The sequence below is a fragment of the Columba livia genome, chromosome 1, assembly GCF_036013475.1.
Source record: "Columba livia isolate bColLiv1 breed racing homer chromosome 1, bColLiv1.pat.W.v2, whole genome shotgun sequence".
Taxonomy (NCBI): Eukaryota; Metazoa; Chordata; class Aves; order Columbiformes; family Columbidae; genus Columba; species Columba livia.
The window spans coordinates 152030535-152091482 of NC_088602.1; the positions used below are offsets into that span (position 1 = coordinate 152030535).

The 60948-nt window shown below is 38.0% G+C and overlaps 1 protein-coding gene across 1 annotated transcript; it reads left to right on the forward strand.

Annotated features, from left to right (window-relative positions):
* The first annotated feature begins 15035 nt into the window (after positions 1–15035).
* Positions 15036–56952, forward strand: MTPN (myotrophin). Its single transcript, XM_065038832.1, has 4 exons — positions 15036–15446; positions 40129–40242; positions 41408–41491; positions 53639–56952. The coding sequence occupies exons 1-4, from the start codon at positions 15375–15377 to the stop codon at positions 53723–53725; spliced, it is 357 nt and encodes a 118-aa protein (XP_064894904.1). The 5' UTR covers positions 15036–15374; the 3' UTR covers positions 53726–56952.
* Positions 56953–60948: the final 3996 nt, after the last annotated feature.

The window sequence follows — 60948 nt, forward strand, 5'->3', positions numbered from 1 at the left end:
CATCAAACTGATTTTAGACTCACTGAAGCAGGATGATGACATACAGAAATCTGCGTGCAGATTCAGCATGCAGAAACATGTACACACATATACATATTTGCATCATCTACATGCGCATGCATGCTTCATAATTGCTTGCAAAGAGGCAAGATATATAAATACAATGATGTCTTCATTTGATTTCGCAAGCAATAGACATAACCTTTGTACCATATAGACACTGGCATATGGTGAATACATACGGAACCATACACTGAGAGTACACACACCCTTACATAGATGCAGAAGATGTCATTGCTGCTCTGTAACATCAGGTCAGGACAGCATCTATTTGTGGCCTACCTCTTTACCACTGGTAGATCAGGCCTGCCTAAATTAATGAAAAATTTATCCATAGATCTCAAAGCACTTTATAGAGATAGCTAGATAATATTTCTGCTCACAAATGTGTAGTAGACATGCCTAAACTCAAGCAGTGAGCTTCAAGTCTTTAACCGCATGCAACTAATCATGACACCCTTCATGCAACAACCTTAACTGACATCTAGTCCCGAAATCCATTTCGTTTCTCTTTGTGTTGCACCCTCTTAAACCTGAGGTCGTCTGAAATGTGTGATCACTCCTTTCCTGAGCGCTAAACGTATGTAGTGAACTTGGTCATTCCATTTGCAGGAGGAGACTCAGTTCACGGAGGTAACCGCTAGAGGTCAGGCAGGATGTAATTCATGGCCACAAAGAGATTTTTCTACGGGTGTTGTCAGCAAGAGAAATGAGTGACCAGAGTGACGCTTCTGCAAGTGGACTTTTCCTGTTTTTCATGTCAGAAAGCAAAACCGGTATATTCAAGACAGATCACATGCACTGATGTGAAGATAATGGTGAGGAAATAGTTTTATTAGATAGAAAACAGGTGTACAGTTAAATATGGGCATTTAATATATGTAGACGTTGGTCACAGTAAACATCTCGCTCAGCAAGTGTTTAAATCTACCCAAATTTTACTTGTTTACTGGATCTTCAGTTGCCACCTGAAGCAGTTTTTCAATATTGCTTTCCTTATACAAGGTGTGTGTGGAGGGGAGAATATGAAGTAGAAAAACATTATAATACTCTATTTGCCTCAGCTGAAGGAGAAATGCAGTCGCAGCCTTGGAATACATGCAGAATATCGCACTGAAATATTCAATATAGTTCGGCAGCTACTTCCCTGAATCACTCACTCTGCTGTGACTCTTTTGGTGCACTCTGTGGGGACATTCATTCCTTCAGTGAAAACAGGTGAATCAAATTCTGTAGGTACATAGATGACCACTTCTTGTCACAAAACAAGTAGCACCACTGAGTGGGAGAGCCGATGTGCAGCTGTCAGGGCTCTCGTTGCCTCACTGGCTTTTCCTGTCCACAAAGTGCTACTTCTGAACAAAATGCCTCTCCCCTCCAATACACATACTCATATTCCCTTGCAGCGTATATAGGGCTTATGAGCTCAAAGGTTAGGTAGCGATTTTTACTTCACAGAATATATTTCAGAGAACTTCCTCACACAATCACGTTTCTTTTTCCCACATACCATTTCACTACCTGATACACTCTTCATGCTGCCTGACTGGCAGCTGAGTGCTCTGTTGGCACTTCTGTATTTCTTGGAAGCTCATTTGCTTGGAAGAATTTAAAATAATTCCACCAACATTGATGTTAAGGTAGGAAAAAAAAAATACTACAGTGGCTTTGGTTAGCTTATTCACTTGCAAATGTTTTATCAAGTACTAAACCCAGAATGAACAGAAAAAAGTGACTGAAAACCTGGTAACAGTTACTAAGCTTTTCATTTAACTGTATGTCATATGTTCCTAATTTAGTATAGACCTGTAAATCTATACTTAGATGTACCTGTCTCTGATAGCTCTGTCAAAAACAGCACATCCACCAGGATTGTTATTTTATTCAGGTTAGCCAAAATCTGCATAGGTACTCGTCACCTACTAGACTGTGAGATAGTTAAGTATGTGAGTCCTTAGTGGTATTAGGCAAAATTATATACAATAAATTTAGTTGACAGAATATGAAAGTAAATAAAAAAAAGGGAAGACACATGCCATATGTATCACTAGTTAAAAGAGAATCTGCTAATCTTTTAATACTTGTCGATTTTTCATAAATCTTTTCCTCCTCCAAAAGCTCACGTAATCTTTAACAGATATTAAAGAATAAGTCCTGCATCTTCCATGCAGCTGCTTCAATGTCAGAATTGGCCTCACACAACATGAGGAAAACCAAGAACAGGGAACTCTTCTGGTTTGGATTTGTATCTGAACAGAGGAACCAAAATTGATGTCTAATTGCTACCCATAATGGTGTAAATTTGTTTCTGCAACTGTGGCTCATGCTGACTTACTTATTTATAGTAGGAGCAATCTACCCCGATCACTATGACTAGGGACTACAGAAGTAAACCGAAAGGTGCTACAAAAATCTGTTCTTGTTCCTGTGTCCTTATACATTTTATATATGTGATATTGCTGTTTTCATAATTTTGTGCCATATGCATAGATAAATATCCACATATCCTTCAGTTTCCTTAGATTATTGCAAAAAAAAATCAAAACAGAGAGGGTCAAGTGTTCATCAGTTTCCATGGAGAGGGACAGGGAAATATGAAGACACAGGAAAACTCACTGTTTCTCTCTTGATTTTATTTCTGCCTTCCCTGTAAAGCCCTGAATTTCACATCACACAGCAGTTAGAAGTTGGAGAGTAACACCTGGTGGATGGAGAGAGAAATAAATGTCACAGCTCTGTTCACAGGACAGTACAAGCTTTATTATCAGCATGTACACAATGTAATCTGCAATTGCGTTTCAAATGAGAATTGTGAGAAAACAGTCTCAATACTCAATGAGCTGCAAGTTAACAAAGACCTTACCAGAAACAGAGGACAGATATGGAATGAGGCATGCACAGTATGTGATCAATACAGGTCATTTTATCCAGATAGGCTGTATTGACATGCTGCTTCTATATACCATCCTCTTTGGTAGAAACAGAGAATGTATATTCACAGGAAAAGCTCCTGAGCGCCACAATTGGATGGAGTGAAGCACGGACAACAAGTGGCTCTGCAAACCCACAGTGGATGAGCACAAAGCTTTAAAAATAGCTGGAGCCGCAGAAATATTCTGAGCATAGGACTCTCCCTCTCCTTTTCTGTGCTATTTGAGGCTTTAGGATCTCATGAATCTGCTAAGAAATTAAACAAAGGTGTTCATTAGTATATGCACAGTTAATCAAAAATACAAATAAACTGTAAGTGGCAGAATCAGGAGGGGCTACAATACACAGTCTTTTCCATTCTCTAGGGTAATGCAGACACTTTGGGAGGCCCTGGATAGCACTGTGCGGAGACACCTGGGCTGGTTCCACTACTTCAGCAATGCATCTCCTAGGAAAAGAAAGACGCAGATATTTGTGTCTGTGGTCTACTAGCAGTATTGATGGTGGTATACTATGTCACTGTACCTACCATCACAATCATTAGCAACTATGTCTCTGAAGTGTGACATATACAGGACATGCAATCTGACAGAATACACTATTACCTAGCTGTCTTGTTGAGACTACCATAAGGGCCCCGCAGAATTCCCACACGTTATGTTGGAATAATGCATGTTACAGGTTTGCCAGAGCTTTCAGTAACTACACTAATGAAGTGACGGCTATCATTATAAGCTGTTTAATGCTAGGATGTCATTTATTCTACAGGAAAGACATGGGGGTACTAGAGAGGGTGCAGAGAAGGGTGACTAAGCTGTTGAGCGGCCTGGAGCACAAGTCTGATGAGGAGCGGCTGAGGGAACTGGGGCTGTTTAGCCTGGAGAAAAGGAGGCTGAGGGGAGACCTTATCGCTGTCTGCAACTACCTGAGAGGAGGTTGTAGCATAGAAGGTGTTGATCTCTTCTCCCAAATAGCAAGTGATAGGATGAGAGGAAATGGTCTCAAGTTGCACCGGGGAGGTTTAGATTGGATATTAGGAAAAAATTCTTCATGGAAAGGGTTGTGAGGCATTGGAACAGGCTGCCCAGGGAAGTGGTGGAGTCACCATTCCTGGAGGTGTTTAAAAGGCATTTAGATGAGATTCTTAGGGACATGGTTTAGTGCTAGAGTTAGGTTATGGTTGGACTTGATCCTGAGGGTCTCTTCCAACTGAAATGATTCTATGTTTCTGTTCCTCCCACCCCCTGCTAAAACCATATAGCAAAAACATAACTTGGGAGGATCATAGAATCATAGAATGCTAGGGATTGGAAGGGACCTCGAAAGATCATCTAGTCCAATCCCCTTGTCAGAGCAGGAACACCTAGATGAGGTGACACAGGAAGGCGTCCAAGTGGGTTTTGAATGTCTCCAGAGTAGGAGACTCCACAACCTCCCTGGGCAGCCTGTTCCAGTGCTGTTACCCTCACTGAGAAGAAGTTTCTTCTCAAGTTTAAGTGGAAGCTTCTGTGTTCCAGCTTAAACCCATTACCCCTTGTCCTACCATTGTCACTGAGAAAAGCCTGGCTCCATCCTCGTGACATTCACCCTTTGTATATTTGTAAACATTAATGAGATCACCCCTCAGTCTCATCTTCTCCAAACTAAAGAGCCCCTGCTCTCTCAGCCTTTCCTCATAAGGGAGATGCTCCACTCCCTTAATCATCTTTGTTGCCCTGCACTGGACTCTCTCCAGCAGTTCCCTGTCCTTCTGGAACTGAGGAGCCCAGAACTGGACACAATATTCCAGGTGTGGTCTCACCAGGGCAGAGTAGAGAGGAAGGAGAACTTTTCTTGGCCTACTAACCACCCCCCTTCTAATACTCCCCAGGATGCTATTGGCCCTCTTGGCCACAAGGGCACAGTGCTGGCTCATGATCATCCTGCTGTCCACCAGGATCCCCAGGTCCCTCTCCCCTACACTGCCCTCTAATGGATCACTCCCCAACTTATACTGGAACCTGGGGTTGTTCCTGCCCAGATGCAATACTCTACATTCGCCCTTGTTATATTTAATTAAATTTTTCCCCACCCAGCTAGGAAGTTACTGTTTAACTGACAAAACTGACTTGCAGAAATTTGCCTTGCTGAGCAAATATGTAAGTGGTTAACTATTTATTTTTTGTACTCAATAAACAGCAATATTGATGAGAGTCTATCTTTTCTGAGTTTGTTTTGTCGTAATGCCTTTTCAGAGTGAGTAAGCATCCTAACCAGTGAACTGACATACTGTCTCTGTCTTTATTATGCCAATTGTTGAAAACATGGAGAAAAAACCTTGGGATATCATGCCATTTTTACTAACATATGCAAGATGTAACGGATCTAACTGACAGCAATATTTGCAGGTTTTATTTTTAGTTTGCTGACAATTGCCAACAACAGCCACAGCATCAGTTGTGTATTTATGACAAGTTCCATCAGATTATTGTGACTGTTGCAGACAGCACAAATCTTTGACAATAACACCACAGCTTTAATTAATTCAATTTAATTTCCTGTATAAGATCATTCTAATATGTGTGGATAAAACATTGACAGCTTTCATACATCATTTGAATATCCGATTAAATAACAATAAGTAAATCATAATCTAGGGACAGTTTACAAAACTGTTAAGGTCAATGATAAGAATTCCACTGACTTAAAAAACATTTGAAGAAGGTTTGTTTTATAACAAAGATGCATATGCTTAACCTTTTGGTTTAGGCTTTGATATTATACTTCATCATATCTCTTTCCAACTAGATATAAGTGAATAAAAATAATGTCTAGTTTCTTTCACTGTCTCTCTTTAAAGCCACATGAATAACAATGTGTAGATCCTTTGTAGCTGTTGATGGTGAAGGGTCAAATATAGTAAAGGCTGAATTTCACTTTCTCAGAGTTATGTTAAAAAGAAACAAAATCTAAGCTTGCATGAAGGGTCTCTTTTCCCCATACCACTTGCACTGTAGGATGTTCAGTGCCAGGGCTTGGGATAACATCAATAGGAAGATTCATTCAGTTTTAGAGAGGCTTTAGGTTCCTGAAGGCTTTTCTTCATTTTGCAGTGCATACTTTTCTCCAAGCCAATTTTCACAGTATCACAGCATCACAGTATGTTTGGGATTGGAAGGGACCTCACAAGATCATCTAGTCCAATCCCCCTGCTGGAGCAGGAACACCTAGGTGAGGTCGCACAGGAACATGTCCAGGTGGATTTTGAATGTCTCCAGAGAAGAAGACTCCACAACCCCCCTGGGCAGCCTGTTCCAGTGCTCTGTCACCCTCACCGAGAAGAAGTTTTTTTCTCAAATTTAAGTGGAATCTCTTGTGTTCCAGCTTGATCCCATTACCCCTTGTCCTATCATTGTTTGCCACCGAGAAGAGCCTGGCTCCATCCTCATGGCACTCACCCTTTATATATTTATAAACATTAATAAGGTCACCCCTCAGTCTCCTCTTCTCCAAACTAAAGAGACCCAGCTCCCTCAGCCTTTCTTCATAAGGGAGAAGGATGGAAGGGGCAGCATTGCAAGACAGCACTGCTCCAGACTGGACTGTACTGGAGATCCTCACCAAACTGAGAGCAAAATGTTTCATAATCCACATAATCCATTTACCAATAAGAGATATATACCCATTCAAGAAAGCTATTCCCTCTTGCAAAAGAAGAATCCAGGCCAAATGGTTACATAAATAGATTATGCTAAGAGCATTACCACAGTTCTGCCTCTGTTAATATGAAGAGATGCTCCATGTACTAAATAGCAAATGGACAAGAGAAAGAAAAAATATGGATTGGGTTGGACTAGATGATCTCCAGAGGTCCCTTCCAATACCAACCATTCCGTGATTGTGTGAAAGAAAGAAAGAAATCAAGAATAAAAAGGACAAAGCAGTTGATTCTTCAAACTAAGGAAAAGGTTGCTGAGTAAAACTGAACACCATGTCACACAGGTATCTGAAAAACACCACAAAGAGATCTCAGGTGCAGCAATTTTAGTTGACATACCCTATCCATGTTTTTACAAGAAAGTCACAACTGGAGACATGATTGAAATATAAATTATGCAAGAACATTTATCATTATTGTGAATGAATAACATTTTTGTTAATGTACAAAACCAAACTTTTTCAGTGCAGTACCAGGAACAAGTGTCTGTACTGCAGTTTAGGCTTTTCTTACATCTGTTGCCAAACATATTTATTTTTTGACACAAACAGCCTGCAAAAGCAGGACATGTTCCACTTCTGTGAAGAAATCTGCCCCTCAACAAAGTATTCTAGCTCTTTCTTTCTTTTTTTTTTTCTTCAAAGATGAGTAGTAACAGTCATAACTGATTCCTTACACTTATCTATCCTGCATCTTGGCATATGATTGTCAGGAACAATCCCACCAACCATATAAGATTTTTTCACTGTTATAGGATCCTTCATTTGAGATTCTGAAGGCTCTTCACAACTGTAGAAAAATATTGGATTATGGATGGGAAAATGAGGGCACAGGAAATGATGGTTTGGACTATGGTGTCTCCCTGTGGCACCATGACTGTTACTGTTATTGCTTGCTGTTTGTTAAACATCACTAGTGAAAACTTCAAAGCCTGAGAAAAAAAAGAGGAAGTTATTGTCCTTGCCCTTTGATTTATAAGCAGAGACTCAGTTTATTAAACACATTACAATATACAAAATATTCTTCAAAATACTAGAGTGTTTAAATCAGCCACTAGTGTTACATAACTGGCTGAGTTTTGCTATATTATATTGAATGACTTTCACTGATCCTCTGATGCTCACAGGACAACCAGTGTAACAGTAAACAATCTGCACAAAGCCAGGACCGTACTGGTCTGAAATGGTACATCTCAGGGTGGAACCAAAGGGCCAGATTTTATTATGGTACTGAATTGAATACTAACACACTTTTCATCGATGTTTTTGAATGTTCAATCAATAAATTCCCTGTATATAATCAATATTATTAATCTGGACATTCTAAACCTGAAAACTGTGGTTTTGATTGAAGATTTATTTCATACTCCATAATTACAAGCTATGTACTTCATAGAGCAATTGTAGCTTACAGCAAACACACAGATCATATACACCATAAAATCTGTGTACAGTACTCAGGCAGTTGCATTTGCTTCTAGTGTTTGCAGCTAGGTCCATAAATACTGTTCCATAAATCATTCAAAGGCCAGAAATACGGTGTATTTCAGCTTTTTAATGTGGGTGATATCAATGCTTGTGTTTAAGTTTCATTTTGTAACTTGAGATGCTGAACTAAGGTTGTTCATTTTCTGATTTGTTTTGAAAGTGGAGGGCTTCAGAAAGTGCTTAGAGCACACAAAAAAAAACAAGACAGTTCCAAAACTAACAAGATTTGGAAGCCAGTAGTCAATGTCTCTCCTGGTTGCAAGATCTTGCCACCATGAAAAAAGGGGGTCCCAGGAAATTCCCATTTTAGCAGAGGTAAGGAAATGGTAACACCTGCTGAAGTACACAGCCCATGAACGGAAAATTGCAGATCTATCAAGTAGCACCTCCAGTGGCAACTGTCTCTACTGTATTTGTAGAAACTCAAAGTGTTCAGCACCATCTTTTTAGGTTTTCCAGACAGAGCTCTTTCCTACTAAAAGTAGACCTATGACTACTCTCCAAATAAAAAACTGGAAGATTGCATTCATATGCATGTTAACTTGAGGCACTGATCTGGATCGAAATACAAGCGGCAGCAAAGAAAGTTTGAAGTATAAAATGTTTTATTCTGGATTATCTTGAAACTTTTAAACATTTCATTTGTTTGTTCTACTTCTCATATTACCCAACCACTCCAGTCATTCATTCACCCAGCATAGAAATTATAACAACTTACCCTCACTTTCTAAACTGTAACTTTTACAGACATCGCCTCTGAATTAGGGTAATAATGCAGAAGTAGATGTCATTCTTTTTCTCAATGGCTATAATTTCTACAAAAGGCAGAATTTCGCTATCTGCAATTCTTCCCATAAAGCTGGGAAAATTCAGTTTTCCAACTTTTTCTAAAACCCTACAATTTTACCTACAGTACTAGAATTTATAATTATCTCTATGCAGCTGAGCAAGTTCAATAATTATTTATTTTCATGTAACTAGAAAATCACATTGGTATGACTCTCAGTAGCCAGTTGTTTATTGCTTTAACAATGAGTACTGTGAAAAAAAGAGATGTTGCTTGTGTTTCCCCTTTGTTTTTATCAGTGCCTAATGCTCCCAATTCTCATTTGCTTACTAGCAAAAGATTTCACCTTTGTCAGCACTGCAAAGCCCATACTGTTGTGAAAAACCAAACTGTAACCTATTCAGACTCTTTCACCATCAGCAAAGCTTTGGGCTAAGTTCTCCTGATTGTGATACTCAGCTATACTGAACAGTCCCTTGCTTTGGAAGAGAGACTCTGCTGTCACTCATGCCAGCATAAGCTCTCGGGTGTTTAACCCTTCATTGCAACAGTTTGCTTGAAAGCAATTTCAGTCTTCTAAGGAATAAACAGTAATAAGTGACAGCCTTTGTAGTCATCACTTGTGGGGCTGCAGATGGAGTACTGCTTCCAGTCTGGGCTCCCCATGCTAACAGAGACATTGACATACTGGAGGGAGTCCATTGGAAGAAGACTAAGAAGATAAGCCAACTTAAGCACACGACATACAACAAAAAGCTGAAGGAAATTGGCTTGTTCCATTCTAAGATGACATGGTTAAGGTGGGGGAGGGTGATCTTACTACTGTCTTCAACTACTTCATGGGAATATAGAGAAAAGACAGAGCCAAGCTCTCCTTGAAGAGGCAGGTAGAGGATAAGAGGTAACAAATATAAAGTTACAACAGGGAAATTTTTATTAGATATAAGGATTTTTTGTTTGTTTGTTTGGTGAAAGCAGTCAAAGATAGGAACAAACTGCCAGGAAAAGTTGTGGTTTCTCGCACTTTGAGGTACTCAGAACTTGACTGGAAAAGTACCTGAGCCATCTCATAAAAATTAGCCCTGCTTTGAGCAGGGATTAGATCAGGTGACCTCCAGTGGTTTCTTACAAGCTAAATTATTCTGTGTTTGTATAATTTTATTATTTTAATTTAGAGAAATAACTGAGATTATCAAGAGAGAATTTCTTGAACTTGAATTTCCTGTGAACTGCTCCTGAAAAGCGAAATAAGGTTATAGCTAAAAGGTAAAGGGTAAAGGCACAAATATATTAGTTTGGTTTAGACATGCAGACAGTAATAATGACTTATACCCATACTTTTGTAAATAGGAGAATGTACAGTATTTAAATGTGAAATAAACAAAGAAAACTATAAAAACCTACCGGCATCTACAAACAACACTGAAAGAGAGAAGGCCTAAGCCAAAAGGAGATTTGTACTCTGTGTTAATAAATAAGCCCAGCCTGGTTATTTATGGGTCAAACCCCCAAACCATTATGCACCTACTGATCTTGCTGAGAGTATTTGTCAGCACTGATACACTCCTTGCTTCAGTCTTCAGAGCCAGACTCTTGTTTAGTAACTGACTTCTAGATCATGTTTGCTAAGCAGTGTCCAAGGAAGGGGCAGCTCCACTCCATGGGAAGATGCATTTCCACAGTCCTTCCTGGCTACCAAAGGCTGGCACTCAAGTTACTGCCTTATTCTCCAAGGTCCAGCCTCACTGGAATTCATGAACAAGTACCAAAGAACTGGAACGGTATGTCTGACCTGTCTGCTTCCCCTGCTGTTTCAACTACTATAATAAATACAGCCAACAGTTGTTTGGTTTCCCTGGCTGCAATCCCGCTTGACCGCAGGAGGGAAAAAATAACTCTTATTTCCTTTTCCTTTCCACTCCCTCTTCCTTCAGATGCTTCGTATCACAGGCAAAGCAAAACTTGGCCCTATATCTATATATCTATATATCTATATATATCTATATATATATCTATATATCTATATATCTATATCTATATCTATATATATATCTATATATATATATATATATAGATATACTTTTCAAATATTTACACAGATTTTCTAAAGGTTAGGACGAAATTTATTTGCAGTAATCTCAACAAATACTAAACTATTTCACTAAAGATTCACACAGCTAAAGAAAGAACTCAGAGAGAGAAGATACTTGTCTACTTGTCTTTCATATCCTGTACAATAAAGTTTGAGATGCATGGACCAAAACCCAAAACTTCTATGGCTAAAATGAAGTAAATTCATTGCTGGATTCAAAAGTAAGGGGAAAAGACTAGCATTTCTTCTCTGGCAATCTCCACAGCAGACAAATTGCATCAAATAATATAACTGTGACCAAATAACAAACAGAAAGCAAATCAATTCTATAGTTTTCACCTGTCATTCCTAGATCTCAATTCCATAACTTCATCCAGCCTGCTATTTTCTGTTAACTTTATTATTTTCTTCTCAATAGACTGCAATCTGTATGGTGATATTTTATATAATATTACTGCTTGGCTATTGTTGTTGAACTAACAGCTGTTGTGTATGAATTGCTAGGCATTACACAAGGGGAATTTAGTATATACAAGATCAAACATGCGTTTTTAAATAAAACCTGCAAGGGCATCAGTATATATTTAAGTATCTTTCTTGGTTTTTTACGTTGTTCTTTTTCTTTTTAATTTTGGATAGCTAAATTCATTGGATCATCTTGTATTCTAGATTATTTGTGTGCTGCATTTATGATTTATATAAGCATATGCATTATATAATAGTAACATTGTACAACTGAATAGAACAATGAATTACGATTTATTTGTTGAAACAGATAAACACAAAACTACATTTATACGCAAAAGTATGTGGGGAAATATATGAAGATATATGCAAAAAATTATGTTTGTTTTCGGTATGTGAGATTCACTTGTGGAAGTGAAGCTCTGGTCAGCAGAGGAGGATGCATCTATGGGACAGTTCAGTAGTGATGCAGGTGGTCAAAACAGGGTTTAACCAGTAAGTAGACAGATGAATTTCATCTCAATGGGAATAACTGGGCTGGAGAAAGCACTGTTCATTGATCTAGCAGTCTTCCCACACCTTATAACTCATTATCATTCCCTGGCTCCTCCAGCTATTCATGGGGAAATGCATCTCACGCTGCTTCTCAAATTTTCTGGAGGATGCAGAATAGAAATAACCAGTTTTTAATCAGAAAATGAAGCACAGATTCATTGAGAACATACAAAGAAAGGTATGCTATGCTGACTGAGATAATCACAGAATCATAGAATAGTTTGGGTTAGAAGGGACCTTCAAAGGTCATTTCGTCGAACTCTCCTGCCATGAGCAGGGACATCTTCAACTAGACCAGGTTGCTCAGAGCCCCGTCCAGCCTGGCCTTGAATGTCTCCAGGGATGGGGCATCTGCCACCTCTTTGGGCAACCTGGGCCAGTGTTTCACCACCCTCATTGTAAAAAACTTCTTCCTCATGCCTAGCCTGAATCTCCCCTCTTTTAGTTTAAAACCATTACCCCTTGTCCTGTCACAACAGGCCCTGTCAAAAAGTCTGTCCCCATCTTTCTGATAGGCTCCTTTTACACACTGAAAGGCTGCAATAAGGTCTCCCCGGAGCCTTCTCTTCTCCAGGCTGAACAACAATACATTTGGATCTTATCTTTATCAAAATACAAATAGCACTTTGTTTAGAGGTCTCTTTTAAATCTTCTGGAGTGCGACTTCCATGTTGTGTTGAAACTTTTACTGATGTGACTAAAATGCTGAAGTGGAGAATGTCACCAGGTGAAGACTTATATCTGAGAAGCCAATGTAAACTCTACAGCTCATGGTTATGACTCCCTCTCAACAAAAAACTAATTCTCTAAACAACAAATTTGCAGCTGTCCTAGATCTTTGGGTAGTATGGTTAAAGAAAGGACAAATGGAAAGTGATGCTACTACTGCTTACAAGAAAGATAAGGTAAGCATAGAGAAGTGTAAAAGCAGTTCTGATTTTAAGCATTACAATCAAACCCAGGTCTCACAGACATTGTATGTTTAGTATTGCATTTTTTTTCAAGTATTTGTAACTTTATAGTACTTTCAAAAGAAAAAAAAATCTATTTCAGAAATTCCTTTGTTAAACATTTATTAACATGCATTTCTTCCACCTTTTTTTTTTTTCTGATAATATGTCTAGGTCCTTACATGCAGACAGACTTCTAGGAGCTGGAACTAAACTCAAAAGAAGTAAAAAGAAGAGGGGTAAAACAGCACATGCTTCTTTTAAGGCATATATGAGAGCATCCCACTGTGAGACAATGGTATTAAGTATGGATTTTTATATCTGGATGCATCCTGAGAGATCCACAATTCATCACTAAGCAGACAGAAGCCATTTAGAATCAGGGCTTGAAGCTCACAGATAAATGTACCTCCAGAAAAGGCATGTATCAGGTAGAAGGGGAGAAATATCCGAGTAAACCATGTACTTTAGGTAACAGAACTTGTAGAGGAACAGGGAAGCTTGAAAGTTTTTGTGGTTTTCTTTCTTTTGCTTCAGTGATGAGCTAGGAGTAAGGATAACACAGGCAAATCATTCCTAAAATTGAAATATTAGAATTCACAGGCTAGTGAGTACAAATACAGCAAGAAAAGTGTCCAGCAACAATTTTAAAAATGCAGTCACAACTTGTTTCCTTGATGCAAATTCAAATATCTGAGTAAGTATCCAGAATTTTAAATACATTTTCACCAGACTTATTAACTCAGAATTATTTAGTCTTCCTAAAAAAGAAAAAAAAAATGGATTTAGTTCATTAAAAAATACAAACTTGTTTACCATTTCTGTAGACTGAAAAATAAGCACTGAAAATGTTGTATTTATGCATGTACTGGGAGCATTTATGAAACAATGCAAGGACACTTGACAGTTTGCCTTTCAGAGTTTTTTCTTTTTTATTTAACAGCATTAGAAAGAACAAGGACAAAATCATGTGTTCTAAAGCCTCTCATTTTATAAATAAAATTAATAATTGATCCAACTTGAAATGGTACAGGCTTTTATTTCTTGGAAATGAACATTCTAGCTATTTCATTTAAATACCATGCAATCCTTGACAAGAATCTGTAAAGCCCTACATAAATGCAGCACTTGAATAATTTAGAAAGGCAAAAAAACCAGAGAAAAATCATGAGCTGTATGATGCCTCAAATCTTCTGTTATAGGGTGGAATGCCCCCGGTTTCTCATTAATAAGAGCATTGCTGCCCTTAAACAGCATCTGTACGTTTTGATTCCTTTGCCAGGCTGGGTCCAGGCCCAGAGAGCAGCTCCAGCTCCAAGGCTGCTCAGGATGCTGCTTGCCACAGGGGGTTAGGAAGAGCGGCTGCCTGTTCAACAGTCAAGCATGATTCACACAACAGGCTGCTCGTTCCATAAGCAGAGCATGTGGTTTCAAAAACCAGATGCAATCCGTGTGCCAACGCATTAATTAATTATCACACACTTCCTTTTATGTCTCCCCGCTCATGTTTTGGAAGCATTATGATAATTATTCACAGCATGTTCGGTGCCTCGGGTTTTGTAGAACAGCTCAGTGGGAACAGATACTTAAACACGCAGTTCCTCAGCCGGTTGAGATGCAGGAGCCAGCAACCCGCCGTCTCCCGGAGCCCAACGCGGCCTGTTGCGCCCCGGGCACGCTGCAGCGTCCCGGACAGAGACGCAACGCCCCACGCACATCTTCCGCAGGGTCCCTGGCACTGGGTGAGGTAAGCGCAGGCCTGCCCCAGGCTGAGTTTCCCAGGGCAGGCTCAGCGGCGAGACGGTTGTCGGGGCCCGCCGCAGGCCGCGTCACTATGGCAACCCTCGGGCAACCGGGGGCGGGGCCGCCGGCTGGGCGAGGCCGCGGGAATTTAGAGCGCATGCGCCGCTCCGCTTCTCCCCGCCCGCGGTATCTCCGGGAACGGAGGGACGCTTTCGGCATGCGCATGCGCAAAGTTAATTCGGCGGCAATCCGCGGGCGGCGCATGCGCCCCGCGGCCCCCGGTCGCGCGTGGGTGTCTCGGTGGGGTGGGTAGGGGATCTCGGTGGGCGGGGGAGGGGAGCTGAATGGAAACCGGAAGCGGAAGCGCTGCGCGCAAGTAAACCGCTTTTCCCTTCAGTCAGGCGGCTTCTCCTGTGCTTCCTTCTGTCCCCGAGCCACAACCGCCCTAACTGCCACCGCCCCGCCCAACCGCCCGCCGGCAGGCAGCGAGAGAGCGGCCGCCAGCCGGGGGAGGGGCTCCTGCCCTCCGTGCCGCCGCCCTCGCTCCGTGGAGGTGCTGCTGGCCCCTCACCGCCTCGCCTGCCCGCGTCTGTGCTAGGCGACCGCGATGTCTGACAAGGAATTCATGTGGGCCCTCAAAAATGGAGACTTGGATGAGGTGAAGGATTATGTGGCCAAGGTAGGAAGCGGCGAAGGCCTGGGATGGGCGAGGCGGCGCTGTGAGCTGAGGGGGGAGGGATGTGCCCGGAACCCTCCTCAGGGCCCTGCGTTCGGGGCTCGGTCGGGCGGGGCTGTGGGGGTGGCGGGAACCGCGACCTGCCAGGGGACAGACTCTGGGAACTTTCCGCGGCCGTGAGGGTCCAGGCGGTAGGGCACGCTTCCCCTCCCCCCCTTGAGGCCCTTTCGCTTCATGGGTTTCTTCCTTTTCTCACTGGCAGCCCTACACTCCTCCTGCTCCTCTGCCCCCCAGTCGACCCTCGTGCATGCTGGTGAAGTTTGTTGTAGGTCAGTACGTGAAACTTTCTGAATTGACAGCCAATATCCTTATTCCTGCCCCGCTAATCGTGTGTGTATATGCATATGTGTGGCCTTGGTTTGGTTATCCTTCCTCTTATGCCTCAGGGCTCATCCTTAATAGGGTGATGCTAAGCTACTGGGTGTGTTGAGGCTTAGTGAATTAATCTTCTGTGGTGTATTTTGATATCTAGTTAGAGTGAGTGCTACAGGAAGAGTAGACATCTGTGTAATGGGTGAAAGGTCTTCAGGTACATTGTAGTATTTGGAGGCTGGATTCTGCCCTCATTTGCCTTGAGTTGTCAATGAGGTTTGTGGGAAAATTGCCCATACATAAGGGCAATATCCTGCTTTAGTGAATCCTTAGTGTTCACATGTTGTCTAGAAGCTATTATATCAGAACAGAGGTTTACGTGTAATTTAGCTAGAACTACTTAGATCTCTGAATAGTTAATGATTGTCTTTGGGAGCTTGACCCATGCTGACATATCTTGCTGTGATGATTTAAGTTCTTCCTACTCCAGTTGTCAACTGGTTGAAAGTTATGCAAACTTGTAGTGCTCTTGGAAAAAAGAAATGCATGCAAGTACTTCCAGCTGCTTTAGTACAAAGTCCAACAGCTTAGCTTGAATAGTCCCCTCTGAGAGCTTCAGCTGAGCTACTGGACTTCGCATCCAAGTGGCTGTGCACTCACATGCTCTGTCTGTAAAGTGCTACAGTTAATAAATGGGAATAATGTAATTACCCCACTTGAGCTGTTTGTTAATGGTCCTGTACCTATGTCTATGTTGGATATTATGCTGATGTGTCTTATTTCTTCTCAGGTTTGGGAGCCTCCAGAGTGTTTCAGCAACAGATTTAGTTTTTCTTTCTACAGCTTTTACAGGAATTCCATATATATCTATAGAGAGCTCACTGCACACCAGCAATTAGTGAATCCTTGTGTATCTATTGCTGAGGCAAAAACTTTGGCAGTAGCCACCTAGAGTCAGTTTATATCTACAAGATCGCTGCAATACTACTAACAAAGCTTTTTTTTTTTTTTTTTTTTTTTTAATTTATTTTTTATTTTTTTTATTTCCACCCTTCCTGAATGGCACTGAAACTCCTGTAGCAAATGGATTTATGTGATCACTCCATCCACTGCAGCAAAAAAAAGTCAAATAGTTAGTTCCATCTGCTATTGAAATAGGCTTGAGGCAGCTTGGATGATGCTATAGTAAAGAGACTGAAGTGCATCATCTCACTGTACTGATGAGGTTCTACCTCATCAGTGCAGTGAGATGATGCACTTCAGTCTCTTTAACCTGTAAAAGAGAGATACTGTCTGTGGTTAGATGATTACAGTAAAAGAAGCCTACAATCCTTGAACAATCTTACTATTTTAGAACTACTTCTAATGTAGAAGATTAATAAACTGTTGGAATTTTCTGCTTATTTGTGAGCAAAAATTGTTCATTATTTTCCCCCACTTGCAAATATGCTTTCTGTCATCAGCTGTTAGACATCCTACTTGTCAGTAACACAAGAAGTCTCATGTTTTCTTTTCAGTCCATTATGTTTGCTTGACAGATTGTGGGCTAGTAAACCCTTAGCCTGGTTTCCTGGGGAAACAAAGCTTATATAAGCAAGTTTTGATGGACCTTCTTCCTTCCTAATGGTTTGTTATTTTTCATTGCTAATTTTTGTTAAGTTTTACAGGAGTACAGATGCTGGTGGGTTTTGTGAAACAAAATGACGTAGAGGGAGGTACCTTCAAGGAATAAAAGAGTACAAGAATGAGCTTACGTTTTACTGCACAACAGGAAATGTGCATTGAGGGAGTGAGAGAACTCTAAATCCTCTGATGGTATGAGAAGCCTCAGTTGGAACTTCACATTCTTGATTCCTAAGTTAATGAAATATGTGAGGGCAAACTATGCTTTGATAGTTACAGTTCTCAGAAAATCTTTTCTGTGCTGCTTGTTTTCTTTTGACTGTCTTCCTTATCAGTTGTATGGCTTCTGCTCCCCACTGCTTTCCTGTTTCGAGTATGATATAATGTTCAGGAATTTTACTTTATATAAACTTTGCAGTAGTAGAAATTTCCTCTCCTTTTAATGTGGGAGACAGTCTTATCTATCTTACAGTCTGCATCTTCATAAAACTTTTTCTTGTCTGTCTTCCTGAAGCTTTTGATTTCCAGCTTCTCATTTGTTGGTTGTGGGTTTTTTTTGTTTTTTGTTTTGTTCTAGTTTTGTCTCCCCACTAATTCACTGGAAACAGTGAATTAGTTTTTTAACTATTAGCTTTTAACTATAATCATGTGTGCTGCCAATTACAGCATGAAGGGTTTGACCTCTGATTTTGCTTCATATCTGAATGGCAGAGCTTGAAATGCTAACTAGATGACCATGGACAGGTTAAAAATAAGAGTATAAACTGATGTAATCAGTCAGGTCATAAGAGTTCAACTCTGATTATCAATCATGGGTTTTCTTCATTTGTGTGCAATAAGCTCTGGAGGTTGTGTTTTTGAAGTCATTAGAATATCTTTTTGTCATCTCAGATTTGGTTAGTAGGTACCAAGAGGAAGGTAGTTTATTGGCCCTCAGACTTTGATTCCAACAGCAGGTGAAACTTAAAGTTTAATGTGAAAAACTTTCTTTTCAATGACATGGTTTATCCTGTTTAAGTACAGAAAGTTTCTGCCGCTTCAACAGTTCTTGTACAAAGAAAGAATACAGAGGCAGAATGAAGAGTCTCCATTTGCATTGTATGTATTTCTATGTAGAGAGATCTTGCATTCTCCTGAAGATACTTTCTTCAGAAAGAATCTTTCACAGAAATGGGTAGTTCTGGAGTGCGGCAATGAAACATAGAAATGCCAGATGATACTGGTTTGCTGCTTAGCCAAAGAGATCTTAGTGCTGCAAGTCTCCGCATTTGGAAGGTGTTGTTGGCTTCTACTTCATAAAAATGTGAAAGATTGTTTGTATAGTTTGAATATTCCTGTAAAACTTCTTTCATTTTTGTAAGAAGCATTTTATTAGTCTCTACATCTCTCAACTTGTACTCATGTCAATGTTTTCTTTATAGTAGGTGTTAATTTCTACTTAATTACTGTAGTTAGTGTGTTATGCTAGCATTTAAGTATGGTGTAATGTATTTTTTATGATTACTAGATTAAAAAGTAGTTTTTACTGCATCTTTCTTTGGTGTCTTCCTTTTGAATACACCCAGCATTTGTTGGCTTCAGAGGTGTCTGCAGGAATTGAAGGGATTGAAGGAATTCTGCACTCTTCCCACATACATCCACTCAAATTTTTAGAATTCCACCAGAAAGCAGAAACTTTCATGGTAACAGATCTAAGAAATATGCAGTTAAGTGAGTGGGGAGGACTCATGCAGGTTAGGGAAATCTGTTTCCCTTGACAGAGGGAACAGTGTGTTAAAAAGTACTAGTTAGAAGAAGAGCAGGGTATATTAAACCTGCAGAACTGTTTAACATTAATGGTGTTTACTCTTCTTCCTTTTCTTTATCCTCATTCCTCAGTAGAACGAGATAAGCTTTTACAATTGCTTGAAAAGACTTCTGTCAACATGTACATGTAATGTTTGCAGTCAGCAGTAGATTTCTCAGGCTAAGTATAATTCCTGTTCAGTCACTAGGCACAAATTTTTTGGCAAGATAAACTTGGATTTGTAAGAAAGAGGTTACAGTAGACGTTTGTTCTAGAGTAATGTCATCTCCCATAGTTTAACTGAGAATTCCTCACTGAGCTGCTGTAATCATCCCCTATATCGTTGCTTCCAAAACATACCACTGCTTATAGTTATGTTCGGTGAATCAATTTACCTAATACTATAAGATAGGGCAGTCAACCAAACTGGAAGCACCAGATTTTTATTACCGAGAGGACTGGGAGGCTGAAGTGATAGTAGGCTGTGAAACAAATGTTTTTTAGAAAGTATATGTATGCTATGCTTGCCTAGTAGGCATTTCTGGTGTGGAGTCTTTTTTAAAATAACAAAACAAACAACCAAAATAAACAAAATCAAATCCTTAGAAGACCTTCAATATCTCAGCCAAAAACCAGCAACTACCTATATGCATCCTTCACAAAATTGTGATACTACAGTCTTGCAGATTTGGGGATATAATGATGTTTGAATACATGTCTTGATAAATGAGGAAAATGCAAGTACTGCAAAGCTACCTTGGAGAGACTAAAACAAAAAACACATTTTAGAAATATCTTTTTGAAAAAGGGGTAGCAGTCAGGCATATAGTTAAGGTCTAAATGTGAAAAAGAGAAGACTTAAAACATATCTGGGAAAAGAATCATTAGAATGGAAAAATAAATAGCTTTAACTTTTGAGGGCTAATCTATATTTTTTTGAGTGTCTATTGGAATATCTTCTTCAGGAACAAATTAAATGAAAACAAACACTTACCTGGTCATTATAAATGGGTGGATTACTTGAGTTACAGATTAACCATACCATGGATATGCTGGAGTTCACCTTGTATCACTATGTTGCATGCTGAACTGTACTTCATTATTATGGCTACATTGGATTGTCTCTGGTTTGGAAACAGTTTTCTTGCTCTTAAGTGACAGTCTGAAAACCTTGCTGGTTTACAGGTAAGCATGAGTATTATCTCAGTAGTTTGTCCAGGAGCATATCAGAGTTAGCACTGGCCTGGGAGCCGCTGGACTGAGTTTATCCCCTGTGGAGCCTCTTGGATATCTCTACATTGTAACACATCAGTGTTATGCTGATACTTGTTCTATGTGGGTTTTTCTTTATCTAGAGTGTTCTAGGCCTTCTATTATTTTCATCATGGTTACTGTTGAGTGTGTTAGAGTGTGATTGCTAAAGATAGAGTTTATTTTACTGCTTAGTATTACTTAAACTTGGTGTTCAATTTACATTTTGTAAATTTGAACATGATGACCTAAATCTTTCTTTTATGAAACAAGACAGTTGCTATTGTAACTTGCTGCTAGCAGGTTCTATATTCATGGCAAAGTTATTATTAACTAAAATGCCATGAATGTACTAGATAAACTTTCAGCGTGGAAGCTGCTGTTTAGTAGTGAGTACAATAAGGTGCATGAGGCTGATGAAAAACACCTTTTCAGCATGGCTAATTAATTTCCTCAGTCTGATCTGAAAAAGTCTGAGACTATGTGGCAAAGAAGTGCTCAAAAATATTATTGATTTGTGCATCAGTTTTTTATATAGTTCATAGGAACAGCGTGGAGTGAAAAACTAACCTATAAACCTGGCATTGTGGTAGAATCCATGACTTGCTGGCTGAATGAACATCCCAGATTTCTCAAATCTCTCTGTTTTGTAGACATACAGATATAACTGATTCTGAAGCTATTTTCATCTGAAATGTAAATGGAGTTCATAAGACTGATCATGAATCTGGAACTGCTAAATGTAGTAGAATCTTTCTGAGCTGTTGTTGTCAGGCCTATCGTAGTTTTATTCATTCAGTTGGCTTCTGTACTCTGAAACTCCTGGTGGCTTTAAGAAATTGCCTAAGTATGTGAGTCATGTTTGACTTCTTTATGCCTAAATAAAAAATTAAGTACTTCCTTATTTGTTTCTGTTTGGGCTGTTCTTGTCATGCTGATTTGTCTGCTGTGTAACTGGTGTCTGCTGCAAAAAGTAGAGACAAGGTGATCAAAATAAGATTTTTAATAAGATACTGGATTAAAATTTTTGTTGCTGAAAGTTTTACTAATGCATTCCATTCCCTAAATTGAAGTGAATTTTATCCCTGCTATGAATATGTCCTGTTTTATCTGACTTTGTGGTCTCTAGCATATGCTTTACTAAGTATGACAGCACAAAGTTAGGAATAGGTTATGAATAACAAGCAGAGAATTCAATGGTGTGAGGAAAATATTTACCTCTAGTACTGCTCCTTTTCTTTCCACCCTCCTTATTCTAACTTCAGTTTTCCCTCTTGTATCTGTTTTGTCTTTACTAAATGCTTGTTTTTCAAGCCTAGCTCTTGTCTTCCAATTCAGTTAATGTTGATTTCAACAGGAAGGCATATGGAAGATGAGCTAAGCTTTCTAAAAGTCCAAGAGAACAGCTCTGCAGTGGTTTGTATCCTGTCTCCATATGGAACAATATGTGGAAAGTTGTGTTAGTTGTGAAGGATATGCATTGAATGTTGACTTAGGTACCATGGAATTGGTGAGTCATGCAGGCCACAGAAGTAAAAATACTGAATAAATAGATCTTGCAGCAGTGTGAAAATATATAAATAAGGAATCCCTTGGACAGTTCACAATAGACCAAACAATTTCTATATGCTTATTCTGAAGGAGCCTATGCTTAGCTGTTAAAGTATCGGACTGAAAGGTCAAATATTCTACCCAAGTTTAAGCAGAACATAGTAGACTCAGAAATGCAGGATTCTGAAGTCCAAGAATTTTTATGAGACTGAAAGGCATTTTGAAGGTGTAGATGACAGGTCAGAAGAGGAAATTAGGAAAGATACAAAAACCTAGGGGATGTCTAAAATTGTATTGCTTAAGTCACATATACATGTTTTTTTATGCATCCCTAGATGAGTGTTCATAGCAGGCTTTTTATGGCTTGTGTTTATGCTTGTTTGAGCTTCTGAATATGCATCCCAACAAAAGTGTGAACAAAGTTACTTCTTTGTACCTAATTTGCACACTTCCAAAGTGGAAGGTTTGTACTGTTGTTTTTAATTTTTCTTTCTCACCCCCAGCAAAAGCTTCACATTGAGTCTTGTGTTGACCAGCCAATACAATTCTGTGGAAAGAGGCAGTTGTCATTTATGTAGACAGATCTTCTGTTACTAGGACAAAAGCATTAACTGGAATTAATAAGTGCTGATAACTGACCAGTCTGTTATATAACAATTGTTTTGCTTACAAGTTGCAGTTTCAGCAGTTTTGAACAATTAAATATTTTTCTGCTTTAGCTTGTTATGAGGACAGTAGGTACAAATTAACACAGTTCATCTTAAAAAGAGTTCGAAATTTTTTTGGGATACTGGATATGCTATCAGCTCCTTTCTTTTTACTGCAAATTGATACTAAAACCTATGTTGATTGTGACCACCAATGGCAAATTCTGCAATCACATGCCAGGAATGGGGAGGGGAACAATAGTTTCCTTTAAATGTTTAATGGACCAATATCTGTGTTTGTGTCTGACACAGTGATGATCTATAGATCTCTGACTTGGAAAACAATCAGTTTTAATAAGTTACAGTTGTTGTCTTAATTATCAATTTGACTGGAATGCTCCTGCATGCGTTTTGAGGGGTTTGATGGTTTTTTTGGCTGTTTGGGTTTGTTTTGTTTTTTGTTTTGGTTTTTTGTTTGTTTTGGTTTTTAACAAAGAAAAGGACAGCAAATAACTTGGTGTTATCCTGAACAGAGTTAAAATCCTGATGAAGGGAGTGGGAAGGGAGAGAAATACGGCCTTGTAAACTCATAATGCATATGAATATGGCTTTGAAGTAACATGCAGGACTTGGGGTTTGGTGCTTTTTAGCACTATGTCTGTTTTTACAGTCTATATTAGTCTTTTTTATGCAGTGTAATTCCTTAATTCAGTCCAGTACATAACATGCCAAGGGTTATTGCATTTCTCCAAAGAAATAATTTTTGGTAACTATTTTGCTGCAAGAAGAATTAGAGTATTTTTTGTCTATACTTATGTACCTTGCTGCCTTCCTCACTGGTTGCAGGCCAAAAGGGAAATGGTGAAATCATTTTACTTAGCCTTCAGCTACACTTTGAAAATCAATAGAGTAATTGCATGCAGTGGTTAATAAGCTGAACAGACAAAAACATCACTAGAAAGGTATTCAGGAGATGTGTGTATCGTACTTGCAGCCAAAGTTCAAAGAATATTCTAATGTGTATCTAATTATGGACTCAGTTTATAAAACATAATTGTGTGCTCAAAGCTTTTTATAAGCTAAGATCAAGCCTTGATAATTATTGTTGAATGACTGATACTTTCACCAAACTCCAGTAATTTATGAACTTGCTTTTTAAGATACTTGTTGCCTATAAATTAGTGACTAGCTTTAAGGAGGAAAGATGAGCTGGAATGCCATTTGAGACAAAAGAGAGAACTGTCCATAGAACAGTTACCATCAGCATATCTTTTCTAAACTGGTTTGTTAGTGATGCTATGAACACAAATACTGTGGGCAATAAATGTTGAAAAAGGATCATTATATTTGCTCAGAAACACTTCCAATACTTGATTAAGGTAATGCAATCAGGAGGAAGTTTCTATGAAAAAGACGGGTCAGGAGAGTTCCTGTGAGCTCAGATCTGCATTTCTGTGTATGCCATGAAATAAATCACAGGATCCTTTGCTTTTAAGTGAGGTGTTTGCGAGAACCTTTATTTCTTGGATTGCTGACTTCTCACTAACTTCAGTAATAGTATTAACTCTTCCTTGGCTAAAGGGATGGATATTTAACATTGTTTAAAAAACTTGAATTTGGCTGGTAATAAAGCATTAATTGTCTATTACTTAAATTTGTCTTGGAGATTGAAATTAAATGTATTGACTGTTAAGTTACTAAGTATGTTCCATTAGTTGGAGTAGAACATGAAATACAGTGCAGTTCTTGTTACAAGTTAGTACATTACTGTTGAAAATGCTTTAGTATATGTAATTCCTGGTGAAATCTAAGGAAAATAGCATAACTGTCATAGATGGATTATTTACATTTGAAAAGTGCAGTATCGATATTGTAAGTTTCAATGGAAGTATTAACAGTGAAGATGAATACATCAAGTGTATATAGTTGGCTTACATAGTCATTCTGTGTAGTGTGTGCTTTTTTAAAGTATATGCTCCTTAGAAAGCAGCATTTTTAAAATGGTTTTTAAAATAACTTTTCTGATGAAGTTTTTTACTTGTTTTACATGTTTTGTTTTTTGTATAATTCTAATCATCAGCTGCTTCAGCATGTCAACAAAGATCTGTGTTAAGGCACAAAACTTCTAGAACTCATACTGCTTTTGATGTTTCTTTTTTATGTATTGCTGTGTGAATAAAATCTAAACTCAATGCCTATTAATCTTATGTGAAAACCTGGTTAGAAACTAAACTTGATTACTTTGGCAGAACATTTGATCTTGCCTTGGATATATCCTTTGCTCAGTTTCTAGAAAAGTAAGTCATGCTTATGATGCTAAGCCCCAATTATGACATTTAAATTCATTATTATTTTTAAACTATACTAGTAATTTTTGGAAGATATACTCATCTTCCTGTTTATCTTCTCATATTATCATGAACATTAACTTTGAGAACTCATGTTTATTATTGTGTGGGGTTTTTTAATTATTGTTAGTTTTTCAGATCATGCATAAAGGTCAAAATATCATGCTGGCATAAATTGAAACTGAAACACAGTAGCTGGCGCCTACTGTTCTTCTAGAAGGAAAACAGTCACTTCCTGTGCATTCTTTGGACAACGTGTACTGAAGGATTTTAATACAGATGTTGATTTGGGGGCTCTTAGCATAACTGAAAATGCTTTAATTCAGAACTAACAACTAAGTGCAGATTGGATGGTGATGACTTTTATTCTTTACTCAGCTTGTTAACTTTTGGAGCAATGATCTAATGATGGAAATAGCCAGAATCCTATTACTAAACCTTTGGTTTGTTTTATCCCTGAACTTATTTTTTTAATCTAATACAAACTTAGTGGTATCAAAGAAGTGAAGCATGGTACAGTGTATTTTTGTGTGTCCAAACTTTCCTTCAGAGTACTACAGCTAGATGATCTGACATGTTAAGCTTGAGTTTATGTGAAACTACATGAACAGGTGTTTTGTAGGAGATTTTTCTGGTTTGATACTGTCATCTCTTGTCGGTCTGCTGATGGTACATTACTGAATTACTGAGACCTCGTCTGGTTCCTGGTTTAAGTATGGTTGTGTTTAATGGATACAGTACTTAATGCATCTCTTTAGAGTGAACCTTAGTTTTGTGTCAATGTATACAGTCACTAGATCTGGCAATGATTTTTTAGGAACTGGTGATTAAATGGTTTTATTTTTGGTTGTCCCCCCTCTATAGTGTCTGACAGGCAGGCCCTGGTGCTATAACTAAAGCATGTTAACTTTAATTCCAAATTCAAACAATTCTAAGCAGAGGTAGTTTAGAAAGCATGTCTGATCATCAACTGTTTCAGTTCATGATCTAGAATATTTACTGCACTAACTTTCATCAATTGAAGTAGTAGTTTGGACAGAGAGTCTCTCATTAGAAGTAATAATACCTTTGTCAGCAACAGCTTATTTTGTCCAAACTAGTTGTTGCCTTTGCTCTGAGCTGTTGACTAAGAGGCAAGTGCTTTTGGACAAAACTTTTAAACAGGAGTTCATAAGAGCTAAGAGAATCTGCAAAACTGGTCCCCTCGTTCCTGTTTCATCATTTGCTGATGCAAATAGTGAGTGGTTTCCACTATTTCCTACTCAAATCTTAATTAGATTGCAGATTGGGGGTAAGGGGGAAGTAGTGAGAACAACTTTTCAATAATGCATATATTTGACACATTTCTCAAGTTGGGATTGTAGCACAAGTTTCTAGAAGCTGTAGCTAGGAAACAGTAGGTTCACTGCAGTTCTACATAGTAACCTGTATGTCAGGTTTGTTTGTTTCAAAAATGCTGATAAAACAACTGAAGCACAGATGTCTCAGTAGTTCAGTTTATTTAGCAGTTTGTTTCTAGAATTGTATTATTTTGACTGAGATAAAGGACTTTAGATTGCATTTGATTATGATTGGACAAGCTAGATACTTTTTTACCACTAACAAATAAAACCTGTGAAGTATGCTTATTAAGTGTATTTTTGTTGGTTTAAGCCAAAACAAGTGTAGAGGTGCTTATAAAAGCTTTTCAGAGTACTTTAAATACTGTATCAGGATAGGCAAAATCCATCATCAGGTTCATCATTCACTTTCTTAACTTGTGTAGACCAAGTATTTATGTTATCATTAGCAGTTGAGGCTTCTATCAAAGTAGAAAATTGCAAAGTAGATACCCATTTTAAACATACAGAGACATCTACATCTGTCTGCTCTGGTTGTAGAATTTGCTGTTGATTGCCAACTGGGGAGACTTGTGTTATCATCAGAACAGATACCTCTTTATGATAAACCTGTGAGGGTCTTGTAGAAAGAATGTTATGCTCAAGTTCTTTGAGCAGCATTTTTTTCAACTTTTTAAATACTGAAGCTAAGATGGATGTGGTGAGCAAAACTTACAGCAAAGACTAGATGTAGGTCCAGAACAGCAATGAAAAGTTGCTACTGATGTCTGGAGCCTCTTCCATAGAGATTTAACTTTCTATATTCAAGGAAGGTGTAAAGAGACCTCATACGAAATATTCCCCAAAGCATACAGGGTAGAAAGAAGACAGCTAGGAGAAAATTCCTTGTTGCTCCAGTTATGAAATTTAAAGGACAGGGAAAAAAGAAAACCTGGTAGTGTGAAAAAGATGTTATTAAATGTCTCTTACCATGAAAGCAAAGATAATCAATAGAAAGGCTTAGCTAATACAGTTTCTCTTGGACATTAACAAAAAACAAAGAATTTCTAGATCTTTTTAAATTCTCTAAGTGGAAAGAAATTATCCCATACAATAAATCTAGCTCATTTGCTTCTGTTCCATTGTCTGTAGACAACTGTGGTCCACTCAGGCTGCAGTTGGAAAACTACTGGAATGGTCAGAATTTGCTGAACCATTGAGCAATAGCAGCAGTAGTGTCTCTGCTGCAGGCTGAATGAGACGGGTTTACATTAATATATTTAGTGGACTGAAAGTAAGTAATTTTTTGAAAATTTAAATGAAAACTTGGATCCTGCACAGAATTTTTGCAGTTGCCATGGGAAGCTGCCTACTTGCAGTTCAATGAGTTGATTTCTCAGCTTTGACAGGAAATTATTGCTGGTTTTTAACTGAAGAAATCTGCTTCAAAATCATAAGCAGTCCACAAGTTATAACACTTAGTCTTTTTCTTTCCCTTTCTGCTCTTTAGACTTAACCCAACCTTTGAATTATTAGTTACTTCACCATGTTCCACTCTTGTTCTTAGGCTGAATATTGATCAGGGGCAACTGGATCATTTTTCTTGTGAATCAGAAGATAGAGATAAGAAAATTTGAGACTCAATAACCTTGCTGAGCAGAATATATAGAAAACTGTTGCTTCTCCGTAGGCCTTGTGCATTGTTTACCGGGTATTTATTTTTACACATCAGGTTGAGTGGAAATGTGGATATTATCTTCCTCATCTGCTCTGTATTTCTTAGTTCTGTAATCCCTGAAGCATCATATGTCAAGAGTTTTTTCCTCTTACAGGAAAAAAAAAAGTACAAAATTTTAAATAACATGCTGCACTGACTTGTGTTACAAGCTGGTCATTTGAATTGGGTTTGTTTCCAAATAATAAAAATGGGCAGGAATGAGAAAATGGAATGTTAGTCTAGGGTTGTGATGAAGTACCCAGAAGCTTACAAAAATGGTTTCCTTGTCTAAAGTACTAAACTAGTGGTTCAGTTATCTTTAGGTTTGTATTAAGACAGCTGTTGTGAGGGCATGTCTACTGTAGCAATTTAAAACTGAGTCAGCATCAGTACTGGATGCAGATGTTTAACCTCTCTGCTCTACCCAGCAGAAACTGTTTCAGACCAGTGCTTCATTTCAGTTACCATGACTAAATTTCTAGATAAAATTGTATAACCAGCTTGTAGGAAGAGATTAATTTATTGTCTGACTACTCAAAAGTGGTTTGAGTACTGTAAATTTTAACACTTGAAAACTAGAAATAAGTTTTCTGTGAAAAGCCATTAGGCCTGAATTATTGAATTAATTTTAAGGGTGATTCTCTCAGTAATCTCCAAGGACCTGTGAAAGTGCCAGTGCATATTTTGATTGGCTAAATCAGTTTATATGTTGGCAAGAATGAAAACTACTGCTTCAAAGTCAGTGCTGCTTTTTAGACCCTCTTGACTATTCTATGGGGGGCAAAAGTCAGTTGAACTACAACACCATTTTAAAAGACTGGAATGTTGTAGGATCATTGAACAGAATGCCTCAAGTGCAGAGCTGGTGAATACTTCCACATAGTGAGCTCTGTTGTTAAGAAATGTGTTCAGATTTCTTCAACATATTTTACAGAAAAACATTCGAACAGAAGACACCTACAAATCCAGCTTTGAGTTCAGGTAAGCAGTATGTGAATCAGCTCTTTGGCAGTCATTAGGTGAGAGTTAGGGTTAAAGGACAGAATGCATATGGAACCATTCCAGAGGCACATTGAGGAGGATAAAAGCACTCCATCAGGTCATGTGGGGTATCCAGGCTCTCTGCATATAAACCCATAGAAAGTTTTAATATTGATAAAATTTCAATAGTAAGAAAACTGGGGTAGTACCACTTGAGTTTTCAATGGTAAACCTCATCTTAGGTTTTTGTGCTGGCAAAAGTGAAAAATGAAACTTTCTTTCTCATAACATTCAATTTTAGTTTTTCTCAAGTCTAAAGTAAGCTACTTGAAAAATGGGTTATTTGAGGTTCAAGTTCTGTGCTTAAGCAACTGATTGGTAGAAGAATAATTCAGGGAATCATAGAATCATATTGGTTGGGAAAGACCTTTAAGATCATCAAGTCCAACCATTGATCTAGCACTGTCAAGTCCACCTCTAAACCATGCTCCTGAGAACCTCTTGTACACATCTTTTAAACACCTCCAGGGAAGGTGACTCCACCACTTCCCTGGACAGCCTGTTCCAGTTCCTATTTCTGTGAAGAAATTTTTCCTAATATTCGATCTAAACCTCCCCTGGTACAACTTCAGGCCATTTCATCTTGTCCTGTCAAAGGTATAAAATTCTGTTTCTGGGATAGAAGATCAGATTTCCTTTTTTTGGTGTTGCCTGAATATAGATGAGATGATACTGCAGCCTGTCTAAAGAAGGTTAAGGTGCTTCAGGGTCTTCCATTTGCATTCTAGGACTCACTTATGACAGCATGAGAAATGTTGAGTTGAGAGAGTGCTTTTCAAGGCTGTTACTTATACGTGCAACTTATGTCCCTGGTCACATATTTTGATGAATATGTAGCCAGTACATAGAGTTACACAGAAGGTGAAAGCAAAATGGTCCACTGGGAGGAATGTGGAAACATAGCACAAATGTGCAGTGGTGGAGGTATGGCAGCCAAAGTTCAGTTGAAGCTGAAACTAGCAAGGAATCTTAAGGGCAGTAGAAGTGCCTAGTGCATTGAAAATTAAAGGAAGGCAAGGGAAGGTCTGGACCTACTACTGTATGGCTCAGAGGACCTCCTGATAAATTATGTAAAAGTTTTTTTCCCTCTGTTCTTATTGGTAAAGCTTTCCAGGTCATTCCTCCTATTAAGAAAGTCTTTGGTAATGAAGCACTATCCAGAGTATAAGAAGATGGAGTTAGGGAATTCCTTAAGTAGACTGGAACATATATCAGTCCATGGGATCAGGTGAGATGCGTCTGAAGGCGCTGATGGACCTATCTGGTGTCTTTGTGAGACTGTCCTGTCATATTTGACTCGGGGAATGAATGTTCCTGGTGAATCTGAAAAAGCAAGCATCATGCTCGTATTCAAGAATGATGAGAAGGAAGATCTGAGGAGCTGTAGCTGAGTCATCTTAGCCTCAGTCTCTGGGAAGCAAAGACTTTTAATCCTAGAACCCATTTGACAAGAACTTTGCTGTAAGGATACAGTGAGAGACTATGCCAAAGTTTGGTGTATGAACTGGGTAAGTGGGCTGTAAGGTTGGTGGAAAACTGGCTGGGCTGTGGGATTCAAAGGGTTGTTATTGCAGCATCACTTTTAAGTGATGGCTGGTTACCAGTGGCATCTATCAAGGGTTGTTATTGGTGGTAGTATTGGTGGTAGTATTGGTGGTAGTATTGGTGGTAGTATTGGTGGTAGTATTGGTGGTAGTATTGGTGGTAGTATTGGTGGTAGTATTGGTGGTAGTATTGGTGGTAGTATTGGTGGTAGTATTGGTGGTAGTATTGGTGGTAGTATTGGTGGTAGTATTGGTGGTAGTATTGGTGGTAGTATTGGTGGTAGTATTGGTGGTAGTATTGGTGGTAGTATTGGTGGTAGTATTGGTGGTAGTATTGGTGGTAGTATTGGTGGTAGTATTGGTGGTAGTATTGGTGGTAGTATTGGTGGTAGTATTGGTGGTAGTATTGGTGGTAGTATTGGTGGTAGTATTGGTGGTAGTATTGGTGGTAGTATTGGTGGTAGTATTGGTGGTAGTATTGGTGGTAGTATTGGTGGTAGTATTGGTGGTAGTATTGGTGGTAGTATTGGTGGTAGTATTGGTGGTAGTATTGGTGGTAGTATTGGTGGTAGTATTGGTAACCTAGGCAATGGGATGTCCTTGGTCAGGACACCAGGACAGAAGGAGTAAACATGTACAAGTTGGGGACTAATTTGCTATGTAGGAGCTTTTTGGAAAAATGACTTCAGGGTCCTCCTGGACATTAAACTGCAAATGAGTCCACAGTGCACACTTGTGTTATTGAAGACCAGCAGCATACTGGGCTGTATTAACAGGAAAATAGCCAGCAGGTTGAAAGAAAATTTTCCCATATGACTTCTGAGGCTGCATATGAATATTGTGCCCAGTTCTGGGCTTCCTAGTTGAAGAAAGGCATTGGCGTACCAGGACATGTACAGAGTCAAAAGATTTGGGGGCTATCAGGATTGCTGAGGACAAACAAGGTGATGGTGTCAGAATTGTGGTGGTTTGGGGTTGTTTTTTTGTTTTTGTTTTTGCTTTGTGTTGTTTGTTTAGGTTTGGTTCGTTTTGTTTTTTTTCCCTCTGAAGACAAGATAAAGGGAAGATTTTATTGTTTTCTTTCTGTACCAAGGGCAAGATAAAGAGAAGTTTGCTTAAAGGTGCACAGTGAAAATATAAGAGGCAACAGTTCTAGTTGGAATGTGAGACATTCCAGTTAGGTATAAGAGAAAAATGTTCCAACATAAGGATGATCAAGCCCTGGGAATAGCTTGTGTCTAGAGAGCTTGTGGAATTGTCCATCCTCAGAAGTGTGTGGAACTCAGCTGGGCAATGTCCTGAACAGCCCGATCTGATTTGACCTACTTAGAGCAGTTGTTAGAGTAGATAACCTCCAGAGTTCCCTTTCAACCTTAAATAGTCTGTGATTCCATGAGTCAGTAGACTTGCGAGCTTGTAGAATTAAACTGTCCTTATATTTTTAGATTATTAGTCAGGTCCCAGAAGTGTGGTATTTGAGTTTTCTGTCATTACGGCCAGTGTTTATGACCCATGGATTAGTTATGTAGAAACGTTGTCCTAACATCTTTACTGTTGCAGGAAGTAGAATAAGAGCAGAAGATTTTGGTTTATTTACAATATTCTTAAGCTCAGAATTATGTAAGAAATTATAGAATCATTGACTTTAAAGAATAGAAGTCTTAGAAATTTTTTTTCCAGTTGTTTCTGCTGCATTGTTTTTAAGGATTCTCAGTCATGGTGTTTAGGTCTGGAGTGTTAGAGAGGTAACTTCTGGATTAGATGACCACAGAGCAAAAAATGTGACAGCAGTAAACAGTTAAAAAGTCTATGCACATGCAACACAGGCTAAGCAGTGAAGTTCAGGTTAAATTCTTAAAATACAGCTATTTTTGAGAAAACAAGTAGAATGGCAAAGATAGCTAAATGTGTTTTTATCTACAGAGTTGTTATATGTTGCTTGGTTTTGTGTTGTTTGGTTTGGGTTTTTTTGTTTGTTTGTGGGATTTTTGTTTGGTTAGTTTTGTTTGTTTCATTTTTAAGTCATTCCAGAGATGGATGAACCTGGAAAAAGTTATACTGGAGAATGATTGGAGGGGTGTGTGAACTGACTCAGACATTGAGATAAGGAAGGAGAGTGTTAGAAAATTAATACACAAGTTCTTCCATGCCTCCTGCTTCCCCACTGTGGAAGTGCAAGATTGCCTGCTGAATCCTGTTAAAGTATATGGCTAATTTTTTTCCAAGGTATGGTTTGTCCAAGCTTGCTCTCCCTTCAGAAGACTAAGTGTTTTCAAACCTTAGGTTATCTACATTCCACTTAAAAACATAAAACTCACTCTTTCAGACAATGATTTAGGTGTAAAAACTAAAAATAAGTTAGATTGGAAGAAAATATTTCATTCAGTGGATACCAATACAGTTTCTGTTGCGTCAAACTGTGTCTTCAGGTTGTATCCAACAGCATAAATTACAGCTTACTTCTGCCAGTTTCACTTTACAGAGTAAAATTTAAATTGGGACACCTGACCATGGTATTTGCAATCTCCGCATTCAGAATATCAAAGTGTAGGAAAGATTTTTACATTTCAGTTATACCTTGATCATTGCTATTGACTGTATCAAAGCTTGCCTAGATAGCTATGAGGAATTTCTTTTTTTTAAAAAAAAAAAAGATGTCTTGTGAAGATGAACATAGAAACCAGGTGCTACACTGAATTTCACCTGTTTGTTTTCAAATGCTTCTTCTGGCATAAAATCCCAGGAGGACTTTTTCTTTTTTTTTTTTTTTTCTTTTGTTACATCATGCGCTTTAAAGTGAAGAATGTTGCTAACATTGCATAAAGGAATATTACACACATGCTCCTTCTGATATAATGGCCATGCACTGTGATGTGATGAAGTAACAAAAAGGTACAAGACCTAAAGTTTACTTTTCTCGTTCATCCACACATATTGTTTCTACACCTGAGGAATATAAATGCTCAAAACCTGGGATGCTCCTGTTTTCTGCAAGTTGAATCTTAACATCTTTTGCTTTAGATCTGTGCAATGAGGTTGGTTGGAAACACTTCTGATGAACTATCTCACTTAATTACTTTGTTGGATTTTTAAAAATGAACAGTATGAACAAAAGTCTGTGGGGAAGTCATGAAGTGTTGAGGACACTACTTCTACACAATATGCCACAAGATACTCCAAATATCTCATCCATAGGACTTGAACTTTTCTTTATAGACAAAGGATTTTTCACTCTTCCTCATTGCCACTCAGACAACAGCAATGAAGTTATTGCTATATTTAAAATGTCGGAGTTAACTAACACTCCATAAGAATGACCAACCTTTGTATGTGAAGAGATGGAAGTAATGCAAGAGACTGTGCAGACGGTTCATCTTTTTCCAGACTAATGGAGACAGGAGTGACCCGGAGTGCTTCCTTGCACTCTTAAAGGCATCTGACTGCACGGAATATGGTTTCCTTCATTAAAACTGGAATGAAAGGAGTGCATTAAATGAGGAGATAAAGTTATTTTTGTGTGACAGGATAAGTACAGATGGGGATATAGAGTTGTTTCTAAATATGAAAGAGCATTTTAATGCCACCAGTATTACAGATACTGCTCTACTAATACAGTTAACCTATGCAATAGGATTTAATGAGGTCACAATTTTCAGTTTCTATTTCTGTGGTAGAACTGCAGTGTAAATCCCAGCTACTTATTTCTGGTGTGTTCAGATGCCAAGTGGTGAATCAGATGAAGGAACAGATTCAGCTGGGAAGAAAACGATCAAGTTAATTCTCAGACTGATTAGCTCATCATTCAGCCACTAGTTCTGATGCAGGGGTGGGAAGGATCAGGCTGTGGCTAGGAGTAATGATACTGCAACTGCTACACAGGAGAAAATCAGTTCTAAACTGATGGGTGAGCTGTGACATTAGTAGCATGGCAGTTATGTTCTGGAGCAATATTATTGTCAAACCACTGTGCCCAGGTGAATAGCTGCCTCAGATTTGGTTTTGGTTGGTGTGCCACTGCCAAGTAAGCCTGTGTTCGAAGCACATGGATTATGCTGTAGGGATGCTAGAGTGGCACTAGATGAGTTTAGTTTTAGCTCATTTGGGTTTAAATGTTAATGCTTGTGAAACTGGCAGGAACTGGGAAAGGAGGGATTTAGCAGGTAAAGCAAGACAAAGGGAGATGTGGAATACAGTCTGTGTAACAGACCCTACAGAAAAGGTAGGGGCTGTTCAAGGACAGTGTTGGTTTGGTGTGCTTAAATAATCTGCCTGGAAAATAATGAGCTTTAGAATTTTAAATTTATGACTAAACTTGTTAATTAAAAATTGTCAATGATCTGAGGTCATAATGTGTATTAAGGACAAAGTCTGTGACATCTGATTTGTTCTGCTAAGTAGAGCTGCAAAAAAATAAGGAATTAAATTTGGCAGAATTTATCCAATCTCTTAAAGTGCTGATCCTTCTAGACTGTTCTGAGACATCCAGCAGGTGTAGCAGGAGGGCAGCTTAGCTGTCAGGGAACTCTTCTCTGAGCTCGGATACAAAGAGGGGGCACATGAAAAGTGAAGATGAGGGTGGGTACCCAGGAAGAATATAGGCCCTTTCCCAGAGTATAGCTAAAAAAGCCAAAGATTGATTTGAGTTAAACTGGAAAAGGACATGAGACACGACTGGAGTTTTTGTGTAGGTACATTGCCAAGAAAAGATGGAGCAAGGAAAATGTGTGTGATGGAGAGCAGTGGAAGAATTAAGTTCAAGGGTAACTAATTTTGAAAGTACTCAAGACATTGGTTAGAACAGATCTTCTTATGGATTGAATTGCTTGATTACAGAAAGAGGATGGTAGCTGCTTTCAGAGGATGCTATGATGAACCCTACTATTAGTTATTTTAAAAGCAGAGAAAACTCCTCAAAGTATTTAGAACTGAGCTTCCAAGTTTTTCTTTTCTTGTCCTTCAGTGATAAGTTGATAGCCAGCTTTTAACTGAAGCTGGTACTTGAAGTTCTTCTAAACAAATATTCTGCTGTTATCTGTGTATGAGTAAAGAGGTGATTATGTCTTTCCTGTTTAAAGGGCAAATTCTTTTCTGAGGCTTTGCACAAACACTTGCACAATTGTTAGTGAATTTGTAGGTCCACTCTAGAAAGTGAAAATAAATAATTTTCTTTTAGGAGAGGTGTGGCCTTTGACTGAAGATACATTGTATTGTGAAGCTGGGGTGATTCTTTGATTCTGACTTAAATACATCTCCCTCAGTGTGCTCTCATAACGATTAACCTTGTTTCTGCTCTGTTAGGTTCCAGAAGATGACAAAAGTCCCATAAAACTCCTGGGAGAATCATTCTATCACTTTTTGTCTGATATACATAAAATTTTGTGTGTGGGTGTGAAGGAAAAGTTACGCTCCCCTTTGGCAGGTTCTGACCATATGCCTGTGTGGAGTATGGCCTTTTTTAAGGAAACCTTTAGCAGCTATTTAGTACAGTCTTGGTTTCAGCCTCTCAAAATATTGGTTACTTTGCTGTCTCAGAGGTCTGTATTGAGAATCATCAGGATTGCTGATTGCCAAGTTCCTAACATGCAGTATGATGTCTTTGACTGATGTGATTTAAAAATACAGTAATTTCTGAAAGCTATACATAGAGAACTCCTTTTTTTTTTTAATCTTCTGTGCTGTTTCCTGCCTCGATCTGTTGCAGAGCTTGAGAGACTGCTTTGTGTCATTCTGTGATTTTGTTGTCATAATTAGCCACACTTTCACCAGAGCTATATTATTTATTTATTTATGAGAGGGGGCTCAAATCTTGACTTATGCTTAGATTTTTTCTTTATAATGTGAAGATGTGAATTGGCATTTGGAGCTTGTTGCTATAGCTACAATATATAATTTCTTTGCTAATGTGAACCTTTGAGTTCTCTAGTCCGTTCTCTAGTCCGTTCTCTAGTCCGTTCTCTAGTCCGTTCTCTAGTCCGTTCTCTAGTCCGTTCTCTAGTCCGTTCTCTAGTCCGTTCTCTAGTCCGTTCTCTAGTCCGTTCTCTAGTCCGTTCTCTAGTCCGTTCTCTAGTCCGTTCTCTAGTCCGTTCTCTAGTCCGTTCTCTAGTCCGTTCTCTAGTCCGTTCTCTAGTCCGTTCTCTAGTCCGTTCTCTAGTCCGTTCTCTAGTCCGTTCTCTAGTCCGTTCTCTAGTCCGTTCTCTAGTCCGTTCTCTAGTCCGTTCTCTAGTCCGTTCTCTAGTCCGTTCTCTAGTCCGTTCTCTAGTCCGTTCTCTAGTCATTCATTTTTCAGATGCCATATAGAGAAGATGCATTTCCTATACAAAATGTGGTCTGTCATGGCTGGCCAGTCTGTCAAAACTGAGAACCCAGCTGCCTATGTAAGTCAACATCTCTCCCTGGCTTAGCTGAATGGAATGTTTCAAGTGGAAGAGCAAGAGAAACCAACTTGGAGTGCTCATCCAGTGAAGACAAAAATCAACACCCACAAGATTGTATATCCTAATCTTAAAGGAGAATAGCAGCTTGTTTAGATAATCATTGACAATCTTCTCTAGGATGTTAGATGTGTTTCACATCACTGTCTAGCCAAGTAAAGGGTTTATTGTTGCAGCTGTGGTAACTATTGTGTTTGACACAAGTGTACTACCAATTTGGATCATGACAGTTCAAGCAGTTTTCTGACTTTTCCATTTTATAGGTGATTTTCTATGCAACTTGTATCCTGAAGACTTAATTAAGTACATAAATGGCAGCTGGTGAAGATAAAGACTGAATATTTTATATATTTAAATCTGTGAAAAGCCCTGCAAGTTTTCTGACATACTTGTGTTAGAGACTGCATTTAAAGCAGATGCTTGTGCTAGGGTTTGGTCCTTGTATATGAAATTGATTGATTTGTCTTTATACTTCTGTGGGTCTTGGGTGGGGAGCAGGAAAGGCCAAATGAAGCTTTATAACATTCCGTGGTCTGTTTTACAGTGGCTTTTCACACCCATGAAACAACTGGATATTTAGCTTTGTTTATTGCAGAACCTAGGAGTACTTGCTTATTTTTGTAACTTATTAAATGTCCTTGCTTTATTAATTTGAACTAAAAGGTTCTGATGTTTGAATGCTGTTGATATGTTTTCTTAGTGCTAGTATTCAAATCCAGGAGTCTGTGTTTGGGACATCTTGTTTACAGACTTTTTGCTAAATACTCCCCCATAAACAAGCTTTCATCCTCTTTAAGGGAAACTTGGGAAACTTGGTGTTTGGGTGTTGGGTTTTTTTTTCCCTTCCAAAGGTTCATTGTCCAGCAGAAATTTATTCCACAATCAGCTTAGGAGAGAACAAAGGGATCTGTGGTGTATTCTTTAAAATTAAGAAGAAGAAAAAGAAGCAAACCTATAATGTAAGCCAATAAGCCAAATAGTATTTATAAGCTTAAGGAAGGGAAAGCTTTGCAGGACTGGCCTAATCTTATGATGTGATGATTCTAAATTTCTTTCTGAGTGTGGATTTTGTAGCTGTAGTGTGTGCTATCCCAGCAGTTAGCTCGCTTGTTCTTCTCCTCTGCCCCCTTATTTACTATATCTTAGCATGCATCAGACATCACAGGAGTTTTTAGAACCTGTTTTGGGGTAGTGATTGCATAGCTTTTAGATGGTTGGCTTCCTAAACTTATGCATCCCAATCCTTATGTAACTGCATACATCATGTGCTATTTAAATGCCACTTGTTTTTAAATTGATGGGAAGTGGCAAGGTGCGAATAAGAATATGGGTAGAGCTAAACTTGGTAGATAAGCTAAGTACATGCTGCTTCCCTATGCACTTTTCCAACCAGTGTGGCTATTTGTGTGCTGCTAGTGTACTGTGATCTGGATTATTTTTTTTAATTGGAACACAGTTGTTAACATATCCCCACCAACATTTTGTACTGAAATTCAACAAAAGAGAAGTTACATTACAACGTTTACCAGTAAAGTTGTTGCAGGTGAAGAGTTAGACCTTCAGTTAGTCATATTGGAATTTTTGTTATAAACTATTATATAGTGTTGAAAGTCCACATAGCTAAAACTGTGGTGTAGTTTGTTTAGAGGTACAATTTGTTGCTGTTCTGAAAATCATAGATTAAAGGAAAACTATCTTTTTCTTGATGTCCAACAAGCTTCAGAAGCCATGGTCATATTTCATGGTCAGTAACAGCAGTTTTTCTGGTTGTGCTACTTACAACTACTTCATGCTATTTTGAAGGCAGAACCTTCAATAGTGTGAGGATCAGGTCCTGACTTCTGAGACCACAGAATGTAGAGTATTTTAGTTAAACACTTGAAGTTAAACACTGTTGTGTTGCTTTGACTTTCAGCAGAGCATATTATGAGAAAGATTGAATATTGTATTGATAGCAGAGGAGAATTCTGAGGGCATCTTATTTGGCCAGTAGTATCAAACTCTGATAATATAGAACATCAAATGCAGGGTAAGATTCCTTCTGACAGTCTCCCCTTCCATTCTTAGAAGGGAGGTGAAATCTGGAAGATGTATGTCAAGCTCTCTATTCTGTGAACTTTCTATGGAGATCTGGGGCAGGAGTGAGGGAACTGCAGGGGCTCTGTAGAGAAGTAGGATTTAGTGCTGTGGCTGAAATTCTTGTGATTGTTTTTCTCTGGAGATGGCAGGACTTGAGGTATGATGCTAAATTTAGCCACTTCCTAAAATATAAATGTTACTTGCGCATACGAACAAGAAGTCGCTTACCACACAGCTTGTCAGTATTTGGTTTCCAGTAACTTCTTGTCATTACTGGAGTGCTGCAAATCAGTTTATCCTTAGTTGCACAACCCAAGGTGAAGAAACAAAGCTGATTAGGCACTCAGTAAATTAAATTTTGTTTACGCCCTAAGAGATGTCTCAATCCACCAGTACAATACAGCTTCCTGTGTCCTGATTTGGTTGTCTTCAGACTTTTTTGTATCATGTAGAATTGACAGCTGCTGTTTATAAAATGGAATGGACAGTATCATAATTGGTTTTTAAATTATGGGTGGTCTGTACTAACTTGCTTAGTGGTTACATTGCTGACTTATTTCTACGCATCTGGTTTCTCAGTGTGTAAAACTCCAATATGTGTAGAAGCAAGTGAAGTAACTTAGCTAGATAACTAGGATCCCAGTTGGAAGGAGAACCAAAATGAGACAGTATTTTTTTACAAGCTCTAATGATTTTTTAAATTTTTTTTTCTTAAGCACATGAGTTACCTAATGCACTTGGGTACTCACTATACTTAAGATGTAGTGTGGAAGAAGGGACCAGAGTTGTCCTTGTCTTAAATGCATAGCGTGAGACAAAGGAAATTAAGCAACTTAACTTTCATTTTTCTTGGGCAATGACTTAAATATTTGAATGGTACGTTCTTCAGCATGTTTGAAAGTGTTGGATTTTTTTCAAGCTCTTATTGATGTGTTAGCTCTAAAATTTTGCTTATTAGATTGTGTTTACATTGAAGGGTGAAGATGTCAACCGGACACTTGAAGGTGGGAGGAAGCCTCTTCACTATGCAGCAGACTGTGGACAGCTTGAGATTCTGGAATTTCTGCTATTGAAAGGAGCTGATATTAATGTATGTACATCAATCTGCAAACAGATGTTAGGGTGTCAGGATCTTACCCCACCCCCCCCCCACACACACATAAGGGGATTGGTGTAAGTGCCTAAATGGTTATTGATCGAACTGAACAAGTTGATACATTTAAAAATATTTGAGATGTGGTCTCCTAGAGCTTAGAAGCTTAAAATTACGTTCATTAAATATTTTATTCTTTTCGGACACACTAGGAAAAGTTGTTTTAGCTATAAAAGTTTAAATTTAGTTTGACTACAATTAGAAAAATAAATCTAGTAATCGCATATGAAGAAAGCTTCTGTGAAATACATACTACATTTATTGGAAGGGACTTCAGAAAACAGTGCAATGCATCCTTGGCTAGGGCAGGATCACCTCTCTTTAAATTGGTGTGCTTCCCTTTTTTGGAGACATTCTCACTTTTACAAACAGCCATTTTGGTGTAACTTGATGTGTATGGATTTTTGTCATGGGCTGTATTCACAGTTCAGAATAATGTAGTTCTCTATAAAGTGAAGTTTCTAAATACTTTTAACCATATACCCCAAACACTGTGCTTTAGAATACTTGTCTTAAAGTTAATGTTCAATACATCTTAGCATTCGTGCTTAACAAAAGGGCTTGGATTTATTTTCCTTGGTGTCTGGAAAGATTGTCTCTTCCTTAGGTGTTCTCCTAACTGGAGGGGGGTGGGGGAAGAAATGGAAATAAAAATAAGAACATTTAACTTGTTCCATTTCTTGTTCTTTGTGGGACTATAGTTTAGAGAGAAGACAGAGCCCAAACAATCTTTCAACCAAAACTGGTTTCTGAAGTCTGGCTGGATGAGAAATGGGAGAATTAGGAGTAGTGTTTTTAAAATAGGCAAAATTTGTCAGCTAAACCCCCAAATTTCTATCATTGCCTTAAAAAAAATAGCCAAACTTTGGATAGCTAGAAGTCTCATGGAAGAAATATCTTGCTGTTACCTGACTGTTTTTCAAACAATAAGTTTTCGTTTTAGAAAGGAAAGTAAAAAAAATTCTGGGGGAATGCATTTGTGGATAATATTCTTAAATCCTTACTTTCACTCTACTGTTGATAAACGAGAATTTAAAAGTTAAGTAAAACCTTTTCATGCTGTGTGAAATTGTGCTTCAAATAACTGTGTCTCAATTTGCAGGCTCCAGACAAACATAATATCACACCACTCCTATCTGCAGTGTATGAGGGCCATGTTTCTTGTGTGAAATTGCTTCTGTCAAAGGTGAGATACAAATGTTTACAAGAAGTTATCCATTAGCATGTTTGGTGGATTTTTTTTTTTTTTTTTCCCAAAAAGACTATGGATGCTCCAGATAAATTCAGAACATCAAACAAATGCTGTTCAGGAAGAGTACTCTGATTATGGTAAAGATAGTTGAAGGAGACGGTTCCAGGACTTTTGTGATGTAGCAAAAGTAATAGTGACCACTAAGAGTACTGTGAGCTTCAGCTAGAGAGTATTAAGGGCAAATCAGGGCAGAAAAATGCACTCCTTCAGCAGACAGGGAGGAGTGGGACTTAGCTTTGGCAGCTGTTTAAGTGTTTTGTGCAATGGAATCTCCACTGTGAAGTTGCTCATAGGTGTGGTTTCCCTCTTATTTTGCCAGATGACTGAAAACCCATCTGGGTTGGCAGGGTTAGGGGAAGGAAAAGTAGGAAGAGAAGTTTTCTCTGTTAAAGAGCTTGTAAATTTTGTCCTGGGGAGAATAAGCTTTATCTGTTTCTCTTCTCCTTTTGATTCATATTACTGAGGTGATGCATTTTACAAAGCAATAGTTAATTCAAGCAATATTTTGTCTCCATTCACATGTGCTCCTTCTTGTTACACCTCATTTGCTTTGAAAAGAGGAGGTTAACAGTGCGTTCTCAGTAAATGAACCCACTTGAATCATTTGGCCAAAGGATTTCATACTGTGTAATGTTTTCATATTCCACTTCCAAGGTAAAATGGTTTTCCTTAACTGCCTTAATGCTGCATGAATTTCACTCTTCTTCACTTCTCTGATCCTGTCTAACATTAGTAATGTCTTTCTGTGACAAAATGCTGTGATTTTTAATTTAGGATTCAAATGGTGCATCCAACTTGCTTAAATTTGTTGCAAGGGCTGATACTTCATTTAGAATTGTTATATATGTGTTAGAAAAAAGCTATCCTTTATTCTGTGTTGTATTTCTTTCCATTTCTGTTTTGAAGTGTTTTGCATTCTAAATAGGTTGCTCAAATAATAAATAAGTTTCCTCAAAACTTGTGTTCACACATGAATTGTCTGGCAACTAGTAAAGGTTGTGCATTCATTGCAGTCTCTGTCAGAGAGGGCATTAAGCTTCCTCCCAAACCAGCTGTTTTTCACAGAGCTTGTGAAAATGAATTGACCTCTATACTTAGTACAACTTGAATGGCATTGATTAAGTTAACAGTCATAAAGATGAGGCAATCTTACAAAGATGTGTAGAATGTTACAAGAAAGTGAACTTGGCCCAGGAGATGAGGCTAGAAAAATGTTACTGCAACCGTATAGTTTTGGAAAGCCTGTTTCAGATTTCTTCATGGAGAGCTAAATGTTGTACTGCATCTGCTTGCTTCCATTCACACGAGCTAGCTGATGAAACATTTATGACCTGGAACTCTGCGCATCAGCTCACTCTATTTGAGGCATATCTTACATTAAGAGGTTGTTCTTTCTCTTAATACAGTTATCTTATTAATTTAGTTTGAACATCTGTTGGTTACACCTTGTTTCTCACATAGTCTGATTTCATACATTCTTTAATAGCAGATATGTGGGAGATCAGGTAGTTAAACCCTTTATCAAAGTTCTAAAAATTACTCACTGTTCAACTTTGACTGTTTCATGTTCTTCCTCCTTACTCATGGAGTATGGTGGTTTTTATTGTTACTCCAAATGCAGGACAACTATTCAGTGTGTGATGTTAGTGTACATAAATAGTGAAACTGCAAATGATGGACCAATATATTTAAGATTTTTCTTCAAAGCTGTTCTGTGATGCTTTTGTGAATACTAAACTTCTACTTACTGCTGAGAAGTTTCATGTTTTTACATACACCTACTCTCAGCTGCCTTCATTTACCCTGTTAGTTGATCTCTTGCATATGTGGCTCCTGTCATAGAATATCCCTTAAGCTGTTGAACTAGAATTCAATAACCTCTTCGACATTTTTAATCGGAAATAATAAATATTCTCTTGTACTTTCACTATTTTTGAGATCTGATAAACACAGTGATGAATATCTCCTTAGTGTGTTTGCATTCCACAAGAATTCTAAGAAATGTTTTGGGCATTAATAGGACATAAAATGCAGAAAATATACCTTAATAGAAGTACCAAATACGAAGGTTAGCTTAGTCAAAGTGATTCCAGGACTTTTGTAAACTCTGTTACTGTTGAAGATTCAGTCATCTGATAGAAGTAAGCTGGTTACTCTCTAGTGTAGTGTGACTGCAGTGCATTCTTTAAACAATCTTCCACTAAAAGCAGTAAAGGCATTAAAAGTATTTGGGCATAATTCACTGTCAGAGAATAATAAATACATATAAATAGTAGAGACACTGAATCAAGATTGTAAGCTCTTAAACTGACTAGAATGATTAGGGTGGCTACTTGATCTTAAGCTGAAGTAGCCTGGGCTGCTACAGCACTGTGCTTTCTGTTTTTGAAACTGGTACAGTTGCACAGTGAAACACAGCCAAGCTGCTTCTAAGCTGATGTTAGAAACAGTTTACATTCATAAGAGCTTAACTTGAAAAGTACTGGGGGGTCTGTGCTGGCTCTTATCAGTTCAGTCTCTACAAAAAAATGTAATGTACATGTTACATGACTAATTCGATTTCCTGTAGATCAGGGGTGTCAAACTCATCTTCACCAGGGAACCCATCAGGCTCGTGGTTGCCTTCAAAGAGCTGAATATAATTTTAGGACTGTAAAAATGTAACCATTCCTACATTTATAGAGTCCTAAAATTACATTGGCTTTGAAGGCAACTGCGAGGCTGATGTGGCCCATGGTGAAAATGAGTTTGACAGCCCTGCTGTAGATGATTCTAAGAGTTGAAGCTGTGATACCAACTGTTGCCCCTTAAAAAGCAGCAATTTATTTTATAGAATTTCGAGTAACTTCCAGCAAGGCTTTTGTATGATAAAGCACTGTTATTACTCTTGTTATTCTTCAGAAAAGACTGTTTTGGGGTTCTTAGCTAATGCTTATCATTCATGGAAGTTGAATGCTGCCACGACACTGTGTCTAAAACACAAATTAGCTTTTGGAATAGTGACGGCAGGTGGTTTCCCTGGGAATCACTGGCAGCCTGTATACAGCTGAACTGATAGAATCTTAAAATCATTTAGGTTGGAAAAGACTCTTAAGATCATTAAGTTCAATCATAAACCTAACACTGCCATGTCCACCACTAAACCATGTCCCTAAGTGCTACAACTACACATCCTTTAAATACCTACAGGGATAGTGATTCAACCACTTTCACGGGCAACATGTTACAGTGCTTGATAACACTTTCAGTGGAAAAAAAAAATTCCTAATATCCTATCTGTACTTCCCATGGTACAACTTGTGGCTGTGTCTCCTTGACCTGTTACTTTTTACCTGGGAAACAAGACTGACACTCACCTTGCTCCTTTCAGGTAATTGTAGAGAGCAATAAGTTCTCCTGCTAGACTCTTTTTTTCTAGGCTAAACATATGGCTTGTTCTCCAGACCCTTCATCAGGTTCATCGCTCTTCTTTGGATGTGTTTCAGTAGAACCCAGTTTCTCTGTTTTACTGTTCTCCTAGTCTCTGTGTTGTTCATTGGTAAATGGCAGATGGTGTTTGCTTGTTGCCGTGTACTAAATGCTTACTCAGCTGTCTCTGTTGTGGCAGTTTTTTTATAGGGGATGGATGAATTTCAGATGAAACTTGAGAATAAGAGACATGGAACAGGTGAAAAGGATGAATCTGAAGTCCCTTTAGCTAGCCCTGTAGTGTCCCGTATACCCATATTGGCCTTATACTATGAGTTGCAAAGAAGAAGTGGTCTCTTTCTTTCCATTGCCATACTTCATGTTTATTTTTACAGAACTGTGGGGAAAATATTTTTGCAAGCCTATTTGTTGTCATCATTTTGAAAGCCTGGTTTGATTTTATTAGTTTTGATAAGCTAAAGAAGCACCAGCTATTGTCATTGGACAACAGGTACCTGGGATATTGTCATACCTGAAGGATTAATGCATCCTTACAAATTCTTTTCTGAGAAAAAAAATATTCAAGGTTAAAGGTTGACTAGCCCTTGCATAACTTTTACCACAGCTGTATTTCTTTTGTTTGTTTGTTTGCATGCAAGTCTTTATTCCTTAATTGTGCATTGTAAGATGTATGGTAATTGAAATATAGCTAGAAGTATATGTTGGGAGGCCTCTATTTGAAAGTACCTGATCACACGAAATAATGTTGTTTGCATAGACAGTTTCATTGTGTCCTGGATTAACCAGAGTTAGCAGTACAACCACAATAGCTGCTTGCTCACTCTCCCTTGTCCCCCACCAAATGGGGGAGAGAATCAAAAGGGAAGGGAAAAACTTGGATTAAGATAAACAGAGTTTTAAAAAATAACAAAATACTAGTACGCTACTAGTAAATATATATATATTAGAAATAGAATATAAAATAAAAGCTACTCAATGCAGTTCCTTGTGAGCTCTGTCCACGCTGAGCAGGCAGTCCCAGGAAACAGCACCTGGTCCTGACAGCTGATTTTGCAGAGAGACAAAAGGAAAAAAAAAAAAAAAAAGAAAAAAAAAAAAAAAGGAAAAGGTAGAAAGGCCCAGAGGCCTCTGCAAAATGGCAGGATGGCAAAAAGCTGAACTAATGAAAGTCCCGAATAGAACTCCCCCGAACAGCTCTCCAAGAGCAAAGAGATGAGAAAAGAACATGAGAGACTGGAAGATCCCTACTCTCCTTAAATATGAAGCATGATGCTAATGGGATGGAATACTCTTATTGATCAGTCTGGATGTCAGTCAAGCTCTGCCTCATCTCTGTCCCCCTTTCTTGATGCCTCACACCTGTGGGCAAAGGTCACAAAATGACCTTGGCTTTCGGACCAGAGCAATTAAAAACATTAACTCTGTCCATGGGGTGTTCTCTCTTCTCAAACTAAGTCCAAATAATGACCGTGCTAGCTATGAAAAAGAAAGGTTTCTAACTGCATGAAGAAAATTAACTCATTTTCAGTCAAACTGGTGCAAATTTCCTGGGAGAAGTATTTGTAATTAACTATATGCATTTGCTAAGAAAAGAAAGCTTTCTACTCCTTCATTTTAGCAATGAAAATAAAAACACTAAAAATCCTTCTGAAGAAATAGGCTGGGCAAAATCTGAATACTAATTTGAGTTAATAATAATGGTTTTGACCTTTGTGTGGAAAGTGACATTCAGCTACAATTGTAGGTGGGGTGAGACTTTAAGAAGGTGAGAAGTGAAGTGAAGTGAAATAGATGCTTGAAAAAGGAGCTGTAGCTGCATGCTCAATGAGAAGGGCTTTCACTGGATGAAGAAAGTCTAGAATATTATGCCTGCCAAAACAGAGTATACTCTGCTGCTACATCTCTTGTGCGGTTTCAGGGAACTGGAACTGACTACTTCTGCATAAGTTTAGATTTCATAGATATTATTTCCTGCCCCTCCTTCCTACCACCCCCTAAGAATGCATTAACTTCTGTCTTGGCTCAGCCATGGCTCCAAATGATGGTATAGTTAACATTTACTAAACTGCCTGGTGATCCTATAGCATTTGGCTACATATTGAAACTGCAGCGATACAAAAACTGCAGGAGAGCTTCTTCCTTAATCCTGTGTGTTATACCACTTATTCTAGCATTTGAAATTGCTGTCTCTGGAGGGTATTAAGAGCTCCCTAAACCAAGTCATTTAGCTCTAAGTTTCTTCTTACAATCCTGAAAGCATGTGACCTTCTGTGAAAGACAGGTAATCCCATAATGTTTGGTTTGTCTTTGGAAAGTACATACATCAAAAATGGTGAATTAAGGACTCTGAAGAATCATTTGATGGAATTTCATAGTGGGTTTTACAGAAAGTATTTGAAATGTGGTTTTAATATTCATTAGTGGTTGCAAATAAGTACTCTAGAGGTTTAAGCAGTAATTTTGCAGCTTCAGAAAGCAAATAGCTCTATGCTGCTTTTACTCTTCGGTAAATCCTTTGTTCAGGTTTAGCTTTTTTTTTTTCCCCAGATTTTGATGTATTGAAATGGTTCCATGGATTTAACTCCCCACTATTTTGTTTTTATTTCTTTTTTCTATTCATGAAGCATAGCAAAAAAAAAATTGTTGAATTATGGTTTTATGATTAAAGCACTTCGAACTGTTGCTTCGCATTACCATAACTTATCTTGGTATTGAAGTTCAGACGTTTCTTCCAGTATGAAAAGATAGCTATAACCAACAGTCAGTTATTTTGCGTAAGTAAAACTGCTTCCATTGTTTAAAACAAAATGAAATAGTTCTATGACTTTGCTCGGTAATTGCAGTGCATAAATAGGATTACTGATAAACACCTAACATGACTTAAGGGTGGATATATTCTACTCTTCCAAAGGTAGTTTCTCAAAAGGGCCTTTTTCATGCACTTTATTCTGAAGTCAGTTTTTCAGTGAGATCTTCTTGATGCCTTGTTCAAATGTTTTAATTTTGGAATCAGCAATGCTTGGTTTGATTCATTACACTATAAGAAACTTAGGTGTGATTTGAAAACTTCAAAAGTTGAGTTCACAAATGATTGTTTTCAAGCACTGCTGTTGTTTTAAGTGTAGTGATCAGCCATAATAAATTACTATCAGGATTTTTTGACAGATTGAAGTCATTACATAGTTTTTACCTTGGCACAACTGTGGTCATATCTGATGGTTCAGGCCTGACTAAAAGAAAACATTGATAAAGTGGTAAATTAAAGATCAAAACCAAAGTTTTTGTTGGCATGTTCAATATTCAGATAGTGTCACTCCTTCCAGACCTATAGTGATTCAAGTCCAATGTTGTCCTGCAAGAAGCAGTGAGTTGGACAATCCTTATGGGTCCTTTCCAACTTGAGATATTCTATGATCCTGTAAAATCGTCCATTTATTCTAAAACTGTAAAACATACTCAAGTGGGGAAATAAATTTAAATGTGAGGTTTTTTACTTGCAACGTTTCTGTACCTTTGGAAAGACTTTACTTTCCATGTGGGCACAAGATTTTAATGTTTAGATTAAGAAACAGCTGCTACATGTATGCTAGATCAGTCTCCAAAAATCTTAATTAACCTGCTATTACCAGAAGGTAATAATACAGCATCATATTAATCCTCAAAAATTGAAAGATCCCAAGTACCTCAAATACATAATGGGTGAAGATGTTTTTTACTGCTATTGACAAGGGACAGGTGAATTTACTAAATTAGAATTAATTTAGTCTTAAGGTGTTATGGCTACTAGAATTAGCGTAAACCTTCTAGATCTGAGTTGAGACATATTTTTCTAATAAACACTTTTTTGGTCAGGCTTGAGATCAGAATACTGTATCCTTGAAATATATATATTTTGAAGAATTAGTTTTCTATACTCCTACAAAACTGCCCTTTTTTATAATCCTTCCCTTTTAAACTATCAAACTTACTTATATAGTATATAATACTGAAAATACTAGAAATACTTTTGGGACATTTTAGTATATCTTTCGAGTTTATGAAAATGTGTGGAATGTCATACTGTAGACATCCCAAGGAACAGACCTACGGAGGTTTGTAGTGCTACCTAGAACTGCTCCATCAGCATTTGAGTTTCAGCTGAACATGTTGTTTTGCTCTGAGTTACTGTATTACATGCAAGTAATTAGCTTTAGTCTAAAGTTCAAAGGCAGGACTTGTTCTCTTACTAGTACATTGACAGTACTTACTACTACGTTAACAGATTTATTAATCTTAAAATATTTTTCCAGGAATTTGAGGCATATTAAAATAGCCTTTAATTTTAAACAATAAATTGGTTTGCAGCATGTAATGACTTCAAAGCAAGGCAGAAATGTCATATCGTGTGTTCATTTTTTCACTTCTACCTTTTCAGTATTATTAAAGATGTTAAATAACATCATAATATTGGAAGATATTCTACTATTAGCGAGGAAATGAATTTTTAGTAGCTTTTGACAAAATTAGAACTCAATTGTCTTCCAGAATACCGGGTTTTTATTTTGCTCATATTATGTACCAGCCTTCTATAACAGATGAAGTACTGAGTGCTAAGAACTGAACTGAAGGAACATCAGTCACTGTATTTCAGTTTGCTTCTAGGGAATTTTCAGATATAGCAGATTTAAGGGATACCTGTTTGAAAAGCAGAAAGATATATATATATAAAATTCAAATTGTTCCATGGTTTTCTATAAGAATTTTATATTTGATTTTTGTAATGTAAAACTATATTTTTGTCTAGGAGAAACCAATACTTTGTTACAATAGACAATTAAACCATTTCAAATGCTTCTAATGGAGAATGAGGTTTATCATGAAAGATCATCCATTTGTTCATCTTTCAAAGTTGTTCTGGTTTTGTAAAATACCTAATGCAGTTTAATTTCTACTTTCTACTAAAAATGTGTTATAAGAAATACCCTAGTGAGTTAGGTAATTTAGCACCTTTTTTTCTCTGCTGACAGTGGCAGAGATGTCATTTGGGAAGAGTTGTGAGTATGACCACTTCTGCTCACTTATTGCTCTTATTCATAATTCTTGTGTTGGAAAATTTAGAGTTACACACATCTGTCCCCTTTCATAAGTGTTTGTAGATTTGTTGCCCATGAATACATCTATATTCTTTTTGAACATGCTGACATCTGCCTCTGTAACTTCATCTGGCAACTTGTTTTGGAAGTTTGTTGCTTGTTGTGTAAACCAGTCTTCTACCAGCTTTATTAAGTGCCCCCAATTTCAGTTTCACAGGGTTTGTTGACAGCTCTGCACTGTCTTTATCTCATGCCTTCGTGGGGGTTTTTTCTGAACTGCAACTGTACCCAAGTAGCTGTTGTGCTGCCTTCAGAGCACATTTAACATTTGTGCTTTGCCCAGTGGCTTAAGAGGGTAAACATTCTTGTTTGTTATTACCCTGCCAAAGAGAGTTTATATATATTTGTGTGTGTATTTTAAGAAACAAACATATGACAAACATAAAATGTTAATAGCTTTTTACTTTGGGGAAACAGACAGTACTGTGGAATCATTGTACTCTGATGAACTTTCCATTGAACTTGCTTCCAGGCAGTGTTGTTCTGCTTCCAAAAGTTCAATTCCTCTTGACCTGAACTTTGTTACTTCCTTCTCGTTCTGTTGAATGTAGGTAGGAATCATTCTGTCTAGCTGAGGAGCTGTTCTTCTAACTTATTAACACTAAGTTTATTAAACTGTGTCCTCCTTATGTAGTCATGACCCTCCTGTCCTTCAGTAAAGCCATTTTAGAAACTCAGGCTTTCCATGTCTGTAACTTATCTGAAATACAAACGTGCATGGGGGTGGAAACCAGTCCTGCGTCTAAACTGGAGTTCTCTTTATACTTTAAAGTTACTACAGTTAACAGTTATATCTTTTATACCCTAAATGCTGATACATTGAGGGAGAGTTTTATAAGTTAAAGTTCTTTAAACTCTGATTCAAGATGAATACTGACAGGTCAGTTTACCACATAGTTCCATTTTTCTTCAAGTCTAAGTTCCTTCACGTTTTCCGAGCTTAACACCAAGGAGCAGCTTTGGAGGCCTTTTGATTTCCACATGGGCTCTAATCCACAAACACATGACCCGTGGGCTGAATCCAGCCCTTCCCTTTGTTTTATCCAGCCTGGTGCTTTGTTTCAACCCAGTGGCAGTGACAAGCTCTTTGCCCCCAGGGTCCTGCCCACACACTGGTCACGTGTGACGTGTGTTATGCTGCAGGAACTGTGGCTGTAGCTACAGGAGAGCAGTGAGCGTGTGTAAGAAGAGTAATAGGTGAGGCTGATGGGGAACACCAGAAAGATTGATGCAGACAGAAGGCAATTTAACAAGAGATGGAAAAGTGAATACATTTGTGTCCCTAGGAGAAAAAACAGTACGTCTTTTGTGTTATGAGACAGTGTCAGTGATAAAGGAGTACAATGCACGTAGCCAAGTGGCAAACACAAGGCCCGTGGGCCAAATCCTAAAATTACATTTGGCCCTTTGAAGGTGACTGTGAGGCTGATGTGGCACACGGTGAAAATGAGTTTGACACTCCTGCACTCTGAGAGTGCTATCTAAGCAGTAGAAATAATCAACACCTGCAAAATAAACCATTACTTTCCTGGTTGCCTTTCTTCTCCCAGGGCAGCTAAGATAATACCTGTCAAATATCTCAGGATTTTTAAGAGAAAAAATAAATGTTTCACAAGCAGTGAATTTCTGTGGTTTCCGCGTAAGCTGTGTTTGCAGTGACCAACTAGTCACTTCTCAGGAAGAGAACAGTTCAGATCAGGTTCATACCCAACAGAACAGTGGTACTGTAGCATACTGTTTGGGCCAAGGATGGTACATGGTGACAGGAGAGAGGTAAATATTATGATTGCTTCTGTTACTGGAGTGATTTCATTGCATATGCACAAAATGTATGCCTATATTCTGCTACCTGAAAGGTATTAGAGTCAGCTACCTGGAGGGAATTACAGCAATTTTAAGTATCCCTCTCTGAATCCTTTACTGGAGTTTTCAGACCATGTTATTTTCCCCGGCTCTTTCCCTGATAGCAGAAGCCTAACTCCCTGCCCCACACCTGACGTCCAACAAACAAAACAGTGTGTTCAGCTCACGTCTTGCACTGGGGGTCTCTAGGGGCTGCAAAGAAGATGAACTGCTGCAATGGGATCAGCTTGGCTGGTGGGCTGCAGAATGGGCACTGGTGCCTTAGAAACCACTGTAAAGTCATCCTTTTAGAATGTCAGAATATTTCTATCTTCGAGACCTCTAATCTCTATTTAGAAATATTCAGTGTTATGAAAAGTAATATTGGCAGCAAATCATAGTAATGTCAGGTCCAGTTTATTGGATTGTTAGAAACAGTTACTGTGGGAAGTTAAATGGGCTGAGGTTGATATAGTATTACATATGAAAGTTTAGTGGTGTTTTATGTGTATTATCTTTTATCAGTAAAGAAGCACTTGAAATTCTATGTCTGTTATGTTATTAGAAAACTATCGGGTGTCCTTTACTATTAATCTGTGTACTTCCTTCCTTGTAATGTGATTGAGAAGAGATTATTCAACTAAGAGTTTATGTGTAAAACTAGAAACAAACCTCTGCAGTACATGCTCTTGACACCCACAGTGTTTTTCCTGTCACTTGATTGAACAGATACACAAGTCTCACTTTAAAATATGTGTATCTTCTCAAGAGAAGGTGTTCTGGAATCTGTCTTATTTTCAGGAAACATCTCTTGATCTCTGTAGTCAGTCCTGTGTTCTCTAGTAACTTTTATCACTTTATTTAGCTATCCTGTTTACAGTTTAGTCTGCTTTTTCACTTTTATTTATATGACTACACAGTGCTCAAAACAAACATGACTAGGTAATCACTCTTTGCTTCTCTTCTTTTCTCTTTTGTAATTCTTGCGTGGAGGCTGTGTTTGTGCTTACTATTCTGCAGTTTGTCTAGTTGGTGTATTTCTGTTATCCTCTATCCTCCTGTTGCCCTCCTATTCCGTTTTGTTGCCTTTTAGGTGTAGACATAACTTATTCAAAACAAACTGGGTGACTTTTTGACTTGGAATGATTTGAGCTTTTTTTTATGTAGCAATAGGGATTTTTCCAAAATGGGAGAGAAGCACAGTCCTAGATGGATGAAGTCTTTCATGATATAAAAAGAAAATAGTATGATTCATTAGTAAGCTCTTCCAGAAATTACCTGTTTAATATGGCATGTGAAAAAGCTTGCTGCACCATAGATTTCATGGAAGTATGTAATAATAAATTCTTTCATTCATGTGAGTAGTTGCTGGAAAAAAAACAAATCCTTCTGTTCCTATCAAAGATGAGCTGATAATTTGTTGATCTTGCAACTTACTGTGTGACAAAGACATGACTTTTTTTTCCTAGTTCTAAAGTAAATTTTGAGATTTAGAGTAGCTGTGTGCCATATCGTTTTGCACGTAAATCTTGTCTGTTTGGTTTCTAAACGAAAAAAACGCTCTGCATTAAAAAGCCTTTTGTAATCAATATAATTATCCAGAGTAACTTTTATGACAAATTTAATACTACAACAGCCTGACTTTATGAATTGACAATCCTTCTTCATGTCTTTACAGGGTGCTGATAAGACTGTGAAAGGCCCAGATGGACTAACTGCCTTTGAAGCCACTGACAACCAGGCAATCAAAACTCTTCTTCAGTGACGGATGGACCGATATCTTAAATGTCTCTCCTGTGGCCTCACACTGCTGCCTGTCTGTCACTCTTTGCATCTTCCAGCTTCTTCAGCTAAATACTTTGGGGGGAGGGAAGTTCTTTATGAATCAGACTAGTTAGAGGCTTGTATCAAAGATAATCTGTTAGGAGAGGGTTGAAAACTGTTATGAACAGTGTCCTTCTAGGACTTCTTTTCAGTGCACAATCTCTTCCCATTTCTAGTGAAAATGGAAGAAGGAAGACAGACCATGATCTTGAATTTTTGGCTTGTAAACCTCCTAGGTTAGTACTAAGATTTTTGTTGAAATATTATTTTAGATGGAAGTACTGTGCTATGTACCTGAAACTAATTGTGAAGGAAACAATAGTCCCACGCTATTAGTGTCTGCCATAATCTGAAGTGTAGTAATGTAGGTGGCTGGGTTGCTTTTCTCGCTTTATCTCACTGGGTAGCTTTATTCTTCTTCTGCCTAAAGCTTATGTTGCAGTTTTGAGGACTTTTGATACTAGTTATTGGAGCTGTTCTTTATATTGACTAATTGGATCTGATACTGATGTTTTTCTGACTCTCGAGTAAACCAGGAAAGATCAGTTGAGGCATGGTGGTGTTAACACTCCAGGATATCTGTCAAGGTACTTTTGGATGCTTGAACTTGATTTTTTTTCTCTTTCCCATGTTTGTTCTAGTCCAGGACAGACCGTTTAAGCAGCTGGTTTTTGAGAGAGTTCAAGATGTCACTGTAGTTGCTTCCAAAAGTATTGTAAGACAGAATTTCTTTACTCACCATGTCAGCATAAAATTTATAGACATGTGTGAAAGCTACAGGCTGTTTGGTACACAAGGATAATAAAGTCAAGTGTGGAAAATGAACAGTAATTATTCAAACATTCCTGTGAGGTGAAAATTGTTGCTAAACTTTTTTTGTAAACTTTTAAAATATATGTAAGCTTTCTAAGTTCAGGTGTTAGGAACAGGAAGACATACAAGTAGAAGTCTTAACTTGCTTTAACTACTGGAGGAAAAAAAACACAACACTTTTAATTATGCATATCTTTGAATCAGTGTTTTGTTGCTTGCTGAATGAACCCCTGATGTTTTATTAAGGCCTGGGGCTTGTTCTGAAAGTTCCTAGTGCAACTATACCACATTAACCATCAACTTCTAGATAAGATTTACTAAGTATGACAGTACTGTGACAGCCTTGATAACTCACAGGAAGGAGTTTAACAAAGTTTTAGGGCTTCCTGTCCCATCTTATGGTCCTCAGGAACGTGTGAGCTTCTGGCTTTCACCCTGAAAATTTTCATTAGACTGCTGATTCATCCAAAACTGAATAACAGGTTTTATAACAGAAAAATGCATACCACAAACTATACATCTTCCTCTTTTTTGGAATACAAATTTCAAACTTTGATACCATACACAGTACAGAAAAAATGTATATAATGTCTCATACTGAATTATTAAGGAAAAGTAGCTGATATTTTGATATCACTGTTGAAATTGAAAAGATGTAGAAGTAGGCTGGTGACTACCACTCATATTTAATGGAGACTTAGTTTTACTTGAATAATGTTGCTTATTATGGTTGAATGTCTCAGCTATAAAAAGCCTTGCATTTAGACTGTAAAAGGAGAGCAGAAACTGATTTACATGTACACATCCCGTAAGAAAAGCAATGGAGAAAACAATCAACTCTGGCCATAAACTGTAGAGTGCAATTACTCTTTTTGGAGATGAATGGCAAGGAAGAGCAGAAGGGTTGGAAATCAGTGATAAATCAATTGGAGCTGCTGATAAAAGAACAAGCATGTTTGGTGAACAGTGCTTTTAATGACTATTTAAAGAGAACTCTTTAATCTTATCTCTGATCAGTGCTGGATTGTCATGTCATTGTAATAGTGTGAACACAGACTATAGGTTTAACTCTTTATTCAGCTATGAAAGTAATCATCTTTGGCATAAATTTGCCTCCATATTATGCTATTAAATACTTAGCTAAGAAAATACTAGTCTAGAAAACTGCAGTCTGTTTTTATGTGAAAAAAAAAAAGCTTGATTATTCAAGTTTTTTGTGTTGATTAGTGTCAAGTTGTCTGGCCATAGTGGTTTGGTTTTTGTTTTGGTTTGGTTTTTTTCCTCTGTATTCTTTCCTGCCTTTCCCTTCCATTCTCATTTTAGTGAGCATTATCATAGTAAAGAAAGATCATCTTTGTACTAACTCTTCTGCTGTTTCACTGAGGCAATTTTGCCTCCCTTTTTCTACAGTTATGTGGACACCTAATTTTTTTCTTACTTGAGAGGAAAAAAAAATGCAAACAAACTTGAGTGATACAAGTGTTAATTGGCTGTAATACATACCCAAGCTGCCTTTCAAGATAGTTAAAAGAGGGCATTTAATGTTTGGCTCATAAAGAAGAAATACTTCCATGCTTTTTGCACTATGTGAGAGGTGTTTGATCATTTTGCCCAGGATTTAAGAAAAGAAAAAACAAAAAAAGCAAGTAATAATAAAAGCTTATGCTTTTGTATTTGTCTGGAAACTGGGCTTGTTTGTTTATTCCCTTGCTAGCTCTACTTTGGAAAAAACAAACAAAAAAAAGTGGCTGGCTGTATTTTTGAGTAGGCCCTAACTAGATGAAAATACCAAACTATAAATGATTTTACATTCTATAAACAGAATTTAAATTCTTTGTCAGACTGGAATCACATATGCTTGGAAATCCACTCTGTTCTTAAACCTTTTCCTTTTAAATTTATGCTGAATAAGTTACAACCTTAAGTTAATTTTGAATTTTGTACCCTCTGCTCCTTTTTCCTAAAAGGGGTGGGGCACATGGGAAAAGGAATACAATAATTAAACGGAACTTTATCTTTGAACATAATGTTTAATTATTTGTAGAAGAAGCTGGTAAGAATGGAGTGTCCTAGGTCAAGCAATTGCAGTGTTGCATGCAAAATTTCAAAAGGAACTTGTCTTAATTATATTTTGTAAATGGATAAACAATCATCTTTCTACGCAGTGACAGAAGAAAATTAGTGCTCTCTGCATTTTGATATTTGACTTCCTCTTTACACCATTGTTAACTGTTTTGACACAGTTGGGTCCATCATTATCATGGTTCATAGACATCAGAATGCTAAATGATACTGTATTTTTAAGTTTGTGTTGCAAGAATGAATGGAATAAACTTGAATTGTGCGATATGAGAATGTGAAGCTTTATTTCCCTTTCTGCTCCTGTGTTTTATTCATCTCTGGCTACAACTTTTTATTTGCCTGGAAGGCATCTAAGCTCCAGCTCACATGTACAGTGATTAAAATCTTCAGGTACTTATAAGACTTAAATGTGGAATAGAAGCTGCTTTGAGAACTAAATATATAAAGTTGCTTTTGTTTTGTTTTACTTAGATTCATTTAAAAGAGGTTTTGATTAATTCTCTGATCTTGTAGTCCTCATTAAATGGTAATGCATAATGTTGAAGACCTCTTATTCATGTTAAGTTCCGGGAGGCGGTTTGTAGATAGAGGGATATTCCTCTTATTACCTGTGAAGACTAAAGCAATTTATTCTGTACTTTATCGAAGAAACTGAAACAGTTATTTACAGAAAACACTGCTGAAGTATAAATAAAATGTGTATTCATTATTATTGTTGCATATTTATGGTGACTTGGTCAGAACTTCCTATTATAACTTTGCTTGTCAGTAGAGATCTAGTTCCTATTCCTTGTTTGGTAAGATTTAGTTAGAATTATGCACTTCAATGAAAAAGTACAGACAGGTGTTGTGCCAAAGTGGGAAAACTAAAAATATGGGGAAAATATTTCAAAAGAAACTTAATCTATTTTTCTGTGCTGAATGTTGAAAACAGGGCCTTCTAATGCTGTATGAAGAACCTTTCCGTCAAATATTGGAAAAAAGAGGGGTATGTTCATCATTAATACCAAAGCGGTTCAAACAGTATGATAGCAATTGATGTATGTGCTTCAATTCATCTGACCTTGTTTGTTTGTTTGTTTTTAATGGACAGCTTTTCTGTAGGACTAAATTCTAGCTAAGGTTCAGAACACAGATTCCATTCATTCACAATCCTCAGTGCCTGGCTAATCAAATTCATCTATACATATAAACACTTTTCCTAATATCTGTTTATGGCTGATCTTTTGGAACAAATGGATTTCTCAGCTCCTTTCCAAAAGGAAGTTGGGCGAAGAAACCTATTTTTTTTTCAGTTGGATCACTTGATTGTTTCTTTGTTTTGAGAGAAGTATATTATCAAAGCTCTGCTCAAAATATTTTTGTTCTACTTATAATCACAGAATCATAGATTAGTTTGGATTGAAAGGGACCTTCAAAGGTCATCTAGTCCAACCCCCTGCAATGAGCAGGGACATCTTCAACCAGATCAGGTTGCTCAGAGTCCTGTCCAGCCTGGCCTGGGATGTTTCCAGGGATGGGGCATCTACCACCTCTCTGGGCAACCTGGGCCAGTGTTTTACCACCCTCACTGTAAAAAACCTCTTCCTCATGTCTAGCCTGAATCTTCCCTCTTTAAGTTTAAAACTATTACCCCTTGTCCTGTCACAACAGGCCCTGCTAAAAAGTCTGTCCCCATCTTTCTTATAGGCCCCTTTTAAGCACTGAAAGGCCACAATAAGGTCTCCCCGGAATCTTCTCTTCTCCAGGCTGAACAACCCCAACTCTCTCAGCCTGTCCTCACAGCAGAGCTGTTCCAGCCCTCTGATCATTTCTGTGGCTCCTCTGGCCCCTCTTCAACAGGTCCATGTCTCTCCTGTGCTGAGGCCTCCAGAGCTGGACACAGGACTCCAGGTGGGTCTCACCAGAGTGGAGCAGAGGGGCAGAATCACCTCCCTCGACCTGCTGGCCATGCTGCTTTTGATGCAGCCCAAGATATGATTTACCTTCTGGGCTGGAAGCACACATTGCTGGGTCACGTCCAGTCTTTCATCCAGCAGTACCCTCATGTCCTTCTCCACAGGGCTGCTCTCAATTCCTTCACCCCTTCATAATCTGACATTTCGGAACAGCTTTCAACTAATTTAATGCCATAAACTTCCTAGATAGAATGTTCGGCAAGTGTTTTGTTTTATGTAGTGCCCTGAAAGGCTTCAAAAGCATATAGTGGTTTGTGTGGGAAGTGAATGAGCATTTTTCCTAGGAGCAGCACTCCTCTCCCTGCTTTAGAATCCAAAACAACATTTCTAATAATTTAAAACTAATAAAAGTTTTGTTTATGTACCATTGCTTGTGATTGTGATCTAATTTTAATTTGAAGAGCCTTCTTTCAAACAGAAGTCTTGGAATGTCTTGATTTTTCACTTTTCTAATTGTATTTGGAGAGCACCTGTGTGCACATCTCCATTCTCTTGTGTCCTAAATGTCTCTGTTTTCAGGAATACTGCAGGCTGCTACAGAATACAGGATTCTTTTGTACTTTTTGGTGAAACTCTGTTTTCCACAAATGTACCTTCATTTTGCACCATTGCGAAATTATTGAGACCTTCCTTTTTATGCACTGAGGTCCATCTCATGGCCATTAAAACTGAGTGGCAGGACAGTGTGTCCAAACCAGAATAGTTTGTGTATCCATCTTACAATATGTTAAAGGAAAATTTCTTTTAGTTGTCTCACGCTGAGCACCAATTTGAAGGATCCAAAACTCAGTTTAAAAAATAATTTCTTGACCTACAATAAACTCAACTTCATCGCATATATGAAATTAGTTGCCTTTGAAACGTTCCTTTATACGTGTTTCTTATCATTTTCCTCTGAAAGTAATACTTCAGTACACTCAGAAGAAACTTCGGTTTGTTCACCAAAGCTTTTTTTTCAAAGTAAAAGAAACCATTTTAAAGCTTTGATGAATGTTTATTTTGCCTCAAAAGTGTTTAGAGGTTGGAGGTCTTAAAAAGTATGTCATTTTTCCTGGAAATGAAGCTATACTTCTTTTTGGAATAGACTTTTAATTAAGAAACGTAACCTTTTATTTGAAGAGCAGCAGCATATAGAATAGAATCATTTCAATTGGAAGAGACCATCAGGATCATCAAGTCCAGCCATAACCTAACCTAACTCTAGCACTAAACCGTGTCCCTGAGAACCTCATCTAAACACCTTTTAAACATCGTCAGGGATGGTGACTCCACCACTTCCCTTAGCAGCCTGTTCCAATGCCTGACAACCCTTTCAATGAAGAATTTTTCCTAATATCCAATCTAAACCTCCCCTGGCACAACTTGAGGCCATTTGCTCTTGCCCTGTCCCTTGCTACTTGGGAGTGACCAAAAGAAATCCAACCACCCACTTCTTTTTTATGTATTTTTAGTGGAGAAAAAAGCAGATATGTTCCAGGTTGACACAAAATGCCTTTTTTTTGTTGTTTTCTTTGGGTTTTTTTCCCTTCTAGCTTCACCGTGCAGCCACCGAACTTGCATGTCCCTATATAATTATTCAGCTTGGTTTCTGTGTGAGAGTGGTAATATCCTGGGGAGAGCTGCGTGATGCCTTGGACTTTTGTAGTGTCTTCTAATTGAGCTTCATGCTGCAGCCCCCTGTAGCACAGGCCAGATATAGAAGTTTAATTAGGACTAACATAAAGACAGATATCTGAATGGGCTTTATTATTACCTAGTTCAGTTTCTGCAAAGAGGAATGCTTCTTTTGTTGCTCCTTTGTATAAAGCAAAGTGTAAGTTCACCCTTTCTAACAGAAATGTATCTTTTGCATTATTTTTAATGAAAAGTAATGTAGCAAATGTTTGTATTCTTATCTATTATATAAGAACAGTTGTGCTGGAGTTTACTTCCCAACTATGCTGTTGACAAATTACTATAAAAATCTAGTTCTACACCTGATAACAATAACTGCATGGAGACAAATCCTGAACACTGGGCATAAACAGAATATGGGAGGAAATAGTTTTTGTTTGAGCCATTGGATGAAATATCGTTAGAACTGAGATCAGTACAACAGCAAGAGATTTATTTTGTGACTATGCACAAACCTCTGTATTTCAATTCTCCATAGGAAATCTTCTTTTTCCTCCTTTTTGGCTTTTTTTTTATTTAGCCTGTAAGGTGATGGAAGAATTATCTGTCACGACCTGACACACATTAAAGGAGTTACTTTTGTGTGTTTTGCGGTCAGTGTCAATAAGCATCTCAAAAGCACAGGAAAACTTATTTA

Bases quoted from the DNA above. Each gene is read 5' to 3' on its own strand.
- MTPN (XM_065038832.1), top strand. From the start codon at position 15,375: ATGTCTGACAAGGAATTCATGTGGGCCCTCAAAAATGGAGACTTGGAT. The intron at 15,447-40,128 runs GTAGGAAGCGGC...TTTACATTGAAG, and splicing joins TGAAGGATTATGTGGCCAAG to GGTGAAGATGTCAACCGGAC. The intron at 41,492-53,638 runs GTGAGATACAAA...ATGTCTTTACAG, and splicing joins TGAAATTGCTTCTGTCAAAG to GGTGCTGATAAGACTGTGAA.